The 54,610-nt window shown below is 43.9% G+C and overlaps 1 protein-coding gene across 1 annotated transcript; it reads right to left on the bottom strand.

Moving 5' to 3' along the window:
* Positions 1–4,658: 4,658 nt before the first annotated feature.
* bmp7b (bone morphogenetic protein 7b) lies at positions 4,659–44,485 on the bottom strand (the record flags this gene model as incomplete). The annotated part of the gene is made up of 7 exons (XM_083895195.1): positions 44,071–44,485; positions 16,876–17,068; positions 15,291–15,439; positions 11,061–11,264; positions 8,837–8,913; positions 7,351–7,461; positions 4,659–4,808 (listed from the first exon to the last, which is right to left on the bottom strand). Exons 1-7 carry the CDS (start codon positions 44,468–44,470, stop codon positions 4,659–4,661), a joined length of 1,284 nt encoding a protein of 427 aa, XP_083751321.1. The 5' UTR covers positions 44,471–44,485.
* Positions 44,486–54,610: the final 10,125 nt, after the last annotated feature.

The raw sequence follows: 54,610 nt of genomic DNA, 5'->3' as shown, positions 1-54,610 counted from the left end.
TGATTCAGATTTTAGACTTGAACTCTTGATTCTTACCCCTACACTCTTAGAAAGAAAGGGTTTTTCAAGGGTTCTTGGTAACACTAATGGTTCCAGTAAGAACAATTTTGATCCAGGGAACCCTTTCAAACCCCTTTGACAACAGTTTAAATGTCCAAGATATAACACACTTGCCCAATACGGAGTGGACAGATTTCCAGAACGATAATTTTAGGACAACTCCTGACACTTGAGCTCGACTCTTACCCCTAAAATAATACACCGGTTGCAGAACAGAAGCGACGTGCCGCAGCGCTGCCAATTTACACTTCTAGTTAGGTGACATATGATGTGGTGTCAACACGAGGGTGTTTTATTCTGAAAAGTAAAACCGGATGTTTTATTTCCCTACTTCCTGCCGCCCGCTTGTGGATGTGGTTAGAGCTGTGATTGATAATCTGACCATTGGTGACCATCGTGACAGAAGTACTTTATACTTTTATACTTTTATGTTCCCAGTGAAGCAATAAGTGTTTGCTGATACTGAACTTAACCCAGTTTAATGGCCTATGGTTTGTTTTTGTTTTTTTTTGTAAATGTGCAGTTTTAGACCACAAAATAAAGCCAAATATATTAAAGTGTTTTAAAATGTGTGGTTGAGCCACAAAGTACTGCACGTTAGTGTTTGCATTAGCCATTTATGGTGCCATAAGCTAACATTTATTTATCCAAAAAACATCTGTAAATGATTTCAATGACAATACTTTGATATTATTCAATCACATGCATAAACCAGGATATCAGACTCAGCTTTGCTTTTACCACAGACATAATCTACATTTGCATTTGTTATGAGGATTTAATCTGGAGGAGAGCAGCTGTACACGCTCCATAAAACACACTTATCACACTTATTGCACACACACACACCCACACACACGCAAGCGTTTGATCAACTGGTCTTGTGAGGACACTGAAATCCATTCATGTGGACACACCTGTTTCTACCTCAACCAAAATCCACCCCTTAATCCTAACTTGAACCAGTTTCTCAGAAATGAGGTTCTTCCTCATTGGGACCAGGTTTTGGTCTCCATGCACTGCCAAGCATGCACACGCGCGCACACGCGCACACACACGCACGCACGCACGCACGCACACACACACACACACACACACACACACACACACACACACACACACACACACACACACACACTATACTCATAGCAAAACCGTTCATGTGAAAATGAAAGTATGTGGGCTTTTATTTCCTCCTCAGGCTCCGCCTCCACTTTCCTGAACTTTATGAGCACGCTGCACTTTCATGAGATGAGAGGAAGCCACTGAGCGGACTGTCAATCAAAGACAAACAACAACAAAACAACAACAAAGTGTCCTTTGAAACCTTTTTAAAACCAACAACAACAAAACAACAAAGTGTCCTTTAAACCCTTTTAAAACCACTACAGACGTCAGGTAACAGGAGTCACTTCATCATTCACAGTTCGAATAATAATCAATCTAATAATTCAACATAATAGGAGAGAAGCAGCATAAAATGACATTATCACCTAAGCACAAAGAGAGCATTTTAGCCAAGTGTGTGTGAGTACTTTTCCCCAGCAGGGGGCAGTGTAAATCTTTCCTACAATTACATACTGTATATCCCATCCAGTTAACTTCTATCTGAATAACCACAAAAAGAGCAGCTAATTGGGATACTACTACTACTACTAATAATAATAATAATAATGCTGATGATGATGATAATAATAATAATAATCACCCTCTTTGTCCTGTTCCCTTGAATACACTCACTGTCATCATGAGTGACTCACACAGTAAACATGTGCCCCTGTTGTGATAATAATCAGTGGCAATGTTTCTCTTTCTTTAAATAATGCATTAAAGGAGAAAAAATAAGGCCTTTCACAATCAGAAATCTCAGCATGTCGCTCTTTACTGACTAATTGTTTCCGTTATTCCTGGAAAAGTGTATGACTGACATGTGACTCACTGCAACACACACGCACACACACACACACACAGGTACAAGACATGGAAAATGTGATTTTAAACGTCACGAGGTGGTGAGGAACGGTGAGAAATGCAGATTGTAGCTCTGACAAATGCCATGTTTTTGAACTTAAACACTGAATCAAACAGGTGTTTGTTCAACCTTTTCATAAATAAACACTAATGACCACACACTTTAGCCTAAAAAGAAAAAAATCGCTGTAGAATGAACAGCTTTTGGAAATTAAATTGATAAAATAATATAAAGTTACCAGTGTGTTCCCAGATTATGACACAATGGTATATGAGTTATTTTACGTAACATCATTAGCATCAAATGCTCAGCTTTTTATTTACTTGACACAGTAATAATAAAAATATATATTCTGATTCAGAAAACTTTATTTACCCCCAGGGGGCAATTGTTGTTATCCATGAATTTTCAGATTTACTTTTTTTTTTACTGTTTTTTACTTGAATAAGATGTCAAATTGTAGTTATTTACTTACAGAAATATTCATTTTAGTAGTTGCATCATGTATAATGTTGTTATGCTTGATCCATGTCTGCCCAGTGAACAAATTGGGCATAAAAAGTGAATTCAGTTTATTATATGCCAAATAAATAACAATAAAATTTAGATTTAAATAAGTTACTGAAAAATGTGTAAAAAATTCATGTTTTCTCATTTTAACGACTATATATATATATATATATATATATTACACATACATTATTCTTGTGTTAATTACTTGTTTACACTGTGTTTTTTTGTCCCTAAATGTTTCTACGGGCCGCTGCATTAAAATAAACCACATAAACACACTTTTACAGGTTAAGTAAGTAGTTTATAGTGACATCTAGAGGAGAGGCTGAAATTAACAACAATGAGCTGCTCCTCTGCTCACCCCCTCCCTTCCCTGAGCGCTACGGTCTCCTCAGCCGGTCAAATGTCATCCTCGTTGTCTTTCTCCGTGGTGCGGGCGTACAGTCAGGTACTGGTGTTCCTTTATCCGCTGTAAAATACGCGTGGTCCTCCATTCTAAACGCGTAAAAAGATCCGCTCTCAGCCTCGTCTCGGCGATCGATTTGTTCTCTCGGGTTTGTCCTTACAGGCTCCCGTAGAAACATGGCGTCTCGCTGCTAACAGTGGCAATGCAACAGCGGCCCGCGACCATGTTATTTTACATGACTTTTTGAAACACTACAAAAATGAAACAAAAACTATTATACAGCGACTAGACAATGCAGGAGCACATAATATGTATAAAAAAGTGGATTTTGGGTTATATAAACCCATAAATACTACACAGTGTCCCTTTAAGTGAATCACATCACCACTTTTCCACTGTGGTCCCAGCTCGCCTCTCCTCACCTCATCTCGGCACGGTTAAGGTTGCATTTCCACTACCAAACAGTACCGACTCGGCGTGGGCGGAGTCATCACTGCACGAACTGAATGAAACTGCCTTTGTGACTTTGTTTTCCGCGGCGACACAAACGAGTGATTAGTGACTGAATCATTAGAATGAGTTAATTAACACATATTTGTCCAGTACCTCCTTCATGACCACACGTTGCATTTGTTCCTTTTTCTCCCAGTTTATTGTTGTTGTACCACAGTGCAGCAGTCAAACAATACATGTTTTTTTTCAGACATCGGAGCACAAGCAACAGCTTAGCCAGCTCTCAAATAAATAGACTTATCTGTTGTTGTTGTTGTTGTTTTTTGTTGTTTTTTTAAATATGACAGATCATATTACAGCAGAGGAATATAAACCTGAAAAAATGTTCTGCACAGAGAATAAGGCTTTGTACAAATCGCCCCCCACCCCCGTCTCTCCACAGTGCAGCTGATTGTCGAGTTGATGTTGTTGTTCTTTATATATATGTATATATAGATATCCAGTATATCTATATATACATATAGATATATATATATTCTGTATATATATGTAAGAAATGTGTGTCAGGTTTATGTGTGTGTGTGTGTGTGTGTGTGTGTGTGTGTGTGTGTGTGTGTGTGTGTGTGTGTGTGTGTGTGTGTGTTTGTGTGTGTGTGTAAGAAAACAGGCAGCATTACATTAACATTATAGGCGAGGCATGGGGGCACGGGGGATAAACAAAAAAAACAAAAAAAAAAACAAGTGACATTTCAGGAAATAAATACACTTATTGCTTCATTTTGAAAAAAAAAAAAGAAGAACAAATATTTACACATTAATGTACATATAAGAAAAATTCAGAACTTCAATCTTCTCAGTCATAAAAATATATATCATAAAAAAAATCTACAGTAAAAAGAAAGAACTACAATAACAAAAAAAAAAAGACTGTTGGCGGTGAAGGAGTATACAGTACAATCACTGCTTTAAATGTCTCGTATACACAGTAGAAAGCACAAACGTGTGTGTGTGTGTGTGTGTGTGTGTGTGTGTGTCGGAGCATCTGAGAAATTCCTGTTTGGCAAAGACAAAGAGTTGAGTTACAGAGGTGAAGTTCAGGGGTTTGTGCCTCAGGACAAACTGGAAATGGAAGAATTTGTATTTTAAATCTCAGGAGCATAGTAATGTGTGTGTGTGTGTGTGTGTGTGTGTGTGTGTGTGTGTGTGTGTGTGTGTGTGTGTGTGTGTGTGTGTGTGTGTGTGTGTGTGAAGATGCTAGTGGCAGCCACAGGCTCTGACCACCATGTTGCGGTATTTCTTGAGGATGACGTTGGAGCTGTCGTCAAAGTAGAGCACGGAGATGGCGTGGAGCTGCGTGGGAGCGCAACACGGTTTAGGGACCGTCTCCGGACTAATGAAATGAACCTGGAAGACAGAGAGAGACAGAGAGAGAGAGAGAGAGGTGAAGTTAGTACGTTTACGTGACATTAGAGTGGAAAAAAAAAAAAGAAATCAAACCATTGTGTTCATTTCGACTGAAACCAGACATTGTACTATTCAGGAAAAAGTTGGACTAACAGATGTAGATGATGTAGTTAACGCTCCACAGATACTCAAAGGTGCACAGACAGGGCAGGCATACGAGACAAAAGGGCCCCTGAAGAAAGGGTGGTGGGGGGGGGCTCCAGGCACATAGTGGCCCCCTTTACACCTGTCATTAAAAAGAGTGAGTGTGTGATCGGAATAGCGCCTGAAAGCTTGCTGTCAACGTTTTTTACGCTAGTCAAAAACGACTTCTTCCCCTGCCTCGATAAGCAAAGGGGAGTCCACACAATAGCGCGACTTGCACGTGCGGCTAATGTTGTTATTGTTGTTATTGTTGTTGTTGTTGTTGTTGTTGTTGTTGTTGTTATGGCAACGCGCCGATGTTATAATAGATAGCATAATAAATAGCGTGTTCGGATAGCAATCGGATCTTGCTGTTGGACACCGGAAACGATGTGTTATTACCGGGTGTGGGTGAAGCGCTAGCTGAGCGCTATGCAGTATACAGCTAACCTGCGTTACATCCAAATGTCCTTAATTAATCCCCACATCTTGGATCCCAAAAAAAACATAAATAACTAGAAAAGCACTCTGAGTCCGTCTACGGATCACAAAATTTTCACTAATAGCACTGATCAGGGTTTTCATTTGTTGATGGTGAAGGGCCCCAATTAGCGTCTTATCCTGGGGCCCCTGAAAGTCTAGGGTCGCCTCTGTCGATGCTTGAAATCCTGTTCCCCACAGGTCTAAAAACTCTCTCAAACCTTATGACATTTATAGTTTCATTAGCATTTCATTAGCATCATTAATATGTCTATTTAATTGTGAACTGTGTTTCATTCCGTATCGAGGTCTGCGCTCTCCGTGTGCTTTTCCAGTTATTTATCATTTCCGACTGTAAATGATGAGATGTGCGATTCCTTTGTTGTGTTTTTTTTTTGCACGTTATGCGGTCGTTTTTATGAACTTTGGCTTGGTTTTGTTTCTGGTTTGCTCTGGTTTTCGATTTTTCCATGTGTCTTTTTTTTTTCTCGCAGTTTCGTCCTCGACCCTGAGACTCACGAACTTTGCGGTGAATGCGAGGTAAGTCACTGAGTTCTGTTTACCTTATTTATTTATTTCATCTCTGTCTGTTTTCATCTGTTCCGTTCACTTAGCTCCGCTCCGTGTTCCTTGTGTGTTCCGGTATTTAGTTTATTTTCTTCTTTTATCTTGTAACCTCCCTCTGCCTTTGATTGTTTGTAGTTTTTTTATTATTATTATTATTATTATTATTATTATTATTTAGTTTATTAAAGTCTCGTTTGGTTTGAAAACTGCATTTGGGTCTTGTTTCGCTGACCGTGGCAACAGAATTCTGAGAAAAACAACAGTAACAGCAGCAGTATTTAATACAGAAATCAGGGGGTGTCGACGCGAAAACATGTGTACGTGAATCCGCCAACATTCTTGTTATTGTATCTGTGTTTTATTCGCACAGAAATGGATTCAAATGTTTGAAAACAGCTCCCAGAGTGGGGGGAAAAAATCACCACCAACCAAAAACACTGTCCTCTTCCTGTTTGTTCTTTATGATAACTTTTATTTTTCTATGATAACTTATTTTTCTTTCCTTTCTTTCCTGGGTTTCTTCATTCTGTGGATGTGGTGTAGCAGCGTTACAGTGCCACACACAGGCCTGGCATGCACAGGTGGCCTCCTTTAGTTCTGTGTTGTCGTTATGTTATCGCATCCTCAAAAATAGAAACATTTCAAAGCGAGACGGAAGTTTATGCACGTTTTACATAAAAGTTACGTTAACAGATTTTTAAGACCTTTCAAAATTGTATTTAAGACCTTTTTTGAGATATTAGGAGAATTTAAGACATTTTAAGGCCTTAAATTCAAATTATTGGATTTAAGACTTTTTAAGACCCCGCGGACACCCTGTCTAAAATCATTATTTGAGGCGGTTTCCCGACATTTCCTGAAACAACGCCGTGTTTTTACGGGAAAATAATTCCATTTCCTTTTTTTTTTAAATTTCCGATCATTGGCGGTGGAAGTGGGCGTGGTCGGCCGTCAGCTGCGGCAGGAAGTGGCCATATATGGAGATGGCTCGTGAAACCAGCTGCGAGTCGACCGTCACAGCTGGTGCTGGTTTGTAATCACGCTCTCCCTTTGAGTCGCAGATGAAGGTTTGGAATCACTGAAGGAAGCCTGCGAGTGGGACACGTGAGTCACAGAAAACGGGACACAAAGCACTGTTCCACGCGTTGTTTGTTGTTTGTTTCGTGGTTTCTTCAGCTGTGAGCGGCCAAGACTGAGAACCCAATGCATCTAAAGAATCAACTTTTCCTTCCTCTGCCCCTGACAGTTAGTTGATGACATGATTAGACTCGTAACACGACTGCTGGGTTTTTCGTTTCCCGCTTATACTCACGAGGGTTTGCACAATGGCGTGGTTTGTGGCGTTCATGTAGGAGTTGAGTGGAAAGGCGCACTCTCCCTCACAATAGTACGCGGCGTATCCCTCTGGAGCGATGATCCAGTCCTGATAGTGAAGAGGGAGACAGAGAGAGAAGGATGAGGATGTGAATTGTAGTCACTGGAAAGTAAAGCCTTGTTTCCACTGAGTGCAGCTAAGTTTGTTTCAGTGCATTTTGGAATGGCACAACCTGATCTGGATTGTGTTTCTACCATGAGGCCTCATACGTGTACATCGCGTCGCTATTTCACAGCTGTGTAAGTAGTGTGACGTCATACCAGTGCCGAACTTGTCAATAAACTCCACGAAGGAGAAGAAAAACACAGTAAAACGACACAGAAAACCAAGGCGACGTCCAACAAGTCAAGCTTTGTTTGAGCGTTTTTGCACCAAAATACCATCTGTTACAGAATAAAAGATGATTTTCTTTCGACCAGTCAGTGATCTGCAGTGTGGGCTAAAAACTGGCATGGTACGGATCAGCTATTTTGATACCTTTCTTTCTCATTTGCCAACAGAAACTCTACCACTTGATGGAAACAGGGCTTTAGAAGCAACACATTGAATTAAGTATATACACTACCGTTCAAAGGGTTAGGGTTAGGGTAACCTATACAGGTTTTCCATTAAAAGTCACACTTTTATTCATCAAAAGAGTTGCAAAATGAATAGAAAATATAGTCAAGACATTGACATTGACTACATAGAAATAATGATTTTTATTCAAAATAATAGTGTTGCCCTTTCGTCAAAGAGCCAGCAAAAACTGATTTCAGCTGTGTTGTACAAGGGTTTTCAAGGTTTTTTTAATCATCTAAGTCGAACCATATAAGGTTCTTTTTGCTTGAGAACCCTTTTTGACTCCAGATAGAACCTTTTTTTTATAAAGGTTCCACCAAGAACCCTTTTAAAACCCTTTATTCAGGAAAGGGGTTTTAAAGGGTTCTCTGGATCAAAATGGTTCTTACTAGAACCATTAGTGTTACCAAGAACCCTTGAAAAAACCTTCCTTCGGGAAAGGGTTTTTCAGAAGCAAATGGTTCCAGGTAGAACCTCAGCCCTTGTAGAATAACCCTTTTGGAACCCTTATTTCTAAGAGTGTAGCCTTCTAACGCAATTAGAAAACACAATGTACCATTGGAGAAATGGTTTCTGGAAATGGGCCTCTATACACCTATGTACATATTCCATTAAAAACCAGACGTTTGCAGCTAGAATAGTCGTTTACCACATTAACAATGTATAGAGTGTATTTCTGATTCGTTTAATGTTATATTCATTGAAAAAAAAGGGGCTTTTACTTCAAAAATAAGGGCATTTCTAAGTGACCCCAAACTTTTGAACGGTATTGTACATGGGCTGGGTCATTCATCAGGACTCTGGGATAACATGGACGGTCTGATCTCAGGCTTCTGTAACCTGGTTGAACACTTTTTCGTACCTGCCACCCCAAGTCTCTGAAACTGACGTAGAGCTCGTGCTTCTTGCACGCCTGTTTCTGTTCAGTGCTGCTGTTTTCTGAGGAAAAGGACAGAGAGAGAGAGAGAGGGAGAGAGAGAGATTCAGTACAGTCATGTGCAGTGATTTCATTCAGCTGCGAAGATTAAATATATACCACAGTCGGGCCTAAATTAAGCAGAGGACAAAGAACAGATCCAAACACAGCCAGCGTCCCCACATACAACATTAACATTTAGACAATGACTGAAGGAAATCACCTCCAGATACAGCAGCAGTTTGGTAATTGCTTCAAATGAATGGGCCACCCTGCTTAGAAGATCACTCTGCTGGGCTTTGAGTTCCCACTGGCTGAAACAGATGTGCACAAAGAGTAGGCTGGCCACATTTTTTCATAACTTCGAGCCTTTTATTTATCCTCTTCTCCTTTCTCCACACTCATTTCAGGGCCTTATTACGCCGTCCATGTGTTGGAGAAGAATAGTCTGTTTTCTATCTAACATTATCTTCCTCTTCTTCTGGTGACCTCTGGGACTCTGCGGTGCATTAGTTCCCCCCCGAGTGTGGTTCTCATTGGAAGTGATCAAGAGTGGCTGGTTCTCATCATCCAGTTAAAGACCACTGGTATCCAGCGTTCCAAGCGGGCCCATTTTGGCCCATGTGTTGTGGCCCCGCTTGCCCCACAGCACACCACAGATGTGCGCCGCCATAAAATGCCTGTGCTGCCTCACCTCCGCGCAGGGAACTTGGCCCCCCGACTGTGCCGTAATGCTCGTGTAAATAAACGAAGACAGTGGAGGGATATTTGAAGCCGAGGCATTACAGTGTAACGTTTCAGTGCTTCATATAAACAGAGCTCCTCTCGCACCTCCTGAACCAAGACCCCCGGACTCACACGGCAACTTCTGCCGTGCGAGGATCCCATCACTTCCAACGGCAACAATAGCAACTGTACTTTTGTTGGTTTTGGACGCGCCGTATACACGTGAACTCGTACGAGTGTTTGCTTTTGAATAGCGAACACGATGTATGTGTTGGCCGACGTACAGCACAAAAAAAAAAAAAGTGCACTGTAACATTATTTCAAGGTGGTTGAATTTAGGAATGAAAGATCACCTTTGGCCATAGAAATGGTGGATAAACTCGACTGGATGATACAACAAAGAAGGCCAAGTTGTTTTAACTTGTGATGATTTGCTGTGTAAACCTGCTGTATATAATAGATTCTTAATACTTAAAACGTATTCTGTATCTGTTGTGTTAAGCGCTAGTTTGCCAATGAATGTTACACTTTATTTTCTCAGTTTCTCTTGTTTCGTCTGTGGATTACTTGTCAGCACAGCACCTCACTTCAGTAACATTACAGTTTAAACCATCTTTGGCTTTTTAGCCTTAAAACTTAGCGATACACAATTCACTATTAGTGAATGAGCTAGTTTGGTCCACTTTAAACGGACCAGGGTTGGTTTCCTCAGATAGTCCACTTCGTTTGGACAGGTGTGAAAGCTTAGCCAAACTCTGGTCCGCCTGAAAATGTGGCTCTGTGTGACGTGACGCGGTTTGGTCCATTTACAAAACAGTGTGAAAGCGAACCAAACTAAACAAGGCAATCAGACTTGATTGCAATTCAAGCAACAAGCCTCTGGCGGCCTCTGTTGGTCATATTAGCAAGTGCATGTATCGAAAACACAAACGGACAGAGCCACCAAAAACAATATATCACACCCCCCCCCGGACTATCCTAGAGTGAAAGCACCCCTTAGTCAGTTCAACTTCCCGAGCTGCATACGGGAAGTGATCTGGCAACAGCAGCATTGCGCTAGTAAAGCGAGCTGTCGGCAAACTGATCTTGACTGAAAACACAAAGAAGTGAACTCTACTCTTCAAAAAACCTGACGGTGCAGCAGTAGCATGACGGAATATAAATGCATATCCTTGTCCCCGCCCGCCCCATGTAGTGCTGCTGCTGTATACACACAAATCTCAATCAGGTCTAGTATTGCCCGAAAGAGCCCTTATTAGCAGCATAGAAATAATGTAACATTGCTTCTCTTCATGAAGATCACTTCCACTGCTGCTTTAATTTGGGTTTTGTATTCACATTTTCCTACTGTGTCTCATCTGTGACCCAGTCCACGAAGCCAACAAAAGCCAAATTAAATCCATGGCTGCCCCCGTGCGAATGCATCACTACTGTGGGTGTTTACCTGCGACGCTGGCCACTCTGAGCGCCTCTTGGCTCTTTGCCCCTTTGGCGCGGTTTGGGTTGCGCTGTTTGTTCCCGGTGGACGTGGAGCGGATGCTTCGCAGGTGCACCTCGGTGGCTTTGAAGAAGGCCACCATGAAGGGCTGTTTGTTCTGAGGCCCACTGCGACCGATCAGCCCCGCCACGCGAGGGTTCATACTCTCTCCTGTAGGGGGAGACACAGAGAATAACGTGGCAATTGAAAGATATTTATCATGTATTAATGTGTTTTTTTTGTTTTCTTTTGGTGTGCAGACGTTCACGTTGCATGTGTGCGCGTGCGTGTGGTCCTTCTTCTTCAAATGCCATGCCTTGAAAGCCACATTGAGTTTCACAAATTAGATTTCCCTCTGTGAATTCCTTTCCCTTTTTCTCATCCCTTTCTCCTCCTCAGAAATGCCAAAAGCGAAACGCACACGGAACATCAAACAAAGTCTCTCGTCTCCCGGTTTGAGATATGTGTGTGGGTGTGTGTGTGTGTGTGTTTGTGTGCACGCTCGCGGCTGCACGTGTGCGCTGTCTTTTCTCTGACAGAAGAATGTCTCTCTGATGACCATTTGGTGGTAAAAAAAAACAAAAAAAACGTCCCATGTGCCTGTCTGCACACGCTCACCCAACACACAGACACACACTCGTGAACGCTAATTCACTCCTTTTTTTTTTTTTTTTCAAAAGCAACATGTAACATCCTGTCATCCTGGTGACAAGATCAATTCTCAAACACGCTCTTTTGTTCCCCCCGCGCTGTTTGTTGATAAAGTTTCCCAGTGACTAACATCGGAGCCGTTTTGTGACGATGACACAACTCCTGCTGAGATGTTATCGCTGCAATGAGTCGACGTGTTTTCTGCACGGCTGCTGATGATGCTGAGGGTACGACAGAATGATGGATGATTGCAGGAGCAGGGTTTGACTTATCTTCTCCATGAGATTCTCCATGGTGTTTTCAGAGGGAAAGTCACACAGTGGAAGCTTAAGCATGTTCTATCATAACGCACATTTACACTACCGTTCAAAAGTTTGGGGTCACCTGTACAATTTGTGGGTGTTTTCCATTAAAAGAGTTGCGAAATGAATAGAAAATATAGTCAAGACATTGACAAGATTAGAAATAAGGATTTTTATTCCAAATAATAATTTCGCCCTTTTGTCAAAGAACCAGTAAAACTGTTTTCAGCTGTGCTAACATCATCACAAGGGTTTTCTAATCATCCAATAGCCTTCTAACACGATTAGCAAACATTACCATTAGAACACTGGTAATGGGCCTCTATACACCTATGTACATATTTCATTAAAAACCATACGTTTGCAGATAGAATAGTCGTTTACCACATTAAAGGTGCCATATGTAAGAATGTGGCCAAAAACGGTTACTACATTCAAATTCAAAATACCGAGGTCGTTTAGGTTTCGTTTTCTGACAGAACGGGCAACCCGTGGTTGCGCGGCAGCTCTACTTACTGCAATGATTAGTAGACGGCGGTAGGTGGCGCCACATGCCAAAACATGATTTGCAGTCTGCAAAATATTTTTTTTAATGCAAATATTTTGTCTGTACTGTTGTTGTTGGTGAGTTCAGTTTGTTATATGAACATTATTCCTGAGTCTCTGTGACATATTAAGAGGATTTTATGGCCAGTTGCTTTATATTTATTACATAATGCACCTTTAACAATGTATAGAGTGTATTTCTGATTCATTTAATGTTGTATTCATTGAAAAAAGGTGCTTTTCCTTCAAAAATAAGGACATTTCTAAGTGACCGCAAACTTTTGAACGGTAGTGTTTTTTCTACCTTCTCACCCATTCATGAACTGCAATATCAACTGTTTCACTTCAAGCACGGAGGCTGCATTTGCATGTTGGTGTTTTATCCCTTTTGGCTCATTACGACAGTGTCATTCTGAGAGAAAAATTACATTATGCACATTTATATTGATTCCCCCGTTAAAGTCTTGCTTTCATTATATTTGTTTTGGCCACCGGGGGCGCATGATTTATTGATCAACTGAACTTGTTTTGTAACCAAAACAAACTTTCTCTTGGTAATTAAGCCCACTGGTGGAAATGGCAGATGGTCGAATAGCCAACATTTAAATTAAAAAAATGAACGATGTGGATGAGGAAATGAAAGCAGGTGAAGAAGCAGAGTGATAAAAAACATCAGATTGGCACTGAGTGCAGCGAGCACTGGGGATTGAGAGGCTTCAAACACTGACAAGCACTTTGTTTTCTTTCTACTAAGTTACTAAGCAACACGGCCAGCCTGTGTATTAATACTGGCAGATGTTTAACTCAAGGTTATTTGTTCAAATTGGGATTTTTTTTACAGTTCTTTCCTGTTGCTGGACAGCAGCCAGGCTGCTGGCTGTTTCTCTTCGTGTTTCTTTTTAAACTTTTACCCCTGCCCCCAGCAGGAAGGTGCATTTGAGTTGAAGGCACAATATTTACTCCAGAGACTGGTACAGTGAAATTAGATTAAAGTGGAGCAAGAGATAAGGTGACTCTAATTAGTTAATTTTTTTGTACGCACAAAACAGTATTTCTGATTTCCCTCCAAGTGCCACCAAAGGAAGCTGGCGGGGTCGTACCTATGTTCCCCGGGTCCTACGTTCCCCGATCGGAGAGCATCGGACCTTTTTTTAAAAAAAGGGTCCTATGTTCCCCACTTTGTGGAAGCCTGGGTGTGGAGCTCCAGGGTAAAGGGTTAGGGTTAGGGTAGGGTAGGGTAGGGTTAGGGTTAGGGTTATGGTAAGGGTAAGGGTAAGGGTTAGGGTAAGGGGTAGGGTCCTATGTTCCCCGGGTCCTTTTGGGTGAACAGCGGGGAACATAGAACCCTTTTTTAGAGAGAGGGTCCTATGTTCCCCGGTCACATACAAACTGTTGGACGTACGTACTACCTCTATACTTGGACGTCGTCTTCCAGTTTGAAAAGTGAAAACTAGCTAGCTCGCTAGCTGGGAAAAGCAGTTATCCACCAGGGGCAACTTTGCAGGTTGGATAAAGGACTTCATTTGAATGGAAGTGTATAAGAAATGATTGATTTATAATGTCTGTGAACTATTTTCGGTGGAGTTAATGGTCTTCAGGTCTTCTTCAATAGAACATGATGTCAATTTTGTAATGATGTTCCCATTCCGGGCCTCACGATTGGTGTAAGACGCAGGTTCCGTGACCTGATTGGAACCAGGGTCTTTCTACGTGTTTGTTTGCATGGTCTTGCATGAGAGCGTGTGCGTGGTGTTTTCTCCAGGTTCTCCAACTTCCTCCCACAGTCCAAAAACATGCAATAATGGGGATTATCAAGGCCCGGGGGCCAGATGTGGCCCGCCACATCATTTTATTTGGCCCCGTGAGTGATTAATTGGTCTTAAAAATCTGTGTTAAATTAGGTCTATGCTGCTCTAAGGCGTGCATTGACCATAAACTACATTTCCCATAATGCATGGCGATTGTGTTACCCGCAAAGTGACGGCATCCCGCCACTAGATCGCAGTGCATCATTGTATACGCATCACGCGACGAGTGAAATTGAGATTGAGACTGCGATCGCAGCAGAATGTGTTCACAAAAGCCACAACCAAAAACGATGCGGCAGTGAAAACTAGCTTTCAAAGTCTTTTTCTGAGGGTGTGTTTATGAAGCAGTGCATGCTGAAGGTATGTGAGCAGGTCTGACCCGACCAGATACACACTTTTAAAACTTAGTTAGTTTGACAAGAAACACCATCGCGCACTGGGTAACATCTATAATGCATCATATTTGTAACTTGAATAAGTAATAAATACAGAATATATATTACAGAGTAGCTACCTTTAGTTTACATTCTATTTAGTTACATTTATTCTGTATGACAGTTACATCTGTCCCTTTGAGGGTAACCATTATGCTGATGTGGCCCTCAGTGGAAATGAGTTTGACACCCCTGCTCTAAACTGACTGTAGGTGTGAGAGTGGATGATTGTTTGTCTATATATTATGGTCTGTGATGGACACAGGGCAAAGGGAAGCAAGCTGGAGTCAAATTGCCCTTTTTCTACTCGGTGAGCAAACCAGCAACCTGTTTTTGTTCTCTTTTTTTTGGTCTGTTTTCGAAAATCTACAGCTGTCTATGCGTCTGTCTACCATTAACATGACCATCTGTAAGTTTTTACACACTACGGAATAGACTGATCTGAGTGACGCTCACCATTTGTGGTCTCCAGAGCCAGCTGCAGCCCCAGGTTCCTGCCAGGGTTCAGGACCCAGTGGTTACTGGTGGCTGTCACATCAAACACCAACCAGCCCTCCTCTGCTGCCCAGATCACCCGTGAGTCCAGGAGGAACAGATCTGACTCTCTGGAGAGGACAAAAAAAAAGGTACACATTTAAAGTCATTTGGATCATACGAGCAATTACAAAAGACAGGTTGGAACCATGTGATGGAGTGTAAATCTAAGTGACCGGAGCGCGGAGCAAAGTGGGCGGGAAGAGAGCGAGGGAATCGGCAGAGTGAGACGGAATGAATCAAAGAGAGCGAGATGGGAGGGAGGTGTGGAGGGAGAGAGAGAGAGTGGGCTCCAGATGGTGAGGCCCAAGGGAACACTTCATTTTCTTAATTGACAATAATGGCTTTATAAACGACCAGTCCTTTCATACACTATACACAGTCCATCACTGGCTGGAATTTTGACGGAGAGCCAGAAAGCCAAAGAGCAAGAGAGAAAGTGAGAGACAAAAACACAGCTGTGAAAAAGAGGGGAGAGGGGGGGGAGGGTGTGTGAAAAGTAGTGAGTGAATCAGTGCATATCCGAGTCAACGCTATTGTTCGACGGTGAACTCTGGGTTTTTCTGCTCACTTTGCCATCGGAGATCGTGAATCCCGACCTGTTTTGTGGCCTAGGGCAGATAGTGTGTCGCCGAGCTCTAAATGACCGTGTTGTTCCCTCCGGACAACAGAAACCTTCACGAGGGGTCCGGGAGACCATTTCACAATTGTATACATCTTCAGGATGGCTCAGGTTAGCAGCAGGGAGAAGATTATTGATAACTGTGAAGTATTGAATTCAGGTGTTTCAGTCAAGGCTTTGGTCTGGGCCCCTGATCTCCAGTGAAAGACAATCTTAAAGTAGACATATTATACCCTATTTCTCCAAGTGAACCTAATGAACATGGAACTGGTGTCCTAATGAACATGTCTGTGACATGCTTTGGTCAAAATACCTTAAGGATGAAACACCACAGCAGTTCAATCACTCTGCCAAAACAGCCCTGTTTTTGAGTGCCTGTCTCTTTAAATGCAAATGAGACACAGGAAACTACGTCAGCGTCACTGAGGCTAACGGCAGCTAACAGCAGTTAGCATTTGGAAAAGCCATCATTTGCAGACTCTAGCCGGCACATTGCCGTCATATATATCATGTTAATCCTCTGAGGCTGGAAGTTTGTGTTGAACTCTGTGCTGCACTGTGCAGACAAGAATAGAACACTTTGCAGACTTCCGCTCTTCCGGATACTATTGCCTTGCCTGCACTTTCAAGTTTTTTAGGGACATAGCGGAGCTACGTGAGACAACAATTCCACGAATGTCTCATAGTGATGTAGCAATGAGTACGGAAGTCAACATAGCGTGTTTTATCTCCTGTACTTAGACTGAGTCATCTTTTTTCACACTTTGCCGACTCATAGGGCCTCCAGAGTCCCAAATATAATAAGTATTAACATGATTAAAAAGTTGATTTTGCGTAATATGTCTCCTTTAACTACTCGAACGACTAATCTTTTCAGATACTCACCTATCAGAGTGTTCCTCCAGCACCTGGTAGACGCTGACGCGGAACGTCTCATTGTCGTAACTTTCGTGAATGAAGTCTTTATATATGCGAAACTCCGCAGCGGTGACCGCTTCGCCCTCCGGGATCCGCGAGAGGTCGAACCTGAACTCTTTGTGATGCCGACGCACCGGGAGGAACTCCTTGTCGTGCTCCACTGGAGAAAAAATACAAAATGTACATCGATGTCAGACTCATTTCAATTCTATTGGTGTCAACACAACCAGCAGACATGAAAACACTGCAGGAACACTGTGACTTATATGACACCCAACGAGACAGACAAAGTGTGTCTTTTCTATTCTTGTCAGCGAGGAGCTGACATCATCAGTTAGATTATCAGATTAAGCACATCGAGCGTTACACATGCTGGCTTACGACGGAAACTTTCACGAGCACTGGGGGCGATGCATCTGGAGCACACTAAACCCTGATAGAGAGACGCAGGTGAGCTCTGACAGCTTTTACGAGACCCTTTCTTCTCCTCGTCTTCCTCTCGTCGCCCCCAGAACGTCATCTGGTTCTCATGAGTCGGGGCTTCGTCTCCTCCTCTCTCCTCATCCCCTCACACACACACACACACACCAGCTTTTCAACCCCCCACTGTACCCCCAAAGACGTGCCCCACCTGACCCTGCTCCTCTCGGGTCCCAGCAGGACATCCCAGGGGTCACTGCCTTGTCTCTCATCATCTCCGAGGTCTCCTTCCACCTCTGTCTTCATCAGCTGTCAGACAGAACCCCCCCCACACACACACACACACACATATACACTACCGTTCAAAAGTTTGGGGTCACTTAGAAATGTCCTTATTTTTGAAGGAAAATCACTTTTTTTTCGATGAATATAACATTAAATGAATCATAAATACACTCTATACATTGTTAATGTGGTAAACGACTATTCTAGCTGCAAACGTCTGGTTTTTAATGGAATATGTACATAGGTGTATAGAGGCCCATTTCCAGTGTTCTAATGGTACGTTGTGTTTGCTAATCACGTTAGAAGGCTATTGGATGATTAGAAAACCCTTGTTCAATGATGTTCTGTACTGGTTCTTTGACGAAAGGGCAAAATTATTATTCTGAATAAAAATCATTATTTCTAATCTTTTATTTTCTATTAATTTTGCAACTCTTTTGATGAATAAAAGTGTGACTTTTAATGAAAAACACCCAAAAAATTGTATAGGTGACCCCAGACGTTTGAACGTTAGTGTACACATCATCCTCCTCTGAGTGCAGCTCACACGGAACAATGAGAATACTGCAGCTAAAAACAATCAATACTCGTTCGGAAACTGCACCTGATTTGTTAATCGCATTGTTCCAAACTGCAATTTCAATTTGCGATATACGATGAATCCTTCAGGAGAGGAAAGTCATGCGTCCGCCATCAGCCATCGTTACTCAACAACTCTTTATCAGAGTTGACTGCCTCCGTGTTTGGCAGGAAAAACGGAGTCCCGTCATCATCGCGCTCACACATCAGCGGACAAATGCGCACACACACACACACACACACACGCACAAGTACGTTACAATTCCAGCAAATGTCTGATGACAGCGCGCAGCTGTCGGTGATGATGCAAATGTTGTTGCCTCTTTCACCACTTTCTCATTCCCCTTGTTTACCCTCTTCCTTTGCATAGCCCCCCCCCCCTCACTTGGCTACATCCTCTTTTGTTGATGTCTCTATTAAACCCAGTTGCTGCTGCAGGACACAACACAAAGGCAGCACTGTGAAATGATTGGACAGAGCAGGAGTAAAAGAAAGGATCTAATTACTCGTCAACGAGGCACAGCTCTCTGCACCCTGTTGGCCATTAGATGGCCGAGCTTTAGGCTCCGATTGTCCTCTATCTGCAACGGACACACACTGGACTGCTTTCGGGAAGCTGTTCAACTCTTCCTGAACACAATGGAGTTCAGGTTTATTTGGATTTGGCTGTAGACTTAAATCAGACCCACTTCTTCCTGCTACCTCCACTTCTATATTGCTTCTAATCCTGCACTGTGGCTCAGGGTTTCATCAAGCCCTGACCTTCAAACTCATGCATTAAGTATACAAAAATTACTCCTGTAGCGACCGCAAAATGTTTCCTAGCAATAAATCAGGCCAGAATGAAATACTCCCAGCAGCCACAGATGTTCTCCTGACATGAATGTCATCTTCTGGGCCGTGTACAATACGTATATATACAGTAAAGTAAGCAGCAGTTCACTTTGCCAACTTTACACGCTGACTGCATATGTTCCATACAGTGTAAATCTTTCCAGAGAAGAGACAAAGAAGAAGACATGGACGCCGTGACGTGAGGTCACGCAAGGAAATCTGCTGGAATCCACACATGTCTAAGCTATGTTTCAAAGAGCACAAGAACACACAGATGAGGCCAACTCAACACATTTTGTTGAACTTTAAATATACAAGGACTTATACTACTAACCATCCATGACGTCGGAATCATGTGGACATACCCGAGGAACCCAACATTCTCTTGGATTGGTCCAAATAGAGACAACTAACGGTGCTTTTCCATACAGTTCTAGCACTACTCGGCTCTACTCTACTCGGTTTAGTTTCAGGCACGTTGGTTTCCATTACTATAGTAATACTGGCTGCACAAATCTGCTGTGAAGTCGTTTTATACGCGACGCAAACTAGCGACGAGCAAAGCAGTTCTTTTCGGTGCAACTGAATCATTAGAATCAGTTCATTAAAACGATTTGTTTTAATGTACTTTCTGGATGACCGCACTGACCGAAAAGTACAGCGAAACTAGTTGTGATTCAGCTCATGATCGCCGGCTTTTGCCTGTCGCTAAAAACACCAGAGATTTTAGAAATGTCCTTGTTAAATGTTGGAGATTAAAGCATGTTTTCAGGATTTTTCAGTCTTTTTGACTGATCTACTGTTCGGCCATGTTCGGTTTGATTCCTGTGTTGGACGTCACGTTCATGACGACACTCTCTGACCAATCAGTGGCCGGTAGTCTGACGACGTCACATTTACTTTCACCCCAACCAGCCGAGGCAGATGGCAACACATCTTTGAGTCTGGTTCTGTCAGAGATTTCTTCCTCTGTTAAAAGGACGTTTTTTCTCTCCACTGATGCCTCTAGTGTTTGCTCATTGTGTGAATTTTTGGGTTTCTCTGCTCTGCATGATGCGGTCTATGCACACTGCCTTGAAATTATGTATGTTGTGATTTGGCGCTGCACAAATAAAATTGAATTGAATTTAATTTAGTTTCGGATCAGCTCACTTGGAACCTAGCCAGAGTAGGTACAAAAAAAAGAAGCACCAGTTAAGTCATGTCGAACTGCCATAAGCAGACCCAAGGACACTTGCTTGAGTTTTACAAAAACTCAAAGAAAGCCGTGTCCTGAAATGAGCAGACACAGAATGCAGAAAGTTTGTTCTCAGGTTGCAAAGGAAGCTGCAGCCAATCCTAGCTGCCATTAGGGCTTAAGCTAATGCTAATCTGCATGTCTTTGGACTGTGCAAACTCGGACAGTGACAGTCAAACTAGGATTTGACCCACAAAATAACCACGTCACCATTGTACTGCCCACTCAAACCACTGAAAAGAGTTCCTTCTTGTGACCCATCCTCACAGCCACTGCCCTTAATTCTGTTAATTGTTTTTTTTCCCCCTCTCTCTGATTCCTCTGTTAAAGATATTTATAATAGCCTAAACGGTTACACATGGTTAAAGAAAGAAAGGAGCACATGTTTTATCTTGATTGATCCTGACCTTGAGGGGTGTTTGGACAGTCACTGGATATTATGATGATGTACTGCGAAACAGAAGCATAATAGCACACAGCTTACTGTAAGGAAGTGTGCGCTGTGATTCAAATCTGTTATCCTTTCCAGGAAACAATGACTTAATGTTCTCCGGATTCCTCCTTACCTCGGCACTCCAGGCCGTGTGATTATTCTTCACAGCCATAATCTAGGGAGCGCTCCCTCCTCCTGCAGCACTGTGCAGGTGTGCTGCCTCTCCAGGGAGGAAGCCACACCTGTCCCTTTTTTTAGCCTCCAGCGGCAGCTTCCACCCGCACCCTTTACTGTAAAACAAAAAAAGCTCTTTAGCTGTACACTACACTTACTATTTCTATCACTCCAATGTTCCCATTTCCACTCTGAGTTCCACTTAAACAGCAACAATGAGAGCAGATTATGTCCTCTCTCTCTCTCTCTCTCTGTTTCTTTCACTTTCTGTCTCTCGTAGGTTGTTACAGGAAGGTGGCAGTGATTAGATGACAGGCACAGTTAAAGCCAAGCGGGAGCATTTATGATTTCCTCCAGGAGGAAGCGAGTCGTCGTCATTGCCACCACCTGTGTCGCACGAGTACGCTCGCCACAAACATGGCGAAACACACCCTTTCCTACCAGATGAGGCCTTCATTTAAAGTAGCCAGCGTCCAAACACACACACACACACACACACACACACACACACACACACACACACACACACACACACACACACACACACACACACACACACACACACACACACACACACACACAGCTATCACAAAGTATTGCCTGTGAAGTGTACAGTCTTGTGCGTCACACACAATCATTATGGGTTTGTGTAATCCATAATTAGAGATGCAACAGCGCACACACACACACACACACACACACACACACACACACACACACACACACACACACACACACACACACACACACACACACACACACACACACACACACACACACACACACAGTGACAGTGAGCTGCTTTTATCATTCGGGCCTGATTTACTTTTTACACAAACTGCTGATGATGCACAGTTATCCCACATCATTTGACGTGCACAGGCCACACACGTGCACGGCAGATCACACATCACAGATATCGTGGAGGCGGGGGGGGGGGGGGGCAGGGAAGATGACTTCTCCATTCTTCTAAAATCCACGCACCTGGTGACCAGAGGGTTAGCGCTTGCGTTAGCATCCGTCGCCCAAGATTTATGTTTCCTCGTGGCCCAGAGTAAAGGGTTCCCTTAATGTGTTTGCCTCTGTGGACGCTCGTGCCCGCTTAAATCTTACTCCAAAAATAGATTGATTAGAGGTTCACTGCACTGCTGACATGCAGTAACAAATGCAGATTAAGGGCCAATTCCAACTCCTATCTTAACCCTCAATCTTAACCCTCAAGCTCAACCCTTAATCTTAACTGGCCCACAAAACCAAGCGTTGAGGGTTATTTTGTCACTTAGAAATGGGACACCCCTTAAATGCAGATACGTCTTCAGACTGCGGGGGGCAGAATAACGCGAAATCTGTGTCCAGTCTGTCAACTCTAAAAAAGAAGAAGAAGAACACATTTACGTCAAGATTATTTATTACGACCCGTTTGTCAGTCAAGTTATTAGGTTGTTAGTTATAAGATGATACTCATACAAATACCACAACCACAGACATATTCAGCTGACAGTTACCACACACCAGGGCTTATTGAAAAGTAAACCATAGCAAACGATCGCTTGTCCGCACCGGCCGGCTATTGACAAAAGATCGTAAAATAAAAATAAATGTTACGCAACAATGACGTCTGTAATCTATATTATGGGCCTAAACTAAGATAATACAATGGTTTTCATCATTTTTATATCTCTATTAACAAAGAAAATACTTCATTTGTAGCGTACTCGTTTCGCTGCTTTCGGCGCCATCTTTGTTATGTCAAAACACGCAATGCATTCTGGGTAGCCCTTGCTCCCAAGGGTGGTCTCAGAAAATCTCAATATTGAGGGCGATACAGCCCTTAAACTTGCCCCTCAACTTAATTTTTCTGAGAATCGGGACAGCACTTGCACTAGAGGGAGCGCACATTTTTGAGATTGAGGGTTAAGCAAGGAATTGGAATTCACCCTAAAAGTTTGTTTGAGCAACATTTTCCCCTAAGTATGCACAGCATTTTTGGAGTGTGTGTTTCTATTGAAGCAAAAACCTGTGATCTGGTTTGCCGAATCCTCTTTGACAACCTTTCTGATCCATTTCAGCAACTAATGTGGGAACGTTTTGGACCAACCGAACCTGCTTTTCCACAGATCAGCGTCACCAGTTCTGTCCAATTTGTACAGGCTACTTTCCATTGAAAGCAGTTGTTTTTTCCAGCAGTTCCACAACCGTCAACTGTGTCCTTTTTTTACACAGGATTATATTGAGGTTTTGGCCGAGCCTGCAACAGTACAGAATATTTCCACTTTTCTTAAAGGTGCCATATGTAAGAATGTGGCCAAAAACGGTTACTACATTCAAATTCAAAATAGCGAGATCTTTTAGGTTTCGTTTTCTGACGTAACTGGCAACCCTTGGTTGCTCTGCAGCTGAGACTCTACTGACTGCAATGATTGGTAGACGGCGGTAGGTGGCGCCACATGCCAAAACATGATTTCAAAACATAAACATGATTTGCAGTCTGCAAAATATTTTTTTTAATGCAAATATTTTGCCTGTACTGTTGTTGTTGGTGAGTTCAGTTTGTTATATGAACATTATTCCTGAGTCCCTGTGACATATTAGGAGGATTTTATGGCCAGTTGCTTTAGATTTATTACATAATGCACCTTAAAACTACATCCATACTACTCCTTGTTCGTTTGAAAACAGCATTTACAGATAAAGAAAAGAACGATATGTGAACAAATCTGTGTCCATACTAACACGCGTAAACAGAACTGTTACATGGCGTGCGTCCTGGTCTGAACAGGAAGTTGATTCGCTCTCCTGCAGATTCAGAAAGGGCGACTAGTGAGAAACAACAATAGTGAATTTCAGCTGATAAGAGCCAACCAGGAAGTCTCACTGCTCTGTTTACTGGGCTTAAAATGCTGAATTTTTGCACCTTTGAATGAAAACAGATTAATGCGAATGTATAGCCTGAGTTGTACGTCCCTCTCCTCCCTTTTCCTTCTGTTTTCCCTCTCCTCTGCCCTCATCCCCTCCCCCTCTCATCCCCCGGCCCTGTGGACCTAAAGACACTTCTCTGACACCTCGGGCTCCGGAGCAGCAGCAGACAGATCTGACGGCTCGAATTAGCCCAAGTGTCTGTTCCGCACCCTCACACTTCTTAGTCCCTGCCTCGCACGCTTCCGCTTCTCTGTGGGGGTGATGAATGTGTGTGTGTGTGTGGGGGGGGGGTTGTTTCACCCCTGGCACTGCTCTCTAAAGTCATGGCTTAAGCTTCGCCCCCCCTCACCTTCAGTTCCTTTGAGTGAACTGTGGGAACCACTGTCTGCCTCCCTGTAGAGGCCATTAACTCTAACAACACACCTGATACCCGAAGAGTAAAGTGGTAAATAGGACTGAAAATAATCAAACTGCAATGATTCTGCCAGAAATTGTGATAATGATTCGATTTGTCATATAAACTTGAGTGTTAGCATATAATATACCATCAATATATTAACGTTTGAGGATGAGAACTTTAAAATATGGATTACCATTATGCCATATACTATATTACGATATACCATATGATTACAAATACGCTGGTTATTTGTAGCGCTGCTCTTTTCGTTCCAGACCGTTCCAGTTTGACTGGAGGCGCGCTAACGGCGCTAAAGGAGCTAATGGAGCTAACTGGTAAACGATGCAGGGACTCTGGTGCCGCGGCACAAAAACATGACGTCACATACGTCTTTTTCCGGTCAATCATCATGGAAACGCGCCGTGCGTTAACGTGGACGACGCCATTGACGCGATCTGGACGTCCATTAAAAGTGATGTAACACTTAAAAAAAAAAAAAAAGTCATACTAAGTTGATTGATAATGCGATAATGATCCAATTTTAGCTTCTACTCAAAAAGTACAGTCGTGTAAATGAGTCGTAGGTAAACGTTTCCATAAGTTGAACGGAGAGAGGAGGAGAAAAAACGGAAGGGCTCGATGGCTCTAGATGTTTATTCTATAAAGAGAAAGCAGGGTTTTAATCTCTCGGGTACTGGGTGAGTACCCACAGTAGGACGATTACGACGTTAGGAAACATCCTGACTCCTGATGACATCATGCCTGCGTGATATATTTATCTGGCTGTAGGGACCTGACAGCGCCGCCTCCTCGGGAGAGAGGGTCAGCGGCATTTCATGCCATAACTTACAGTTAACGATCATTAACTCGCCACAGTGCGTCTCTGCACGTGCACCCTATCGCCTTTGAGCCTGTGTGTGTGTGCAATAATCACACGAAGAAGAAGAAGAAGAAGAAGAAGAAGAAGAAGAGTTCTTCATGTTTAAGATTTGCACTCAGAGCTCAAACTTTACTGAGTTCTCTGACCTGGAGGTCATCGAGCGGTCTGTGATGATAAAGCCACAGCAGCATCATCGCTGACCTCTCCCTGTCCCTCTCACTGCAGCCATCACCGCCGCCCTCCGCAAGCCATAAACTCTAGTGCTGGGTTCCACCTCATGCTTCGCTGGGCATCACGGACCAGAGATTTCTGCATGGGATATGCAACAGCTGGGATCTCACAGGAATGTATCCGACTATAAAGCCTCTCTATGATGCTCTGCCGCTGCCCTTTTTTCAAAGCAGGCGGGCGAGAAAGCAACAGCTGTGTTCAAACTACAAAAAAAAAAACCAGATTTCAGGTACTTTTACTGTGCTTTTACATCAATTTACACAACACACATATCCTGGCAGAGAGGTGGATGAGAGATGTGTTGAATATGAAACTGCAGCTGGGCAGCTGAGGAGCATAAAGACTGAAAACAGACTAAAGTAAGTGTAAAAACAAGAATTCACATGGGGGTTAGATGCTGGACTGTTTTTTTTTTGGCAGCGAGCTGTTGCCAGGCCAACTGTTTTTTGACTCCAATAAGTTACTGCTGCTTCGTATTTACCGCAGAGCATAAAATCAATTTATCACCTAATTGCAAAAAGGTAAATAAGCCCATTTCCCAAAAGGTTTGAAATGTACAGTATATCTCGAGGAGTTCTGCATACAGCGAAGCACAACTGAGTAATGAGGTGGAAAATTGTCATTGGTTCAGAACAGTTTCCCCCCCTTTTCGCAATGTTTTCTGTTTAACGTTGACCTCAGTTTTACTGCACAGAGTAACAGTGGACTCTTCCTATACTATATGTACTAACATATAATCACACATACTGCTAGTGCCTAGAACAGTCTTGGGACTGGTAGACACTCACTCAGTTGAAAGTCCGATTTTAGTCGGACTAATATAATAATTTGGTTTTCTTAATGTCATGTAAACACGTTAGTCCGACTAAAACTGAGCTAGTCTAAATTGGACTAACATACCTCAATAATTCATTCATCCGATTATTCCTTAATCGGACTGGAGTCAGAATTGGCGTTAATTTGGATGACGAGTAACATAAGAACCACAGTATGATCCATCTCGCCGTCCACTGTTTGTTTTTCTGTGACGTAAAGGTCAACAGGAAACTGATTCATTACACACTACAGCTCGTAGAGAGATACAGCGCCACCTATGGATGCGGAGTCAGACATACACAATCCAATAAATCGCATGTATGTTCTGACTAAGCAAGTTGTCTGTTGCCTGTCTTAGTCGGACAATGGCCTTAGCTCGATTTAACTACTACTGACTTTAGCCACTAGCCACTTACAGCTTACCTTAAAAACAAATGCCTGATTAGGTCAATGATATTTTAAGAATTTATTCCCCAGAATTTGTTTGTATCATCCTAAGACTTAAGACTTAATTGCTGGAAAACTCCCCACCAAAGCCTTTTGAGAAAACCAGTGTTTTTATCCTGCAGAGACACAGGAGCTGCTGATGTACTGCTGCCTTGTTTGGTAAATGTGTAATATCTGAGCAAAGGATTTCAAACAATGAAGTCACAAGATAACACACTTGAACTTAGGGCCAATTCCAATTCCCATCTTAACCCTCAAGCTCAGGCCTTAATCTTAACTGGCCCTCAAAACCAAGTGTTGAGGGTTATTTTGTCATTTAGAAATGGGACACCCCTTAAATGCAGATACGTCTTCAGACTGTAGGGGGCAGAATAACGCGAAAGCTGCGTCCAGTCTGTCAACTCCAAAAAAAGACGAAGAAGAAGAACAAATTTACGTCACGATTATTTATTACGATCCGTTTGTCAGTCAAGTTATTAAGTTGTCAGTTAGTTATAAGATGATACTCATACAAATACCACAACCACAGACATATTCAGTTGACAGTTACCACACACCACGGCTTATTGAAAAGTAAACCATAGCAAACGATCGCTTGTCTGCACCGGCCGGCTATTGACAAAAAGATCGTAAAATAAAAATAAATGTTACGCAACAATGACGTCAGTAATCTATAATATGGGCCTAAACTAAGATAATACAATGGTTTTCATATTTTTTATATCTCTATTAACAAAGAAAATATTTAATTTGTAGCGTAATCCTTTCGCTGCTTTCGGCGCCATCTTTGTTATGGCAAAACACGCAATGCATTCTGGGTAGCCCTTGCTCCCAAGGGTGGTCTCGGAAAATCTCAATATTGAATATTTTCACTTCAGAAAAAACTAAACTATCCCTTTAGGTTTGTTAATAAGATATCAAATCCTATTTCAATATCCAAGAGCCTCAGGCACCGTTTGTCTCCAAGGAAAGTGTTAATCAGAGAAACAGAGAAGTTGTCTTCTTCCTTATTTTCAGCGTTGCCAATGAAAAAAAGAGAGAGAGAAAAAAAAAGTCCACCCTTAATCTGAAGATCCCACACTAAAGCTGAAGGTCCTACAGGGCGAATTGAGTCATCTCGGAAATTGGAAGTGAGACGTCGTCTTGTTTCCTCCGAAGATTGCCAAGGAAAGATTGTACATTAGTAAAAGGCAAAACGGTAACAACAAAGAGAACCCACATCCTAAATCTCCCAGTGGTCATTGTTTTGCGGTGTGATGCAACGGGTTGAGGAGCGACGAGGATGAAGGCGTGTGGAGAGATCTGTGCCAAGCAGTGAGGAATCTTTCTCTCGCTTCTCCTCGCACTAATGTCACCGTGACCATCTGCACTTTCCCTTAGCTGCAGCTCTGAGACGTGAAACCACAGCCATTCAGTTTCCCCCACTCACTCTTCCCCTCATCCCCTTGTTTTTTATGTTCTTTAATTTGGAGGCCACAGGGGCCACACCCTCCACGACCAGCCAAGCCACCTCTTATTATAGACCACAGGAAAAATGCACATACAATACACACACATCAGTACAAAGACACGCGGATTTTCCGGTGTCTACATAGATTTTTTTGTTTGAATAAATGTATATATATATTTATATATATATATATATAAGAGGATGAGGGCCACACAGGGAAAAAAAATATTTGAGTTCTGACTTTAAACTCACAATTCTGGGCACCCTTAGTTCTGAGTTTAAAGTCAGAATTCTGAGAATAAAGTCAGAATCCTGTGTTTTCAAGTCAGAATTTTGAGTTTAAAGTCAAAATTCTGAGAATAAAGTCAGAATTCTGAGTGTTAAAGTCAAATTTGGAGGTGAAAGTCAAAATTCTGAGCATAAAGTCAGAATTCTGAGAATAAAGTCAGAATTCTGAGTTTAAAAGTCAGAATTCTAAGTTTTAAAGTCATAGTTCTAAGTTTATAAGTCAGAATTCTCAGAATAAAGTCAGAAGTCTGAGTTTAAAAGTCAGAATTCTAAGTTTTAAAGTCATAGTTCTAAGTTTATAAGTCAGAATTCTCAGAATAAAGTCAGAAGTCTGAGTTTTAAAGGCAAAATTCCAAGTTTAAATGTCAGAATTCTGAGTTTTAAAAGTCAGAATTCTGAGTTTTAAAAGTCAGAATTCTGAGTTTTAAAAGTCAGAATTTTGAGTTGAAAGTCAGAATTCTCAGAATAAAGTCAGAACTCAAATATTTTTTTCCTGTGTGGCACTAATCCTCTTCCGTATATACAGAAAATACTGTGTATAATTTACTCCTTTGTCCCAAATGTGACGAGCACACTGGCACAGATTTGATCAGATCGTTGTTTATTTTCTTTGATTACAGCTCATTCCTTTTTTTTTTTTTTTTTTTTTTTTAAATAAACACAATATCAATGGAAGAAACACCAGGGAACTGCACACTTGCCTAAATGAATACTGCAGAAAGCTGCCACATGCGATTCATATTCCACGGTGCTCATTCGCAGTATTTCATCACTTATCATAAAAATGCTTGCGTACACTTGTTTCTTTGGCTTTTACAAGCTTTGATTTGGCTGCCGGAGCCTGGTGAGGAATCTGGTCAGTATTACGAGCTTCCGCTCTAACGCAGTCTGTAACACACACACACACACACACACACACACTCATGCACGCAGAGTGCAGCTGGTGACTGGGCAGGGTAGGTGGCTCTAAAAAAGTGTTTTACAACGCACAAACACACACACACATAACTCGTCTAACACGAAGGCTCTGAATCACACGATGTTTCCACCAGGGAAAGCAATAATGAGAGAAATGGATGGAAAAAGAAAATGCACAACATACTGATCCACCTCTCCACTCTCCTGTCCTCTCATCTCGTTCCCCCCGTACACAGCGAAGACAACTTTTATTTGTTTTCGCTGCACTTGCAGTGGAGCCGTTGGTCCCAGGATCACAGGCTGTGCTCTGACCCACATCTGCTCTCTCAGCAACACTGCTTGGTACCTTTGGTACATGGAAGTGCAGGGGAGTTCTCGTATGCGCTGCCAGTCACTGATAAGGCCGAGCCAAAGGAACCCAGATGAAAAGGAAGTGGCTAAGTGTGTGGAAGCGTCATGCGTTCCGTTTTTTTTTTTTTCCCCTACATTTGTTTCTGTCATCTCAAGGTCCTGTTCGCTCACATTTAAAGGTGCGATATGTTAGAAATAGCAACAGTACAGTTAAATCTTTTTAAGATCAGTTTGTAACTAGTACGTTAACAGCGTCAACATTAACGCACATTAACGCGTTTCCATGACAACTGACCAGAAAAAGACGCGTGTGACGTCATGTTTATGTGACTCCCGTTTGTTAAAATGAGTCTCTAAAGTAATGCTAAACTTTAAAAACAAAGGCACACATACGCAGTACACAGGTACACTGGTTATTTGTAGCGCTTAATAAACAGACCACTCCAGTTCGACTGTAGGCGCGCTAACGGCGCTAAAGGAGCTAACACAGCTAACGGAGCTAACGTCTAAACCAGGGGCGTCAAACTCATTTTCACTGAGGGTCACATCAGCATAATGGTTACCCTCAAAGGGCCAGATGTAACTGTCATACTGAATAAATGTAACTAAATGTAACCAAATATAATGTAAACTAAAGGTAACTACTCTGTAACATATTGCTAAATAACTTTCTGTACTTATTACTTCAATTCAATTTCACTCATCGCAGGATGCATATACAATGATACACTGCCGTCACTTTGCGCGTAACGCAACCGCCATGCATTGTGGGAAATGTAGTTTATGTTCAACGCACGCCTTAAAGCAGCATAGACCTATACTAACACAGATTTTTAAGACCAATTAATCACACGCGGGCCACATAAAATGACGTGGCGGGCCACATATGGCCCCCGGGCCTTGAGTTTGACTCATGTGGTCTAAACAGTGCCTGGACCGGCCTCCTGGGGTGGGGGCCGGGGGTCCGGGGTACTGGGGCTGTTTGGTGGCCTTTGGCGTCTGGTGGTCCCGCTTTCCGGCTGTCTCTCGGTGGCTGTGGGCCTGGCCCGTGGGGACTGGGGGGGGGGGTGGCTGCGCGGCTGCCGCCCTCGCGCGGGGGGGCGCTGGGGGGGGGTTGGGGCCGGCGGGGCTGCGGGTGTGGGCTGGACTGTCCTGCGTCGTGGGTGGGGGGGGGCCCTAGGCCTCCGTATGCTGGGGCTCGCTGGGCCCCTATGGGTGGGCTTGGCCCCTGCAGGTGGCGGGGGGGCCCCGCTGGAATCGCTCCCCAGTGAGGTGGGGGGGGCGCTCGCTGCGGCGCCCCGGCGTTGCCCTGGGGTGGACCGACGCGTCTCTTTTCCCCTGGGCGGGTAAGGTGGTAGAGGCGGGTGGGCTTCCTGGCATGGGGGGTCCCGGGGACTAGGGGGGGGGGGGGCCTGGCCCGGCCTGGGCTGTCTCCGAGCGGTGGGTGGGGCGGGGGCCTGGACTGTCATGGCGGATGCCGTGCTGACCTGGCTACGGGTCCTGCCGGCGTCCGGGGTGCGGCGCTCACTGTTGGCTTCCCCCCCCGGGGGAGCGGGGGCGGACCTGGCCCTGCCGCACCGGTGGTGCCTGTGGAGAGCTGCGGCGTCGCCCGGTCTGAGCGTACTGGCCTCTGCTGGGCTGGGGGGCTGGGTGGGCGGGGATACACGGTCTGCTAGTCAGGAAGCTAGCAGCCGGCCCGGGTGGCCAACCTTGCCTGCCCTCCGTACTCCCCCACCAGATCTGGTATATCACTCTCACACACACAACTAGGGTATTGGGGGAGATACAGGAAGACCATTGGGGGGGTTGGGGGGCGGGCCCACCAAGTAGTGGGCCTATCCCCCATCTTCCCCTCCAGGGGTCTCCGCTCTCCCCCAATATTTTATGGCATATTAGACACTAGGGCCTGGGGGTGGGGTGGGGCATATCGACTACCCCGCTGTCAGCAAGCAGCGGGGTGTTGTCACCTCATCCTCCCCCCCACATTTTTAATGCATACTAGATACCAACATCCGCCATACACACATCCCACAGCACACATACATACACACCACACCACATCCTGGTGGGGGGGGGTGGGGGATGGGTGGGGGGGGCCTCCCGGGTACCTGTGTCCCGCCCGCCTCCCGGCTGGGCTGGGGTCGGTGGTTTGGGCTGGGGGGCGGTTGTGGGGCTCCGGGGCGCTGGCGGCTGCGGCGGGTAGTTGGGTCGGCTGTCGGTCTGTCGGGGGGAGCCCCGGGGGACCTGGCCGTGGCTCTCCATGACTCCTGGGAAGGGTGATGGTGGGCGGCGGGCTGGTCGCTCGGCGGGGGCTGACTTTGGGCGCCCTGCCCTGGGTGGACGGTGGGTCCCTGTGCCGGGTGGGCGTGGGGTCCGCTGTGACAGGTCTTACGGCCTCTGACCCATACCTGCGTGAGGGGGCTTGCCCGGGGCGGATCTGGGACCCTGCTGCCTCCTGTTCCTTGGGGGCCCCCGGCTGGGATCCCTACATGAGCCTCTGCCGGCTCCCCTCTGGGGGGGAAGTCATGTGGTTGGCTCCGGGGTAGGCGTCGGGGATAGCTGTGGCGGGCTCCGGCCTGCCTCCTGGGGGGGCGTTCTGGGGGAGGCTCTACTGTCCCTGGTGATGGGCTGGGCTGCCCTGGGGGCCTGGGTGGGTCCCGGGTGTGGGGACCTGGGGCCTCAGGACCTGCCTCGGCGTGTGGTGGGCTGGTCTGTGCTTGTGGTGCCGTCGTCTCCTGCCCCCTCGGGGCGTGCTCTGCGCGTGGGGGGCGCCGGATCTGCGGCGCCCTGCCCTGGTCCTGTGCGGGGTGGACTCGCGGCTGGCCCTGGGTCGGGCGGTGGCGGGTATCTCCGGGCCCGGGGGGCTGGTGGACGCCCCGTGTGCCTGGGTTACCGCCGGTCTCCTTCCGGGGGGCCGGGGGGCGGCGACACGGTTTCACCACCGATTCCCGACCACACCAAGTGACAACCTCCGCACATACATATATATGGATGCGCGAATACACAGACATACAGATACACACACAGACAAACTCTGGTTCATGATAAAACCAATATAAACTGATACAACCGTTATAGACAAGATCACCTTATCTATATGTGGTTGTTAACAAATTCTAATGGTACTGTAATACAAATGCATATCAGTGTTATTAATGTTGTAATGTTGTCATTACTGCCTTAGTGTGTTATGCTACTAATTTCTATCTAGTGTCTCTCTTTCCCTCCCTCTCTCCCTCCCTCCCTCCCTCCCTCCCTCCCTCCCCCTCTCTTATCTCTCCCTCTTTCTCCCCATCTCTCTCACACCTCCCTTGTCTGTCTACCCACCCTCACCCCCACCCCCCCTGTCTGGCCCGGTCCTCCCACACAACCTAATAAATAAAAACATAAATAGCAGGACGGGCATTACAGCGCTGTAATCACTCGCCCTGCAAACAGCAAAATCTGTTCAACACCAACAGACATGCAGTCAACCATAGTGCATGCCCAAGGTACTGGACAGGACAGGTTAAAAAAAAAAAAAAAAAAAAAATAAAAAAAAAATAAAAAAATAAACAGTGCCTGGACTCCGGTGCCAGGGCACGTAAACATGACGTTGCACGCGTCTTTTTCCGGTCAGTCGTCATGGAAACGCGCCATGCGCTAACGTGCTTTAACGTTGACGCCGGTAATTGTAACATTTCAACACCTGGGTTTCCAGTAGAGTTACTCTTAATGGCCCGTTTCCTTCACGGTACAGTTCGGTTTGGTACAGTTTGGAACAGTAAAGCCCTCGGTAGATGTCCGTTGCGCCGACAACGAACATCGAACGCGACAAAACAATGTAGCAGCTCGTTTTTTCTCTGCTCAGTTTGTGGTTGTTTGTCTCAACAAGACGTCAACAGCGGTCGCATGAGGGTGGCGCTTTTCTGTCGCACAAATCGGCCGACTGTCGTGGGTCTTGCTCCACCCGTACCATACTGGCTCGGAAATGTTGGACGATACCAAACCTAGAAAGCCTCACTACCCCCTCTAAAAATGTCTTGACCAGAGGAGAAGCAAAACAAGGCCAGAAAGGACAGGGAAAGCAAAACAAAAAAAGCTTCAGTCAGTCAAGGTTAGCTAACACTCTCTCACGCCCTCTCTCATATACACGTTGTTGGCAAGATATTTACTGTGTATGTTTTTACAGTCTGTCATTGCTGCTTATGTCTCCTCTCATCATGTGATCATCCTCCCACTTGCAGATCAACCATATAGGTTCAAAGTTTATAAAATTGAAACAGATGGTGTAACGCCGGGCATAAATTGCAGCCCCCTTATGTCCGCGTTTCTCTTTGGAGACCACGTTCTCCGACATTTTGATGAAATACGTCTCCTTTAATCTTCACTCGTTGCGAGCGGCAACTCATCATTGTTAACCAAAAACTGGAGCGCTCTTCTGACAGAAGAAGAACTTTATTGGAATAATTAGAAGAAGATAAAAGGAGTCCAGCATTCCTGGCACCGAAGAAGCTCCGTCCATCAGGGATAGCAGAGCGAGGAACGCCTGCCGCTTAGTACATCTGGGCCTTTTGACCACTCGCCACATTGTCAAGTCCCACCCGCGGCGCGTTTCATCATCTCTCCCAGCAAGTGCCTCGGCCTGGCCAAGAGCACAGAGAGGCTCTCTGCTGTGAGCATCCAGATGTCATTCTGGACTCGTGGGTTCAACAGGTGAATCAAAGCAAAGCAGAGAGAAAAAAAACAACAACTAAACGAAACAAAACATTACTTTCGTGGATCGCACCAGCTGTGGACGTTGTAAAGTTGCCTGAAGCTGATGAAAAGGAGAGATTCTTTGTCTCCATTTGCGGTATTTATTTACACGCTGGGCCTCAACGTAATACATCAAATCGCACAGAGCATTAAGAGAAATTACCTGACAGGGAGGGCAGGCCTATCTGTACCGAGTCTTACATTCCTCTGTTTCTGCTCACTCCCCGTCCAGCAGAAGGCAATAAACATGCACTCAATAACACTAATTAGCTCCAGAAGCATTCCTTTTGGCCCAAAAGAAAAGTATGTGCGTTTCCCACCCCCCGTGCACATGCACATACACATCTATGTGCTCTCAGTCCACTGGGAGTGCACACAGAAGCAAAAGCATAAATCTTGATGAAAAAACGAGGCACACTAATAGTGCTCAGGACGAAAAAACTGGCCTCCAACTCATGCAGGCTCGTGTTTTCATTTTCTTAGTCCTCCTGTCCACATTTTAGACAACAGCTTCTGGTGGTGTGAGACATGGGCGACAAAGACAAATCCAAACCAGGAGTGGACGAAACGCGATTGTGTGTTTGTGAGAGAAAGTGAGTGATTGCGACAGGGAGAGCAGAGAAATGTGTACATATGTGTGCATGTGTGAGAGGGAGGTGGGAGTCGAAAAACACACAGAAGAACTTGAGAAAGTGTTGAAATGTTTTATGTCTGGGAGCACAGGAGGTTTAAACCTCTGGAGGTGAGGACCAGAGCAGGAGGTTGGAGTCTAACCCCCCCCTACACAAGACTACAGGGACCATATCATAACTAACTAATTAAAACTCGGAGGCCTGGTGCTGATAATCAATACTGTTGGTTCAGGAAGGGTAGGAAGGGGGAAAATGTGGGTATCACATGGTCCTGCAGTGTGGGACGGACTGGAGACAGCTAAGTCCAGACGTGATGGTGGAGGTTGCGATGAGGGGTTACTCGCTGGACTCTGAAAAGATAAAGTTTCACTGCACAGCTGCTTTGGCCTGCAGACAGAGGGAAACATCTGTATTAACCTCAGCACCACGGGCAGCCCACTGAGGAGAGGAATGCGAGCAGCACTAGAGAAGGAGGGGCGGGGAGAAAATGAAAAGAAGACAGAAGAGGATAGAGTATTTTTGTAAGTAAGATATTAAAAGTTTTTCACTTGAACTTTAACCATGTGGACCACTATCTGGGAAACAATCAGCGCTGCATGCCTCTGATGTGACTGCAGTGTGACGTGACTCCTTCTGAGTGTGCAGCTGTGTGTGTGTTAGTGTGCGTAAGCCTGTCATTGTGTTTTCAATGAAAAACAAATTGTTTTTTGTTAGTCTGACTAAAACCGGATTAAAATCTGGCATTAAATCAAATTTCTCATACTAAGTCATACTAAGCAGTGGCAGTTTGGGGAAGCTCATTTCAGGCCCAGTCATTTATAGATGCATTACTCAAAAAGAATTAACTAGAACAAGGAATCTTGACTCCCGGAGAAGCTGAGCTTCCCTGGAAGTGAAGTTATTTACGCTTTTGTCCAATCACCCTCGAGCTCACAATAGCGGGGAAAAAAATATCCTGTGTCGCCCCAACAGTTGAGGTTGAGCTTCATGTGGTTATAATGCGGAGGCTGCTACGGGAATATACGAAAACCATGTGAGACGATGCGTCATCCGTGTTAATAAACGGCTGATTGTGAACGAACTAGCGGCACCCTCTAATCGCGTTCTAGCGCACGTTGAGTATTGAAATATGTAAATAGATGTAAATAGAACACAGTACATACGATACCGTTTCAAAAGTTTGGGGTCACTTAAACATGTCCTTATTATTGTAGGAAAAGCATAAATACACTCTATACATTGTGAATGTGGTAAACGACTATTCTAGCTGCAAACGTCTGGTTTTTAATGGAATATGTAAATAGGTGTATAGATGCCCATTTCTATTGGATGATTTGAAAACCCTTGTGCAATGATGTTAGCACAGCTGAAAACAGTTTTGCTGGTTTTCTAATCTTGTCAATGTCTTGACTGACTATATTTTCTATTCATTTTGCAACTCTTTTGATGAATAAAAGAGTGACTTTTAATGGAAAACACAAACAAAATTGTACAGGTGAGCCCAAACTTTTGAACGGTGTATTTGTCGACATTTTAGAGGAAGCTGAGCTTCCCTTGCTGTTTTAGAGCTAATTCACCCATAATATGTCGATGAGTTAGAATTACTTCGGGTTTGTTTCGGTGCTCTGCACATGCACCACATTTCCAACCTCCAGGCTTAAACTCATAAATAATAGACATCGGTACACAACAAGACAGCAGTAACAAAAACATGATGAAATCCAGGCCAGTGTTATTTGTACGATTGACTGGGCGATGGATTTTACGCTCTGTCCACTTAAAGAATGTAATATTTTGAAGTTCATGGCTGTTAAAGGGAGACTTGCAATGACACAAAGTGGGTGTGATTTAGTCAATAAATCAGTTCTCCACTCGTGCTTGTATGCTGGGACGAGGACAATGGTCCAGTTGAACAGCGTCGTCGAGCTGCAGCAGCTCCACTAACTAGAATCATGTTGACACAATGCTGTCTGTAATAAACCCCAAACTCATTTCCCCCATTAGACACTTGCCCTCTCTGCTCTCCATTACCCTCCTATTAACACTTACTCTAAAGACAGGAGAACAGAGAGGGGGAGAGGAAGAGAGACGGCAGCTCTTACGGGAGCAGACAGTGCCAGGTGGTGCCCCGTCAGGTCGCCTAGGTAACGCATACGATAATTACCCACTGACTCACTCAGCCCACCGAGTCTCGATGATACTGCTCCCTTCAGCGATCACAGCTTCCATCTTATTAAATATCGGTTGACACACAACACTGCAACTGCTCACCCTGTGCAACACAATGGATTTAGACTTTGTGAGGTCATGACTAACCAAATGTTTTGTACTTTAACAACAAGAGAAAGAAACTTGAACCTCTTTCTTTTTACTATTTTGGTGAAACATAACATTTTGATCCACTGTGTAAGAAACAGTGACGTCTATTGGAGGACTCGGGAAGCGTGTAAACATTTTATCACTCCACTTTCCTGTCCTCCAACTGAGACGCAACTATGGGTCTATTTTGCCACCCCCTGAATACGACCCCTAAGTACGTTTTTAGAATAAGTAATGCAAATAAATGTGTTTTTCAACTACGCATAAGTGTGAGTGAGGGTAGGGTTAGGGCTACAAATAAGACAGGGCTAGCAGGGTATCCGCGGGGTCTTAAAAAGTCTTAAATACAATAATTTGAATTTAAGGCCTTAAAATGTCTTAAATTCTCCTAAAATCTCGTAAATTTCTTTAATACAATTTTGAAAGGTCTTAAAAATCATATAACGTTACTTTTATTTAAAACATGCATAAAATTCGGTCTCGCTTTGAAATTCTACATAACTACAACACGGAACTAAAGTAGGCCACCTGTGCTGCCCGGTGAGAATTTATCGAGCACCACTAGCTAGTGTGCTGTGCGCGCGCCGCGGTGTGTTACAGCTTAGCATAGCAGCAGAGAAAACTTAACGAAAGACCACAGCTAAGCCGAATTGCTTCCATAAGATGGGTAAGTGCAAGTTCGACGATTTGTGGCTCCAATTTTCCTTCATGTCTTTTGTACTTTTTCCAGTATGGATGTGAAATGGGTCTTAAATTGTATTCATTTTGGTCTTAAAAAAGTCTTAAAAAGTCTTAAATTTGACTTGCTGAAACCTGCAGAGACCCTGGCTAGGCAGTAAGTTACAGACAATGACAATAAAAAAAGATTTACATGTGGCGTGTAAAAGTCTAACGCTGGAGTTGGACTTGTGTCTGTGTTGCTGTTATCTATACTACCACTAGGGGCATCTATTTTATTTTACCTATGGTCATAATTCCTGCATAGGAGCCATAGTTACAATTTATTGGAGGACAGTTTCCCACTTTCTGCTCCTTATTCTTTTTTGGTTCATGTCAGCTGAGCCATTTTTTCCTTGTTTTGCATAAATCTCTTGTTTGTGTATTATATAACATGGTGGCGCAGGATGGAGGCTTCCCGGGAAAAGCAAGGCCCGTGACTAAAGTAATTATAAACTGCTTTTAAAGTCATTTTTACAATCATTCAGACGTAATTATGGGTAATAATTTAACTTCTGCCAGTAAACCATCCTTTAAGTTACACACTGGACTTTAAACACTGAACAATTAAGGGGTCAGTGTGTCGGATTTAGTAGCATCATCCAGTGCAATAATAATATTGTGTCTCAGCTGCCACTAAAGAAGGAGAATCTTCATCATAATCAGATCATGTAAAAATGCAAACGTGAGAGACAGTGAGTGGTTATGGAGATACAGAGGAACAGACTCTGACAGGCGTGTGAAAGACGACCTACTCCTCGTGTAGATATATAATAAAGGGTCATTCTATGGAAATGAAGGCAAATCTAAGGTTTAAAACTGATCCACAGCACCCCCAACCCAAAGTCAAAAGTTTCTTTATTATCATATTGGGAGAAATGTGTCTTAGCCCATGCTGCAGTGCAATACAAGACATAAATAAAACATAATAAATAGATAAACATAAACCATACATGCAAAGCACAGTGCGAGGTCTGTCAGTGATGTGCCAGGGAGGACGTGAAATAGAAAACAATTTAGATACAAAAGGCTTTGAGGACTAAACTACAGACCATAACTGTACAAATGTTTGCTTTTATGGCAGTACTCCAGTGAGTCAGCATGTACTATACCAGGACTCTGAAACAAAGGCTACAATTTGAACACAGCACAAGACCAAACTCCTTATTCTGTAACCGCTTACAGCTGATGATGATATTGTATATACTTTTTTTTTTTTTTTTTTTGCTTTGTTCTGTTTTTGTTCTGTCAACAAATCACAAAGAACATCTCTACACTGACGTTTGGCCCGTCTCACGTGTACAACGTTCATTCTTGGACACAGAAATCCACAGCAAGAATGGACTTGCTACCAATTCTATATTTACTCCAGTTTAAAGGGGACATATTATGCTGCAAAATCAACTTTTTAATCATTTTAATCCTTATATCTGGGACTCTGGAGGCCCTATGAGTCGGCAAAGTGTGAAAAAAGATGACGCTGTCATGTTTTTGTGGTCCGCCATAGTCTAAGTACAGGAGATAAAACACGCAATGTTGACTTCCGCACTCATTGCTACGTCACAATGCCCTTAATTCCAAAAAAAACATGAGAGTGCAGGCGAGGGCAATGGTATCCGGAAGATATAGATATTCTTGTCTGCACAGTGCAGCACAGAGTTCTACACAAACTTCCAGCATCAGAGGATTTACATTTTATATATGACGGCAATGTGCCGGCTAGAGTCGGCAAATGATGGCTTTTCCAAATGCTAACTGCTGTTAGCCGCCGTTAGCCTCAGTGACGCTGACGTAGTTTCCTGTGTCTCATTTGCATTTAAAGAGACACGCACTCAAAAGAGAGCGTTCTGAACAGGGCTGTTTTGGCAGAGTGATTGAACTGCTGTGGTGCTTCATCCTTAAGGTATTTTGACCAAAGCATGTCACAGACATGTTCATTAGGACACCAAGGTTCACTTGGGGAAATAGGGTATAATATGAGTTCTTTAAAGAAACGACTGATATAATCGTCAGTAGGAATCAAAAGGGTCGGGGACTCTGCTATAGTGTGTTTGGTGGGTTTGGTGTTTTCCCTGGGTTAGTTTCACAGGACAGGAGGAGGAGGAGGAAGGATAACAGTGACTAACGTATACCTCATGATGATAACATTTTACAGTAAAAGACTATAAAAACCCCCGTCACCCAAACATAAACACAGGTGATGATTGCATGATGATGTTGCTCCTGTTTCAGTCATTCAGGATGCGAATAGCAGACATCAAAGTCACAGCCTTTTTTTCCCCTGTGGTCTGGGATGAGTGAATGGAGCATTTTCGGCTCCTCGGGGCGCGATGAATGTTTGTGTATGTGCCCGGTTGGTTGGCAGAGTCTGACGAGCCTGTGTGAGCGAGAGTTTAAACGTGAACTACGCTGAACTGAGCGGTGGGGCAGGAGCCAACGGAAGCTGTGGTTTGTTAAGGAGGAAGCGCTTTAATTCACGGTGGCTGAAAGGCTAATGCTGCAAGAGTCCGTTGGGAAACGATGGAATAACATGAGTGGATGGATGAACAGAGGGACAGAGAGGTGGCGGACTGGTAGCGAGTGTGTTGCGTGTGACCCGTGTTGCTGTTGTGTGCATCGTGACGCTGTGACGTTGTTGGCCATTTTACACAGCTGGACTTTTCAACTGCCGTGACTCAGTGCGAGAGGGCGTCCCTGGCTTTGGGGTCTGTCCCAAAATGCCCACACCCACTCTGGAGAGAGTGGAGTCTGCAGTATAGTCATTAAAGAAAATTACCACAAAGTATACAAGCTTACCTGAGTGGAACGGGGCAAAAAAAAAAAACATTTGGACTCTCAGAGAAAAAACTATGCGAGTAAAAATTAGAAACTTCTACTGGAAACTAGGCCTCTCTGGAAACAGAAAGCTTTGGACCAAAGTCTGAATGATGTACCTTGGCATCTGAGTGCCATGGAAGATTTTTTATTTTTTTCTTAAACCACACTCATTTTGCTTTCAGAAAAAAAAAAAAAAAAAAACTAAATACGAAAACAAACCCACAACGAGCCAATGTGGAGAGGAAAGAATTTGGAGAGGAAATAACCAATCTGTTTGACTGACTTGTCTTTGTTGCCCTCATTTTTTAGACGGGGCAGTATATGCTATGAGACCTGACTGAGGGAGCGTTTGTGTATATACAGCAGCAGTGCAGGGGCGGGCGGGGACAAGAAACATTTATCCCGTTAAATTGATGAACGATTGATTGGGTTTTTTGAGCAGTATAGAATTCACTTTCCAAATAGTGCCGGGCACGTAAACGGCGTTGACGGCATCAGCGTTAACGTATGGCGTGTTTCCATGGCACCGTTTACCAGTTAGCTCTGTTAGCTGCGTTAGCTCCTTTAGCGCCGCTAGCTGAACTGGAGCAGTCTGTTTATTAAACGAAAATAAATAACCAGCCTGTGTACCTGTGTACCGCGTATGTGTGCCTCTGTTTTTAAAGTTTAGCGTTACTTTAGCGACTCAGTTCTAACAAACAGGAGTCACTTAAACATGACGGCGCGCGTCTTTTTCCGGTCAGTCGCCATGGAGACGCGTCATGCGTTAAACGTTGAGGCAGTTAACTGTGTTAGTTGTTGTATTTCTGCTCCTGGTCTCGTTCTTCTATCTCTTCCTCTCCTCTGTCCCCCATTTGCCCTTTTACCCCAACCAGTCTAGGCAGATGGCTGCACGTCTTTGAGTCTGGTTCTGTCTGAGACAGTCTCGCACCTGCTACAGTGGGCTACAATGACCCTTTAATTTCAAAATAAATAATTCTAACTTGGTTTTCATTCAGCTTTCCTTTTCACTTTGGGAGTTATCTTTACAAAAGGAATAAACTCAGTGCCAACTATCCCTCCCATCGCTCTCTCTCTTTCTCTCTTTCTCAATCGCGCCCTTAATTCTGACTTGGCCCTTGACTTTGCGAGGCCCTTGACTTTGTGAGTCTCTGTGGTCAAATCCATCTGTGTCACAGCCCGTCTAAAATAGTCACAATGCAGCAGCTCCCACAGTAATTACACAGTGCAGCGGAGGAGCCAGTGTCACCTCCCTCTCTCTTGCCAAGACGCTCCGACAATGATCTTTCCAGGATTTAATTTAAACTCCCACGTCTGCGCAGAACTTCGCTAAAACTCTGTTGGGTTTGCAAAACATTTTTACAGCCAAGTTCGTAGTACTGTATCGCTTAGTTTTATGCACGACTAGAGTATTAAAGGGAAGGCTCTTTGAAGCATGACTGTATTAGGGGACTGAAACATGGCCTTGGTGAGCATGCTGCCACCTGTGCCACTCTTTCTATAGATGGGCCTGAGCGCTGGACACGCTCTCGCACTGATAACTGCCAGAAAGGATAGAAAAAGCAATTCTCTAGCTGTAAACTGAAGTGTGTAAACTGAGTGTTTCAAATCCTTTGTTAAGCTCACATAGAGTGGTCCTGTTGCACATATATATTAGTTATGGAGGTCTACTTACATACATTAACTTGTTTTTATGGTCAAAAACCTCCTAGTTTAATGTTTAAAAATAGCTTTGTCACGACTCCCCGCCACAGTCCATTTTATGACTTTGACCCAGAGTCAGAAGACACTGTCGCTCGTGAAACACCTCCATAACGGACGTTATTCTTCTTCTGCGATTCAATGTACGCAACCGGATGTACCCGGACCAGTGCCCGGAGCAGGAGGATCTGCTGTTTACGTAACCGGACCGGGTTTTTTCAGAGATCTCGCTGAGCCCGAGATTACAATAAAACACAGCGTTCTCAGCAGTGGCTGAACTGTTTGTTTTGAACCTTCAGGGCTTAGTAAACAAGGTAATGACGCAGAAGCACACTAAAAAACAGCGTTAATTGGAACTTCCGGTCTACGTCCGCTTTAAGATTTAGTAAAGTGGCACAAACCGTGTCACAGTGAGCTAAAAGCGATGATTTTCTCTACGGACTTTGGCGTGGGAGAGTGAGTGAACTTAATTTTCCACACAGATAAAGCATCAAACATATTGAATATATCATAAGAAGAGCCTTTTGTTCAATCTGTTTTTTTTGTTATCAGGAAGTGCCCAGCTCACAGTGGCATGATGTCATTGTTGATATATTTTCATTACACTCATACAATCCTCAACTTTACCTTTTAATCTACTTACTTACTTACTGAGCATATTTGCTCATGACGTCGTGTGTGGTCCATAAACCTGACACCTCCTGCTTATGGTGTGATAATTTGCACTTAACAACCACTGACTGTCACTGACGGGCAATAAAACCGTTCACTTTTGATAACGACGCTGATTAGATAAGCCACGTCTTCCACCAAACAACTTTTTCGACGAATGGGCCCGTTCACCGCACACAGCGAATCAAAACGAAGTGACTCCACTCCGGCTCAGCGTTGGCATTAGTTTGTTGGGTGTCTAAAACTATGTCTCCAGATTAGAGCGAAGGGAGCACCCAGTGCACTTTGAACCCATCACCATGTTGACTTACTCATTCTTTAGATAACACATGGTTGACATATTAGCTGCTGGCTCCAGCACCTGAACATTATCCTGGCTGCTCCACAGCTGTTTAACACAGAGGGACCGCTGGAATGTGACACTCCTGGATATTAGCTGCATAACTGTTGTAAACAATTTCACATAAACACAGTCATTGTGCTCTTCTCTTCTCCTGTGTGCACATGTAGGAGTGACATCATAAAAATATAAGTAGTCCTGAGATTTAATGTCATCTCAGACACTTAACCTTTCAGTGAAAAACCAGCTGCAACAAGTGGATAATCCATCCTGATAGTGATAATGAAGCCCAGACAGTGAATTTAAGTATATTGGCTACTTCTCAGTCACCACAGGAACAGATTTAGAAACCACACAAAATCAAAACAAGTCATAAAACTGTTATTTAGAAACTTCATGTGTGTTTGAGACGACCATAAATAACACACTGCTCATGTTTATGACCCCAAGTACTGTTGGAGCAGGTGAAATGACAGTGGCTTTGATTCCTGTCACCATTAATGATGCTTTGGCTTTTCTCAAACAGCTTTTGATCACACAGAGTAAAAGAAAGAGGAAGCCATACCTAAATTGACAAAGCTCATGACCATGTCCGCATCGTTCAAGAAGTTGTTGTCTTGCAGGCTGGCTATCGGGGGCCCCTGAGTGGTGAAGACGGGCCTGTAGGGGTACGAGTATCTGTCATCGCCTCCGTCTGTGGACATGGCGTTGTACAGGTCCAACATGAACATCGGCGCCGCGTTGTGCTTCCCGTGGAGGTGCGGCCGCGGCCGGTGTGGCAGCCCCAGGATCGACAGGATCTCCCGCTGCATCTCTCTGCGCTCCTGGCTCTTCAGCCGGCGGTGGATGAAACTTGAATGGAACTCGTTGTCCAAACTAAAGTTCGTGAAGGCGGAATCCGCCAGGACGCAGTAGCTCCACACCAAGAGCAAGACTGGAGCACGTCTGTCCAAAATCCGTGCCATGGCGCTCGTGCGTAATTGCGCCCACCACCACCACCAACACTTCTGCTCGCCGAAACTCTCCGGAGTGGAAATGGATACTGAACTTTTAAGCAAGCGGGAAGCCGTTTTAAATATCCAAAAAGTCAGTCACGGACCCTCATATTGAGGGGAAATCTCCCACAAGTACCATCAACTTCACCCTGGATTCCTTTTTATTGATTGGTTTTCTGGGCAGATTGCGCTGACGCGGAACTCCCAGTCTTCATCCAGCCAGTTGTAGCGCAGCCTGTAACTGCAGCGTGGAGGCTGAGAGGAGACCGGGAGAGAGACACGGACAAGTTGTGAGGAGGCGCTGTGTGTGCGGGGAGGAGCAGGGGAGAGAGAGAGAGAGAGAGAGAGAGAGAGAGAGAGAGAGAGAGAGAGAGAGAGAGAGAGAGAGAGAGAGAGAGAGAGAGAGAGAGAGCGATGGCTACCCTGGCCTTCTCTTATCAGTTGTAGAGAGGCTTGAGGCAACATGTGCAAATACAAAACGGATTAGGACGAGATTTGTATCATGATACTTTGGTTTGTGAAAAAGCACATTTTGTCATTCCTTTCCCACAAAGTCATGCTCCCCGGATGATTGTCCTGCCTGGTTTCTCAGTGATGACAGATGTGCAGTGTTGTCTCACTGTCAGTGTCCTTATAGCGCTCATAACAGAACATTTGTGTATTAAATACACTACTCACAAAAAGTTAGGGATGTTTGGTTTTTGGATTCAATTTCAGAATGCACGTAAAATGTACTCTAACCTCTACAGGTGAACTTAAGTTAAACCTTCTGTAAACTTTTGAATGCACATGTCCAATTGTTCAATGTTTCAGTTCTTATTGAACAACATGCTGTTCTCTAACAAGGTGATTCACCACAAAAATCACAACAACTGTCTGATAAAAGTTCTGCTTCAACGACCATTTGTATTCAAACAGTCGTCTTCATCGTGAAGTTCAAATGTTGACATCACGAGACCATGACAACACTTTGAAATTGACCAAGTTATTGAGACGTTGAGAGTTTTTGTTTGAGATAAAGAAATGACCATTGCATCCTTGTACTTAAATGCTCTGTATGTAGAATATCACTTTTCATAGAGATTTTCTTGTCAAATATCCATAACTTTTTGTGAGTACACTCTTACAAATAAGGGTTCCAAAAGGGTCCTTCTACAAGGGCTGGGGTTCTACCTGGAACCATTTGATTCGGAAAATCCCCTTCCTGAATAAAGGGTTTTAAAAGGGTTCTTGGTGCAGGTGATCTATAAAACAGACGTTTGCAGCTAGAATAGCCTCTATAAAAAGGTTCTACCTGGAGCCAAAAAGGGTTCTCCTATAAGGACAAGCCAAAGAACCTTATATGGTTCTACATAGCACTTTTATTTCTTTTTTAAAAGTGTAGTGTATACACCTGCTTGAGTCTACAACATCTTAAGAATATGTTTCCACCTCTACAGTATGGACTGGAAACTCAGATTCCGGCACAGCAGCACACAAAGTCCACTGAACGCAGCAGCAGTTGACCAGGAGCTCCTGTGACGATGATTTCCTCCAGAGTGAGTGGTTTTTATGAATAAGTCTGTCAAATGATGAGATAAATCAGTGAACATATCCAGCAAGCATCGATCAAGCGAGTCATGTTAGCAGTGAGAGAAAGTGTTCAGGTCCAGGTCTGGTTCATGGAAACAGCAGCAGATGTGGTCAGTGTTGCTAATGTGTCAGAACGACTACACCAAAAAATATGCCTATAATAAACTATACCCAGTGTTCTGCAGGTGCATGAGGCCATGTGGTTGTGTGAGTGCTGAAATCCATGTCTCACCGCTGCCATTTCATGCTGCATTTTTGAAGATATCCAGTGCTTTTTATCCTCACTGTTGGAGCAAGAAGTTTGTGACAAAGGCAGCAGTGCAGACAAAGCACAGGCTGCTGCAAAGGCAAAGGCAGGGAGGGGGGTGCAGATGTTTGGCAGCTGCTCCATCCCTGGATCTGTCCCCCTGGCCCCAGCACCTCTTAAGCGCCACACTTTAATGGAATGCTCCTGACCCCTCTTGTTGGCTCGGCTCTCACTGAAGGGGTCCAGAGATGGTCCTCGCACCAGACGTTCCTTTAAAAAAAAAAAAAAAACCTTTCACTAACACAGAGAGAGTGGACTTTTAAAAGCTCTGGTGTGTTTTTCGGGGCTACAGCTTGTCAGGTGATTTTTTTTTTTTTTTTATGAGAATAAAATTAGACTTCAATGGCACAGCAAGAGAGGCTGCCAGGCAGCTTAAGCTATGATGATTGCAAACAGAGGAAGGGAGGAAAAGGAGGCAGAGCATGTCTTGGGGTATTCTACACTTAGCTCACCTTCCTGCCCGTTTTATGTGGTTGTTCTCGTCTTCAAAGGCGGTTCCACTACTCCTTTTTTCCAGTGACAGTTCGACATAGCTTAGAGCCTGAAAGCTTACACAGGCTGTCACTACTCATTCTGTATATCTAATCCTCTTATTTGCTTTTAAATGGCCTTTCAGTAGTAGCCTGTAACATATAAACATTTCTATCCGGTGCCTCAGATAGAATCAGCTAATGGCCGCAGGTGTTTACGTTACAGCAGTTTCCGACAGCCGACTTGAAAGGATCTCGGCTTTAGTTATAACTATACATCTTCCTCTCTTTCTTTCTCTCTCTCTCACTTTCTTCTCCCTCTCTGTCATTGTCTTACACTCGCTCTCTTACGCTTGCTGTAAGGTTGGCGAGGTCAAACCCCCCCCCTCCCCCCTCCAACCCTCAGCTCAGTTTGTGTGCCCAGAAATGGGCTGACAATCCCGGGCAGGGACAATAAGAACAGACCCCCCTTTGTTTGTGCCTCCGTGGACCTGGTGACTGTCATAGTAAACAGCGGGCACAGGCTGAGGCCAGGCTGGGTGAGCCTCACTGAGAGGCCTTTGACAGGGAGAACTAAAGCAGAAACGCAGAACAAACAGTCTTTGAACCTTCTGTCAAAGGCACTCACACAGAAGACAAACTGCCAAAAGAGGAAGAGACCCAATTTCTCTCTGTTATCTTTCACTTAAAATTGATATGTTGCTTCTACATATGCTAGCGTTCAAAAGTTTTGGGTCACCTATACAATTTTTTTGTGTTTCCCATTAAAGGTGTCATATGTACGAATGTGGCCGAAAACTCACATACACTTTTACCTCACACATACACAATTTTACCTCTCACATACAATTTTTTTTACCTCTCACATAGACAATTTTACCTCACACATACACAATTTTACTTCACATTTACACAATTTTACCTCACACATTCACAATTTTACCTCACACATTCACAAATTGTTTTACCTCTCACATACTCTCTTTTACTTTGCACATACACAATTTTACCTCTCACGTGTAATGTGTAAAAAATGTAATGTGAGAGGTAAACAAATGTAATGAGAGAGGTAAAAAAAATTGTATGTGAGAAGTAAAATTGTGTATGTGAGAGGTAAAAAAGGAATTATGGCCTACACGGCCCCTCATAGAAAACGGTTATTACATTCAAATGCAAAATACCGAGGTCTTTTAGGTTTCATTTTCTGACGTATCTGGCAACCCGTGGTTACTCAGCAGCTGAGACTCTACTGACTGCAATGATTGGTAGACGGCGGTAGGTGGCGCCACATGCCAAAACATGATTTCAAAACATAAACATGGTTTGCAGTCTGCAAAATATATTTTTTAAAGCAAATATCTTGGCTGTACTGTTGTTGTTGGTGAGTTCAGTTTGTTATATGAACATTATTCCTGAGTCTCTGTGACATATTAGGAGGATTTTATGGCCAGTTGCTTTAGATTTATTACATAATGCACCTTTAAAGGTCACACTTTTATTCATTAAAAGAGTTGCAAAATGAATAGAACATATGCCAAGACATTGACAAGATTAGAAATAATGATTTTATTCAAAAGAATAATTTTGCCCTTTCGTCAAAGAACCATCCAATAGCCTTCTAGCACGATTAGCAAACACAATGTGTTATGAGAACACTGCAGAGATGCTGGAAATGGGCCTCTATACACCTATGTACGTATTCCATTAAAAACCAGACATTGCAGCTAGAATAGTCGTTTACCACATTAACAATGCATAGAGTGTATTTCTGATTAATTAGATTCATTGAAAAAAAGTGTTTTTCCTTCAAAAGTAAAGACATTTCCAAGTGACTCCAAACTTTTGAACGGTAGCGTACGAGCACAGTCGCTAACACACACTGTCAAGCACCATTTACAATAAAGCGGCAAAGTAACACGTCCGCCGCTAATCCCTGCCAGGCCAGTAGTGATGAGTGGACTCACTTTTGCCAGCGGGGTCCGAATATATTTGCAGTAAATTCTTCTTTTTTTTTTCAAGTGCAGAAGTGCTCCCACGACAACATATTTATGATCGACCTCCTCCAGCAGAGCTCCAGTGTGTGCAAATATAAACCACTCCAACAGGTTGTAGCATGATCCTCAGCTCCAAAAAAAGACCACACAGCAGCTCAGCCACAAAAAAAAAAAAAAGTCCCTGCAAAGTTCTTTCACGCCCCCACAACATAAGAAAAACACTCCACCGAATATTATTGTTCTGTCTTTCTCTTGCTCTGAGCGTCTGTGCTCTCTCAGTCTGCCGGTTATCTCTATTTAGCAGCTCATATACGGTCAGAGGTCAGATTAATATTTGTTTCATGTGTTGCCTCAGAGAGCAGCAGGCAGCGGTCTTTTGAAGGTCATCGGACGCAGGGAGGCAGATGAGGTTTGGAGGATGGTGGGGGGGGGGGGCGACTGAGCAGACAATACAGTAAAACATTTTTCCAAGGTAAACCGACCCTCAAATGAAGCAGTGTGGGGTTGCGGTGGCAAAGGACACCTCCCTGTCTTCCTGTCCTATTCCACCCCACTTTCGTGTACGTTCTTTGCACCGCACAAACCAAGCGGCCTGTTAAAACAGCCCAAACCAGGTGGAGCTGTGCTCTCACAAATGTTCCCCTTCTGGTGTCTCACACGTCCAGGGGCCTCACGAACATATGAGACACAGCTGTGAGACATGCAGAAGAAAGAGAGGGGGTGGTTCAATGAAACAGCTTTGAAATAGTTCACTTTGTGTATCCCATTTAGGTTTGGGCTTGATAGCTTGATTTTTTTTTTTTTTCAAGAAATCTGCTTCCAGTATTGAATGATTGAATCCAAGTGCTGTCAAAGGCCTTATCCAATCCATTTAGTTTCGCATTCTTTTTTTTTTTTTTAAAGAAAAAAGACACATATCTCATAAATTTTAAGAACTAAACATTAGAGATTTGCTGCTTTTGCCAGACAGGTGGCCTGCTTAGCACAAAAGTCGATCCCTTAGAGATTAACGTTGCAGCGCATAACCTCAGGCATGCACTGCTTTTTTTGTTGTTGTTGCTGTTATTATTATTCGGCCTCTGGTCTTGTTGAACAGGAATTATGTGACGTTATTTTGCATGCTGTGCTCTTCATATTAAATCGGGCTCTGCCAAGCAATATCATTATAGACCAGACTGAGGGCGGCTTATTCTGTCGGACGTCTGAATGACTGGGTTTGTCGAGCAGAAGAATTCTCTCTCGTCGTGTTTGCGGTCACACTCTAACCTGTTTGCAGCCATTTCGCTTCACCAGCACAATGTTGACGTGACCTCCGTCTGTCTTGACTTAAAACAAGTCACTTCCTGTGTGTGCGGTGCAGGAATGTCACCGGGCAACGTCGTACTGAGAAACAAAACAATTTGAATTTAACATTGAAAAGTTACGCAGTACAGTTTTAAAAGATTTTACCTTTTTTTTTTTTTTCTCTATACTTGAATTACCTACATATTATACCCTATTTCTTCACATTGACCTAGTTCACTGGTGTCCTGATGAACATGTCAGTGACATGCTTTGGTCAAAATACCTTAAGGATGAAGCACCACAGCAGTTCAATCACTCTGCCAAAACAGCCCTGTTCAGAACGCTCTCTTTTGAGTGCCTGTCTCTTTAAATGCAGATGAGACACAGGAAACTACGTCAGCGTCACTGAGGCTAACGGCAGCTAACAGCAGTTAGCATTTGGAAAAGCCAACATTTGCAGACTCTAGCCGGGACATTGCCATCATATATAAAATGTAAATCCTCTGAGGCTGGAAGTTTGTGTAGAACTCTGTGCTGCATCCACTGTACAGGCAAGAATAGGACACTTTGCTGACTTCCGCCCTTTAGGGACAAAGCGGAGCTCCGCGATACAACAATTCCAGGAATGTCTCATTGTGACGTAGCAATGAGTGCAGAAGTCAACATGGCATGTTTTATCTCCTCTACTTAGACTGAGGCGGAGCACAAAAACATGACAGTCATCTTTTTTCACACTCCAGAGTCCCAAATATAAGTACCCTAACCCTATTAAAATGATTAAAAAGTTGATTTTGCATATGTCTCCTTAAAAAAGAAAAAAACATTACATTTTCAATAAGCTATCTGAGCTCTGAGAAGTGCAACACAATCCCCCATCCCCGTTGCCGTCTCTCAGCACCTACTTTCACTCATATCCGGTGTGTCCCGTCGCTCCTGTGTCTGTCTCTGGCCAGATATGGTGCTCTGGAACACCTGAGTAGCCTGGATCTGATTCATAGCTCTCAGCAAATCGACCAGACCCATCAGTTATAGTCGGTGTCACTGACAGTGAGAGATTCTGCTTTGGTTAAGCTTCCCATAATTCTCAGCTTAGCAGGGCTTATCCATTGGAGGATATTATCACTCAGGCACTCTGTCACTCGTGTCATCGGCGCAGAGTCATGGCTTGACACTGAGCTGGCCTCCGTTAGCCAGCCACATACTTATCAGCATCCATTACTGAGGTGTGAGGGCCTGATAAAGGTCTGCGCAGCTCCAGCCAGAGGTCCCATTTAGATTCTTGTCTGTGCAGCGAGAGGCCTTGCCCTCTTGACTCTTGCTCTCATCACTCTGTAACGCTGCGTCGGCCTGTCAATCAGAGAGGACCCTGGGTGATCAGTCAGCCCAGACTCACGCTGGTCCGAGGAGCCATTAGAGAGAGGAGGCAGCATAGCCAGAGTGGCTCAGGCCAAAAGCTGATGAGAAACAGAGGAGCTGGAGAGCCCGAGGTCTAAGGGAGGGGGGGGGGGGGGGGGGGGAGGAACAGGAGGTGGATGTGCTGAACTATGTGGATTGTGAAGGGAGGGCAGCTCTGTTTTCTATTTGTGAGGATTAAGTTGACAGATCTGTATTTAGTTTCTTTGGGCCTCTAGCTGCAGCTAATCCCCCTCACCTGCAGTGGGTGCCCCACCCCCCCTCCTCCCTCCCCAACTCCTTTCCTCTGACCCTTCAGCCCTTACTTCCCCCCTACAGCCCAGCACAAACACTCATCCCGAGACAAGCACATGACTCGTTGCACTCTGTCTCCTCAGGTTAGGGCCTCACACTCGACACAAATCTCTGCTGGGCCAGAGGAACAGCAGGGGTCTGGAACAGAAGAATAAAAGGACCCCAAAAAAACCTGTGGTCTTCCACATGTTCATTCATTTTTTTTTTTTTTTTTTTAGCTTTGGGTGAGGGGGTCGTTCCTCATCACTTAGAGATAGCAATTACTCAGAAATTAAGAGCTATTACAACGGAAGCAGCTTGCCAAAGCCACTCAGGAGAACGAGGGACCTTTAGTGAAGCTGCACCTTAGGAAATATTCAGGGTCAGGTCAGGGGCACGGACCTCTTCTCTTTAGATCCTGGCTCACACACACACACACACACACACACACACACACACACACACACACACACACACACACACACACACACACGCACGCACACATTATTGTACTTGCTGCATACTGAGGACCAGCATTGCCACTTGAAAATCAACACAATTACAAATATCTACTTCATGAATGACATCTGTAAATAACTACTGGGTGCAGTACCATAAAATGTGAGCCCCAGAGCAAAACGTGTGTGAAACACCTGGGCTGGAAAACAGGTTTTTGTACCAAATTGAGGAACCTCTGTTAAAAACAGAGTATAGCATGTTTACAACCTAAGGAAGTGGTTTCAATGAAAACAAAGTGAGGACCGGCCAAAGTGTCCTCACTCCGTAAAAATGGCCCCACTTTGTTGGTTAAAAACCCTCACTGGTCCTCAGTATGTCACAAGTACACCAACACACACACACACACACACACACACACTGACCAGGCCTTCAAACTGCGATAGAAGACTGCAGCGCCTCTGCAAACACACACACACACACAGCATGCCTGCCAGCAATTCTGAACGGTGGGGACTGTGGATGATCTAATAGTTGCAGAATCTGAGCGTGTTTCAATAATAAAGTGACTTGACAACAAGATTATGCAACAAAGAGCCAGAGACGGTCTCTGAAAGGTTGTTGATGAAGCAATATGCGGATCATCCCCAGGGCATCATATGTATTCAATGTCATTTTTTTTTTACGTTTGGAGCATAGAGCAGCCCTATAACTAATCGAGAAAAAAAGTGAACTGCAAAAGAAGAGACTAATAATATTTATATATTTAAAAACCCACTTTCACATGGCTCACAGATCCAGTATATGTTTGGTTTGCGTGAGGCTAAAGTCGATTACTCCCCAGCCAACCATAGTGAAAACACCAAACACAACAAGAAACACACACACACACACATACAGTGCAGACACACCTTTTGGACAAGTAGCAGCAAGCTCGCATTAAGGGTCTCACGACTGTGTGAGCGCCACAGAGGGTGATAATGGGGATTTCTTCTAAACACCACCAGCACAGGTCTACTACTGCATTACACCAATGAGGTGCTAAGTGGCCCACACACACAGCTCTGGATGTTATTAATGGACACACGGCAAACGGCAAATGTCCACTTTGACTTGAAGTAGACGGCTGCTGGTAAGTTGCTGTTGCAAGTCATTTTGTGCGTGTCAGGACAGCGATCCTACAACACTGCAGGCTATTTAGGCTGGAAACTCTGTGTTATATACACTGATCTCACCAAAGAAGAGAGGAAAACATTTAAATGTAGAATATCTACAATTAAAATTTGTTTTGTTATGTATATAGAGAATAGGTCAGATTCAGTATTAGCCTGTCTAAAAATGCATGGTCATCCAAATATGTGGGTCAGCAGAATCCTCACAATTTTTTCTTCATAGTCTCGTTTGTACACCTGTTGTTTCTCCACCTGCACTGTCATCAGTCTCAGGCCTCAGCTTTCTGCATCGCCTCAGTCCAAACACAGATGGACAATAAAAATGCGTTAACCAAAACCACCTTTAATATTTGTCATCGGGGCTTCAGAGTCTGCACGGCAAATAATAGAGGACAGAGTGTGGAGGTTTGTTATTGCCAAATGTGAAAAATACTGTTCTGTTTGTGTGACTTGTGACACATGATATTGAAGCTACTGAAAGAAACAACATATAATGTAATCCAGTATATACTGTATAATTTAGCTTTTGGTCACACGACGTTGTAAAAACAAAGCTACTTTATATGAATAATATTATGAAATACATTTAGCGTCCAGTATAAAGAGGTATGTCATGTTTGTCAAGGTTAGTTATTCAATCAGTCATATGGTTGCAGTAGGTGGGTCATAGAATGTCATAGAAGCTATTGAAAGAAATTTGACCATATATGCATTTTATGGTAATATTCATAGTGGTTAGCGCGCTTTCCTTTGCAGCAAGAAGACCACTCGGTTTGTGACAAGGGCCTTTTCTGTATGGAGTTTGCATGTTCTCCCTGTGTATACATGGGTTTTCTCCAGGTTCTCTGGTTTCCTCCCACAGTCCAAAAACATTCAGATTTGGGGATTAGGCAAAGAGTGGATGCTTGTTTGTCTGTATGTGGCCCTGTGATAAACTGGCGACCTTTCGCCCTATGTTAGCTACCCCCACTACCCTCACGTGGAGGATAAAGCAGCAGAAGATGAACGAATGAATGCAATAATGTATTATGGATCATTACAATCTTTGTCATTTAACCTATTGTGTTTTTTTTCTGTTTTCCTTTTGGTTCTCTCGAAAAAAAGTTCAGTAATTATAAATAAAATGCATTATTACAATAATAATTATTATTATTTGAATTTTATTCTGT

Source organism: Microchirus variegatus, assembly GCF_963457635.1.
Source record: "Microchirus variegatus genome assembly, chromosome: 9".
NCBI lineage: Eukaryota > Metazoa > Chordata > Actinopteri > Pleuronectiformes > Soleidae > Microchirus > Microchirus variegatus.
The sequence above is the reverse complement of the archived record's forward strand: the minus strand, read 5'-3'. Positions and strand labels throughout refer to the sequence as shown.